General features: G+C 52.3%; 5 protein-coding genes and 1 pseudogene across 8 annotated transcripts in view; 4 read left to right on the forward strand and 2 right to left on the reverse strand.

Annotated features, from left to right (window-relative positions):
• Window positions 1–732: 732 nt before the first annotated feature.
• On the reverse strand, window positions 733–3,202 carry LOC120646987 (putative polyol transporter 1). Its single transcript, XM_039923563.1, has 2 exons — window positions 2,697–3,202; window positions 733–2,529 (listed from the first exon to the last, which is right to left on the reverse strand). Exons 1-2 carry the CDS (start codon window positions 2,818–2,820, stop codon window positions 1,076–1,078), a joined length of 1,578 nt encoding a protein of 525 aa, XP_039779497.1. The 5' UTR covers window positions 2,821–3,202; the 3' UTR covers window positions 733–1,075.
• A 7,860-nt stretch (window positions 3,203–11,062) lies between these two features.
• Window positions 11,063–18,130, forward strand: LOC120646988 (plant-specific TFIIB-related protein 1-like). 4 transcript variants are annotated; one of them, XM_039923564.1, is made up of 9 exons: window positions 11,294–11,655; window positions 11,941–11,995; window positions 12,711–13,396; window positions 13,478–13,682; window positions 13,806–13,902; window positions 14,010–14,092; window positions 14,548–16,011; window positions 16,831–16,989; window positions 17,078–18,130. In XM_039923564.1, the coding sequence occupies exons 7-9, from the start codon at window positions 15,283–15,285 to the stop codon at window positions 17,888–17,890; spliced, it is 1,701 nt and encodes a 566-aa protein (XP_039779498.1). In that variant the 5' UTR covers window positions 11,294–11,655; window positions 11,941–11,995; window positions 12,711–13,396; window positions 13,478–13,682; window positions 13,806–13,902; window positions 14,010–14,092; window positions 14,548–15,282; the 3' UTR covers window positions 17,891–18,130. The 4 variants fall into 4 exon arrangements, with proteins under 4 accessions (XP_039779499.1, XP_039779500.1, XP_039779498.1 ...); XM_039923565.1 differs by having other exon boundaries at window positions 11,063–11,655; window positions 11,941–13,396; XM_039923566.1 differs by having other exon boundaries at window positions 11,131–11,655; window positions 12,711–13,682.
• A 465-nt stretch (window positions 18,131–18,595) lies between these two features.
• Window positions 18,596–31,474, forward strand: LOC120646990 (annotated as a pseudogene).
• Window positions 31,475–35,858: 4,384 nt separating this feature from the next.
• Window positions 35,859–37,554, forward strand: LOC120646991 (probable serine acetyltransferase 4). Its single transcript, XM_039923568.1, has one exon. It carries the CDS (start codon window positions 36,283–36,285, stop codon window positions 37,234–37,236), a length of 954 nt encoding a protein of 317 aa, XP_039779502.1. The 5' UTR covers window positions 35,859–36,282; the 3' UTR covers window positions 37,237–37,554.
• A 10,122-nt stretch (window positions 37,555–47,676) lies between these two features.
• LOC120646992 (F-box protein SNE-like) lies at window positions 47,677–48,921 on the forward strand. Its single transcript, XM_039923569.1, has one exon. It carries the CDS (start codon window positions 47,996–47,998, stop codon window positions 48,569–48,571), a length of 576 nt encoding a protein of 191 aa, XP_039779503.1. The 5' UTR covers window positions 47,677–47,995; the 3' UTR covers window positions 48,572–48,921.
• A 7,699-nt stretch (window positions 48,922–56,620) lies between these two features.
• The window catches only part of LOC120646993 (CASP-like protein 2U2), a 5,694-nt gene continuing 4,105 nt past the window's right edge, over window positions 56,621–58,209 (reverse strand). The window contains exon 3 of the mRNA XM_039923571.1: window positions 56,621–57,197. Within this exon, the coding sequence (XP_039779505.1) occupies window positions 56,958–57,197 (240 nt within the window). The 3' untranslated portion in view covers window positions 56,621–56,957. The remainder of the gene's footprint in view (window positions 57,198–58,209) is intronic.

The following is a 58,209-nucleotide window of genomic DNA, read 5'->3' on the forward strand; positions in this document are numbered from 1 at the left end:
ATAAGTTTTATGGTGATAAAATTCTCCTCACATTTCATAAAACTCCATCATTTTCTTTTCTTATCCTGTCAGAAAAATTGACAATATTTAATGTCATAAAATAAACCCTCGTTCAGACTGGTGCACGAGCAGCCCATCTCAGGCCGCGATGAAAAGCACGCCGCTGCGGACCTGCGGTGGACCCGAGGTACACCGTACACGGCCGACCGTCCGGGGGTTCAGCTAAGCCATGATTGTGTCCCCGGGAAGCAGCTTCTGTCAGCCATGCTTCTCGCCGGAGACACACTAGGTGAAGCGTGACTCACCATGGCGTCCGGGACCGGGATCAGCGTGATTAGAGAGGCTCAATAGGGACATTTTGCGCTGAAGCTGTTCCTGATTTATCATTGACGTCGATGGAACTGCTGGAGATGCGTACGCAGGAGTGTACTGATCCATCAGGTACTGCTATTGTTCGTTGCCTACCTAGGCCTTTCGCCTCCAAAGCAAGGACACACACACACACATGCCTGTCTGGATCCGGTAAGCATAAAGGCTGGGTATTACGCCGCGAGTACAATAATTTAGAAGGGACGGCGAGGGCCGTCCATCGCGTCTGGCTGAGAGACACAGTGCACTTACACTTCCACAACAAAAATATCTGCTACAGTGTGTAGAAGATTTCATCAGGAAAAAGCTGCTGGACTGTGAGTCCAAGCAAGCTGCCCAAGATCTGAGAATAACAACAGCAAATGAGAGATGGCTTCAACAGCCTAATGTAAAAAATGACGCCAAGATATTCTTACACGGCATATGTACAGTACAGCAGAGTCTGGTACACTGGTCGTCAGTAATTCGGCAGCAAGCAGATGTTTTTACACGTGGAAATATCAGGTGATATTTGTTTTCCATCTGCCCGTGCAGTGCCATGCTGGCACCGGATGAACAAAAACCTATCCAGACAAAGCGCGCAGGATTCTAAAAGATTCACCACAGCAAAGACAAGAAAAATATATATACTATACTATACTATACTATCATCGAAGCTTTACGCGACAGCAGCTCCGGCCACACTGGAGGACACGCAGTGGAAGCTCTACTGAGCAGTGATGAGCTCGGTGGATGACTTTTTGGTGCGCTCGTGGCGTGCGGCCACGGCGGCGGCGTCCTCGTCGTCCGCGTCCTTGCCGAAGAGCTTCACGGTGTCCTCCAGGCTCTTGCCCATGGTCTCCGGCAGGAACAGGTACATGAACACCCACCCGGCGGCGGCGACGCAGGCGTAGAGGTAGAAGCTCCCCGCGATGGTGATGGCGTGGGAGAGGGAGAGGAAGGACATGGTGGTGGCGCCGCTCATGATCCGGTTCAGCCCCGTGCCGATGGCGGCGGCCTGCGCGCGCAGCCGCAGCGGGTAGATCTCGGAGCAGTAGACCCACGCGACGGGGCCCAGCCCGGACGCGAACGACGCCACGAACGAGAGCATCGCCGCGATGCTCACCGCGCCCAGCGCCGCCGCCTCCCCCTCGGGCCGCCGGTCCATCATGTGCAGGGACGTGGCCAGCGTGAAGAGGAAGATGGCCATCCCGCCGCCGCTCGCCAGGAGCAGCGGCCGCCGCCCGACGCGGTCGAGGAGCAGCGTCGAGATGGGGATGAAGAAGGTCTTGCACGCGCCCACCGCCATGGACGCGCCCAGCGAGTTGGTCTTGGACTTGATGCCCGCCTGCTCGAACACCCGCGGGCTGTACATCACCACGCAGTCCACGCCCGTGGCCTGCTGGATGAACATGAGCCCGAGCCCGGCCACGAGCATGCGGCGTACGGGGCGGGACGGGTTGATGAGCAGCTCCTTCCACACCCCGTGGCCGCTGCGGGAGCTCTGCTTGTTGCCGGCGCGGACGATGGCGGCCACGTCGTCGGCGTCGGACACGCCCTCGGGGATGCCGACCGCCTTCTTGATGTCGAGCAGGCGCTCCTCGGCCTCGGCGGGCGAGTCGGAGGTCCTCTGCAGGACGCGGCGCGCGTCGTCGATGCGGCCCCGCATGACGAGCCAGCGGGGCGACTCCGGCATGGCGAGGACGGCGGCGCCGAGGAAGACGGGCGGCACGGCGCCGACCAGGAACATGGCGCGCCAGCTGAGGTGGACGGGGAGGCGCGCGAAGGCGAAGTTGGAGACGTAGCCGAGGAGGATGCCGAAGTTGTTGAACACCTCCGGGAAGGAGGTGAGGAAGCCGCGCGCGGAGGTGGGCGCGACCTCGGCGGTGTAGACGGGCGCGATCATGAGCGCGAAGCCGACGCCGATGCCGGCGACGAAGCGGCCGGCCATGAGGAGCGCGTAGTCCGGGGCGAGGCCCATGAGGAGCGCGCCCGTGAAGAAGATGGCGGCCGCGAGCACCATGGTGTAGCGGCGGCCGAGCCAGTCGGAGGTGAAGCCGGCGGCGAGCGAGCCGAAGAGCGAGTAGATGTTGATGACGCCGGCCAGGATCTCGATCTGCGTGTCCGTGATCTTGAGGTCCTCCTTCATGAACAGCTGCGCGCCGCTCATCACCGAGATGTCTGCTCCAATGCAAATCCATCACCATCAGGCACAGCGTTGATACTTGCTTTGCTTGTGGGCATCAGATATATAGATAGTAATAAAATCTGCTAATTAATAAGCTCGCAATCTCGCATGAACGTGCGAGATGGGAATGCTGTCTATACTGGAACCGAACGTAACGCACCGTAGCCGAGGAGGACGGAGTTCATGGAGGCGAGCAGGGCGCAGGCGAAGGCGTACTTGTTGATGGGCGCGCGCTTCGCCGGCGCCACGGCGGCCGGGACGGCGGCGGCCGCGTCGGTGCTCATGGTGACTGGTTCTCTACCGGAGGCTGTTCGGCGCTAGTTCCTTCTTTACCGGGCGTGTCGTCCTGTGTGCCGGCCTGTGTCCTCTATGCGCGCTCGATTATTGGTGTCCCAGCGAGTGCCGGAGCACGCGCCGCCGTGTCCTCGCTCGCTGCTCGCGGGTGCGAGGCGAGGTGAGTGAGGTGGTGTTCAGGAGGAGTGCGGGGGTGGTCCGTGTGGTGGTGGTCTGGGTGGCTAGCTAGTCCCTGGCCCTGTTATATAGGGAGCATCCATGGCTGTGTAGAAAGATTGAAAAGAAGAACTGAAGAAGAGTGTTGGATGGCAATCCCCAATCAGTGGAACCTCAGTGTCTCGACAGGGCAGATCACGTGCTTGATCTAGTACATGTATGGTCTGCACTTCTCTGTTATCTCCAATATACGTACGATAGACGATGGAAGGATTTCGAAGACGGCCGGCCCCACAAAGTCAGTGACGGGTCGAGCCAGGTCACGGCGACGACCCGGTCAGCCGCCATGGGTACGGACGGAGCATCAGCGGCGTGGAAGGAAGAAAAGCTCCGCGTGTTCGATTATGTTCCGAAAGAGATAGAGTATTTATTACTAGCAGGCAATCAGATCCTACGTAGCGACTGCTAACACGCCTGGTACCAGCCGGCAGTAATCAGACATGTTCTGAAAGAGATGAGTACTTGTACCGTACGGGCTGAACAGTACCCACATTACCCCCGTCACACTGCTGCTCAGCTTCAGTTCCAGGTTTACCGACCGGCCGTGAAGAAACCCCCGCGTCCGTCGGCTGGAGCGGCGAGCTTTCTCTGGCTCGTTGCTCTCCGATCCGAACCACCGCGTCAAGCCGCCGTCACCCTTGCATCCTCCGGCACCAGCGCGCGCCATGATCCGCGTGCCGGGCGGCGCCACCCACCTCCTTCGTCGCTGTCCAAGTTTCCCAGCTCGTCGATGCAGACACCACCACCCACATCTTCGCCGCCGTCGACGGCCGGTCCCGAGCCTGTTCGCCACCACGAACTCCTTCGCTGATCCCTGTCTCTTCCGACTTTAGAAGCAGTAGTAGTAAAACGACGCCACCATGGGTTACACTTACACCTCGATCTGTTCCCGGGGTTAACTAAAACAGGTTGCTCCTGACTCCTTAGCAGATCGATGGATTTTCCATGCGACCGGGACGCCACGGGCTCTCGAGTAATTGTTGCTCGCGAGCTGCGATGGGGACTCGTCGTGGCGCCGATTTTCCACTCGTCGTCACGTCGACCTTGACATCGGAACGCACCCTAGCGACCCTAGCCCGCCTAGCTCTCTGCTAGTCAGTCACACGGCTGCCACCGGTGTTTTTTTTCTTTTCTTGTAGCATTGCTACCACCAGTTTTTGTATTGCTGCGACGTCGACCGATCTATTCATTCAGATCCCAGAATCGTACTCCGCCCAAGCGTAATCCGCTCGCGCCTTCATTGTGTCCATACGGTGATCGGGATCTGCAAGAACGGCCTGATCATGCATCAAACTGTGCAGAGTAAATTCCCTGTATGCCATTGAAAAATATAACCCATCCCTTCTATGCCATTGAAAATTACCCCATCCCTTCTATGCCATCATTTATAATTTTCCATCCCTTCCATGCCATTGCCGTTAATTTCTCTAACAGATCTGTTAAAAGGTACAGGGAAAAAGACAATAATACCCCTCCGTTTCCTCACCGCAATTTTTTTCCCCGAGCGCCCCGCCCCTCGACGCAGTTCACCCGGCCGCCATCCCGCCACGCCTCGACGCGCTCCCCCCGCCGCCTTCCGCCGCGCACGCACGCGGGTCGCCTTCCGCTCGCCGCTCGTGCACGCCCACGGCTGCGCCCGCGCGTGCTCGCCGCCTCGATTCACTGCGCATGAGGTCGCCGCCGGCCGCAGGGGAGGTAGCGGCCATCGAGCTCCGCCGCCGCGCGGATCTGCGGCCATGGCGAGGCGCGCGCAGGCTCAAGGAGCTCGGCGGAGCTCGCCGCCGCCGGGGTCCCCCGCGGCGAGGGAGGAAGACAAGGAGGGGCGGCGGCGCGAGCTCGCCCAACGGCGAGGGAGGAGGGGCGCTCCTCCCTCCCCTCCGCCTCTTCTCTCCCTCTCCGTCCTCCCTCTCCTCTCCTTCCCTGCTCCCTCGCCGGCGAGCGCGAGGCGGGGTGAAGGTGGCTGGCGAGCGCCTCCTCCTTCCTTCCTCCCACACGCACGGCGCCGCTCCTCCTCCTTCCTTCCTTCCACCCGCGCGGCACGGCCCTCTCCTCCTCCCCCCTCGATTCGGCCCTCGACGGCGCGGTGGCCCCCTCCCAAGCCGGGCCTCGTCGCCGCGCCCTCCCCTGCCTGGCCTCGTCGCCGCCCCCCCGCGTGCCGCCCCCTCCCCTGCTCGGGGACGGAGCCGCGCGTGGCCATGGCGAGCTGCGGGGATGGCGGCGGCGGCCAAAGCCACGCGTGGCCATGGCTGGTCCGGCCACGCCTCCCGCCGGCGCGCGGCCGTCCTCCTCGGAGCGCTGCCGGCCTGCGCGAGCACGCCTGCCCCTCGGCTATTCGCCTCCCCTCCCCCGGCCGCGGCATGGGGCCGCTGTGGCGGCGGTTAGCGGGACGGCGGCGGACGGCCTCCCCTTCTTTGCTCCCTCCCGCTGGCCGGCCGCGCGCGCCCCCTCCTCCCTCCCTCCCTCCGCTCGCGCCGGCCATGGCGAGCTACGGCGGGCTCGCACGGCGGGCTCGCACGGCGGCTGCGGTCCCTGCTTCCTCTGCCGGCGGCCGGAAGATTAATCTGACGTGTGGGTCCCACACGTCAGTGGTAGTAGAGAGAGGGCAAGGAATAGGAGTCAGGGGTATTATTGTCCTTTTGTCTTTCAGTTTAACTGCTCCGTTAGTATTTTTGACACCAATGGCATAGAGGGAATAGAAAATTAAAAACAATGGCATTGAAGGGATGAGGTAATTTTCAATGGCATAGAAGGGATGGGTTACATTTTCCAATGGCATACTGAGAATTTACTCAACTGTGCACGCCGATGGTCTCTTGAGATACCCGCTGAGCTCGTGACTCACCGGCCATGCCACGCTCTGCTCGCCCGTCTGATAACCACGAACTGAGGCAGCGTACCTTCTGGACATCTATGGCCAGCTACGGAGGCAGCCTAAGCTTCTGTATTCTGGTTCATCGGCGACAAGCCAGCATGGCTATTTGAAACGATGCTGCACGCACTCGTCCTCTTCAATTCCTGACAACTGCCATCACATCTTATTAGTTACTTTGTTGAGTGCAAGTTAATCAAAGTAACAGGTATCTCACTCTTCTCGTTCACCAGCAGTAAAGACCTCGCTCTAGCTTCTTTGTGCCTGCGAATCTAACCAAGTTTCCAATTCGGTTTTGTCAGGCATTATTTCTGTGACAGGCGCCCGTTCGTGTCCTGTGACTCCTGTGTGGTCGGAGACGGCCGAGCCGGCGAGCCCTGCGAGAAAACCGGAGAGGAGGCTCCGGAGCCGCGGGGAGGGGTGGTCCATGAGACCATGATCAAATTGATCATGAGAGCGCAGCGCCGCCGCCGCGTGTGTGGCGCCGAGCCCTCCCCGCATCCGGGCACTGTGGACTCGCCGAGCCGAGCGAGGGCGACGCTACAGCGCCGCCGCCCCCGGGCGGCGACAGGACGCGGGGGGAGGTTGGGCTCGCCCCCTGCCGGTTCGTCTCACTCACCCTTGTCCATTTCTGCCATTACTGTCGCTTGGAGCTCACTCCACCGCCTTTACTCCCCCGTTCTTTTCACGGCGATCCGTCTCTCGCCGGCGATCGCGTTCGCACGGCTCCGCCGGTGAGGTAGCTGCGCCGGTTATCTGACTACCCGCGGGGGGTTCGTCAGAAATCAGAATCCTGGTTCTGGATTCAGAGTTTCAGACTAGCGCGCCGGTTGTTCTGTTGCGTCAGGGCTCGAGACGGTCCGTTGAGCCCGTACCTACCTCGCCCCGGACACGGGGAATTAAAGAGGACGACCACGACGTTAGAAATCTGACACTTACTTTCGGCCTGCCACTTGGGCACCTCGCACCAGTTGCTCCCGTACACGTCGCCTCCGAATTCACTGTCGGCGTCAGCTTTTTCCAAGGCAGCCGATTAGAAAAAAAAATCGTTGATCCATTGATGTTTAAATTTCCTATCTTGTGGTTCAACTTTAGCACCACGTTACTCCACTCGCATTGTTTAAATTTTCTTTTTTGTTATCCAGGGACGCAGCTCTCACGCAACCATTTTACGCGGTTACTGCTTTTCTCCAGGAAAACTTTGGCATCCGAGATCCAACACTGCCGGGATTATATTGTCATAATGCATTTGTAGTTACTTTAGTCAAGGAATGGGCCCTACCACCGGGACCTACGACGAGGATGGCAATTAGGCACGCGCTGCGCTTTTCTGCTGAGGTAGAGGAAGCAGGACCCAAAATATCTTGGATTGATCCAACCCCTGTGAAAGTGAAACAGTCTGAATTCAGTGATAAGATTCTGAAAGTGTAAGCCGACACCCATAGCGACTCCCTTTGTCTTAGTTTGAGGAGCATAGTGAACATCATTTAGCTGGGAGGGAGAAAAAAATTGTGAGGACACCTGGACGCAACAGTAGTAAACTTGTTTTCAGCAGGGTCAGACAGAATCGGAACTATTTTCACTCTGTTTTGCTGGAGCAGTAGTGCTTTTCTCTCACATCAAATCAGCCGGATAACAGTATTTTTCTCTTATAGCAAATCAACACCAGAAACAAGCCGAGCAGAACAATGGAGTGTTTGATTTTTAACCGATGTGATGGATCAACTGTATCCGACTTTATTATCCTGCACCCATGATGCAAAGACAGAGAAGCTATAGATTGTAGGTGTGGCTTTTGCAAGGGGAAAGATGCGATGATTCACTCAACAGCTGTCGTTTCTCGACTGTCTCAAGCATGGTCAGGCCATTCTTGACACGCTGCAAAGAAGTGCTTGTGCTCCTCAACTACGTGCACACAATACCAATTGGAGCAATGCCCGATTGGGCAATGGGCGTTGGTGTACTTTCCATGTCCATGATCTGGCGCCTCTGGATACCGTGAAACATCACCGCCCCTGAGCGATCCAGAGCTTAGGCAGACGTGGCATTCAGCCATGCCGTGCGAGAACGAGATTCAGGACGGGCGAAAAGCAGCAAAGGCACCGATCGAGATGCACCTAAAGGGGGAGAGTTATGGGTTTGCTTTGTTAGCTCGTTTGCTCTTTGCCCTTTTCAGCCCTCTGATCCTTTTGCTCTGATGTTGGCATGCGTGTGCGCGTCTCTTTGATGCCGATCCACGGCTCCCCTGCAGGTACGTGCTTGTTGTGTTCGGGTCCCCAAAAATTAAAGAAAGCAAGAAAAGTAGCAGGAGTAGTACATAATCTCAGAGCTGCCGTTATCCCAGCCAAGGGAGAGTTAAAGGCCAAAGAAACAGGATGTATACCCAAATCTGAAGGACGACACGCGCTCTGGATGATCCCCTAGATGCGCTGTGAAAATTCCTACGCTATGATGACGTCGATCATTCTGAGCGCTAATGCAGTGATGTGATTGGGTGCAGTGCGCGGAGAGAAGATGATGGCTGCTAGGATATGCGGATCATGATTCACGCATGATGATCGGACCCAAAAGTTCGAGGAAAAGCTCGCAGCCACCTCTGGAGAGCCCGCGGCCAGGTCGAGCTCGACACGTATGGATGGATCGGCGCCTTTCAGTTCAGTACCTGTCCATCTCCATCAAAGAGCGAGGATTATGCGCCACGCACCAGTAATGCCGGAGCCATCGATCAAGAGCGGGAGTGCTATCAGGAATTCATAATCGGATCGGATCACGCGCGAGCTTGCTAGTAAGTTTTATATATGCGTCCGGCCGTGGAAAGCCAATGCAAAAGGCCTCAAGCTGGTTCGCCAGAGAAAAGGAGGAGAAGAAGAGATGATTAGGGTTGGGAGATAAGCTAGCAGCGCCACAGGCCCACACCGCGCGTGCGCATCCAATCTACCTAGTATCTATGGAGCGAACCCATCATCCGGGCGCGACGATGCAATGCAAATAAACCCAGTAGCACCCATCCAATCAGTTCGTGTAATATCTTGGCATCCTCTCGTCGCTGGTTGGAGCCCGGCCGGCAAAAAAGTCTCCGGCCAGAGGGATCGCTAACCGGAGTGTGGCTCCGCCACTAACTGGCTGCCGCTTCCGCCATCACCTCGTCTCGCGCGTCATGTCATGCGAAACCATGGCGCGCGCCTAACTCGGTACGGGCGTCGTGCGATGCACACGCGTGCACACAACGCCTTCGCTCCGGCGATCCGATCACGCGCCCGCCGCCGTCAGATCAGCCCGTCGTCTTCCTCCTCCGTCTGCTCGTGTTGCCTTGCCTGCCGTGCCGATGGGAAGAAGAAGAAGACGCGAGGTGTGGATTTCACGCCTGCCTTTGCTGCCTGCAGGACTGCAGTAGCTTGCTGCTTTACATCTTCAGGGTTTTCAATGGCGGGTGAGCTCGCTACATCTCGTGTGAGGTTGCAACTGCTGCAGACGAAACAGGTATCCGTCGTTTCGACGCACGTCACATTAGGGGTTCAGGGCGGATCGCTCCTGATTTTTCTTCTTTCTGTTAGGAAATGCGACGACTATCTGTGTACTGTTACAGTAGAGCCTCTGCTAGCTCCCTTTCAGTGCCTTTCCATCAGTGTCCCGCCGCTGGTGCAGCAGGCCGTGATGGGTCGTCCTCACCAGTGGGAGGACCTTCAGACCATGATTGAGGGCCTGGGGCTGCATCTGATTCGCCACTTTTTCATTATGTTTTGGGCGACGGTATGGCATTGCTGCGCCCACCAATGGAACGATCTTGCGTCTAAGCTGTCATATTCTGTCCAAGCAAAACATTGAGAAAAAAGAGATATATCTTCTGACAGAACTTGCAAAATACCTCCTACTACTGCTTATTTGAACTGTAAAATCTTACTCATGACGTTCCAGATTTCTACCGGGCCACTTGTTCTGCTCCTTCTGGCTAAAGCGTCTGTCCCCCCCCCCCCCCCCAACCCCCCCTTGTACCCTTTTGTGGATTAGTAGAAGCGTGGAACGTGCTTTTTGACAAGGCCATGACTTATACAACGGTTAACCATGTCAGACAAAGTTGCGTTCTGCCGCAACCTACATCTGAAGATGCGCAAAATGCACTGACGGCATGTGTATGCTCTAAATTAAAACAACTATTTTCAAAGGAAAAATAATACAGCAAAACAACTTGTGATCTTAAAGCTCATCGACCCGTATGGTGGGGGCACATGATACTGTAATCCGAGGCAGGAATATCTAATCCAACAAAATCTCAATACCATCATTGGGACAGGTTCCAGGTCCACCCAAAAATGCGAAACTAACGACACCGAGGCAAACGCGAATGAACCCGTGAGACCGTGACCACGACGAGCATATAAGTTTTCATTTGGTTGGAGCACCCTCGACAGCAACGCCCCAATTTGACACCACTCATCACATTCACACACTAGTGAGCTAGCTAGCACACTTCCGAATTGAGATCAGATTCTCTCTCTTTTTTTTCAGACGATATTCTTCCGCTCCTATTCGGCAGCGATGTGATTGCCCTGCCATCGCAATTTGCGACGTCTTTGCCTCGCAGCCTTCTCGCGGTTTGGAGAGTCGAGATTTTACCTTTTTTGTTTTTTTTGAAGGAAAACTCGAGATTTTTTACGGCTGACAATGGCGGCCCGTTTTAGGCACGAGACAGACCAAATGGTCCAAAATGCCCGTATGCCGTTAGCTCGAGCGTTTTCTCTAAATGGGCTGCTGGGCCATTTGTTAGGCCTGCACGCCGCTACCACTAAAAAGATTAGCGGGCCACTTGTTAGGCCTGCATTCGGACCGGTTGTTGAAAAAAATTCGTCGGCGGCTCCAACTAGTCGAGTCAGATCGGTTCTCGACTCGTAATAAACTGCTGGCGGGCTCCTCTTCCACCGGCCGTAGCATCCGCCTCCGCGCCCGGCGCCGATGCGGCCGTGACGCCGCCGGGCCCCGGGGAAGCGCGGGGCAACGGACGCCGCTCGCCTCATCCGCTGGAAGGTCGGTCTCGCTCAGACGCCCACTCTTCCCCTCCCCTCTCCGGCTCTCCGTAAAAAAAACACTCCGTTTCCTGAGGTCCTGGCTGTGCTCTTTGCTAGCGCGCGGGTCGCACGCCAGGTGTTTGTGGAAACGCGCGGTAGGATACCGAGGCAGCGTTTGCTTTTTCTTCTTATGCCACGACCATTCTGCCTGAATGATACCTTGCTGTAGCCTGCTTTTGGAGGGGTGGTGCAAAGATCTCGCGAAGGGCATCAGATAAACTATTCCCTTGGAGTTTGAATATACTACAATGTTAACGCACCCCGCATTTGATGCTGTCATGTAGTTTATTCATCCTACCAGTGAGCGTGGATACAGCTCAATGGCTGAAGCTTAGAAAAGAAGAAAAAAAGAAGTAGAGAACCTTAGAAAGCGAAAAGGAGAAATGAATTCTGTGAAGACTCTAGCAAAGAAACAAAGATGTCAACAGTCAGGAGGACAACGCTCGACAGGACAACTGGTACACGTGACTTGATGTGAGACGCCAACCCATGAGATTTGTGTGATTATATAGTTTTTCTCCCAAGTCCAGCAGTCCTGCCCCAGCCATAAGTAGAGGTTTCTCTTTTGCTATTGCACACGCCTTGTCTTTGGTGCCTCTGCTATTCCTCCTCAGCAGCCCTCTCGGTCTCAGTACAGCTGCGAGCGAGCCTGCGACTGCCATGGATTCCAAAGCCATGTTAGATTTCTTCGCTTGCCTATATGCTTCTAGCTTCACCATCCTTTTGAATTACATCACTGCCTCCCTTTATCTTTTGTTTCCCTCTGCTGTTTGTTAGCCTCTCTTTGTGTTTAAGTTTTGCTGTAATCCATTGTTGAGAAAGCAAGTAGAAATGGTGAAGTGAAAAGTTCAATGTAATTTACCAGGATTTGATGTTCACATATCTCATTTGGTTCCGTGTATGATTCTCCCTGCCACCCCTTTTCCCTTGTCTTGAGAGAATAATGCATGGTTCTTGTGCAGGGAGGAATTCCTGTCCCGTCAGGCTCCCATCTCCATGAATCAGGCTTCTCCACATGTATGTATGCATGCTGGCTTCTTCTGCAGCTATTCTCGAACCTTTTACCTCTGGTTCATAGCATTTATTTGGTTTGAGGAGAGATTTAGATCTGGTCAGTGGAAGAAACTATAAAAGGATCAGTGTCTATGTTTTTCAAAGATTTATATGAGCCATAATTTGCACGTGCCCAATAAGGCAATAACCTTTGTTGAAGGTTTAGCGTGTGTTTGATTTGCAGACCAGGTGGTTCCATCCTAATTTTTTAGTTGAGTTCAACCTATTATTTCGTGTTTGATTATATAGGTTGATTCTGTTTCTATTTTTTTTTGTTTGGTTTGAGGGATTGAGAGGGACTGAGAGGGACATGACAATGCTCTTTTAACACCATCATAAACAGTATCACTTTCGTTCCTATTATTTTTGTTTGGTTCGAGGGATTGAGACGGAGTGAGAGGGACGAGACAATGCCCTCTTAACACCGTCATAAACAGTATCACTGGATCCGCCTATCAGTATGAATGATGCAATGTGACAACTGTACAATTTATCTGTTCCTGTAATTCAAACCAGAACAGTAACTGCATGTTGACATCAAATTGTCTGAATGCATTGAGATTGAGGATTGGAATCTAATTCTTGCTAACATTTTTATATCTCCTTGGATATATTTTTGTGATCAGGTAATGCATTCAGCGGGAGACCATGACAAGTTCTATTTGCTCTTTGTGTGCAGATGTCTAGACCATCGATTATTCTCAAGCTTATTCTGGGCTTGCTCTGGGGCATCATCCATTTGGCAATCAGCCTTTTTAATTTATGGCCTTTTCTGATTTACAATCTAGAATGCTATCTTATTTCGTCTGGGTTGTTGCGGAAGTATCGGTATCTCCACCTGGATAGACTGAAGTTCTTGGCCATCGTGGTAGATAGCAAAGAAGCTAAAAATACTGTGAAGATCAGGCAGCTATTGTGCTGGCTCTCAACAATGGGTGTGAAGTATATATGTCTCTACGACATTGAGGGTGAGACAAAAAAGTTCATTTGAATTTCTAGGATATGTGTTTTCTGCTTGAAGTTCATCCTTCGCCGCTAATATACCTATATCTTTTGTGTAAATGAGCATACTTTATAGAAATCAAGTTACTTTAAGCAACAATACTGGACTGTTACAATACTCGAGAGTTGAGACAGTGGCACAGCGAACGAAAATAACTGCCCTATTGTTCTTATGCATTGTCTTCTGATGTTTTAAGTTTATAGATGCATGGATTCTTATTGGTTTTTTTCTTGAGACCCGTGGGCTCTATCTGAAGATTATCCTATTATCGTACTATTCTATATTGCATCTTAGGAGTCCTGAAGAAATCATTTGAACCGGCTATGAAGGGTTCAAGCGATGGGAAGGCAGGAGAATATTTGGTTAGTTACAATATTGAGCTTCTCTTACTTTGTGTACATTCTCAGCTGTTTGGCTTGTTGATTGTTCATGGCAACACATAGGATATTGGTGAAAGCATCAATTATTCACACTTTAACCACAAAGATATGGCGATAGAGTGCCTTTCTGGTTCTGATGGCAAGGAGGGTATTGCTAAAGCAGCCAATTTACTTTGCTCAACTTACTTAAATGGTGATACTCATGGAAATGGCAAAAGGGAGCCAACATTTACAGAAGCTGACATGGCCAGTGCGCTGAAAGCTGTAGGTATGCTTGAAAAACTTGTTTTCACGCATGCTCCTTTTGATATTCTTAATTATCATTTGTTACTGATCTTATCACCTATATTATCATAATGCGAGGAGCATCTAAGTTCTGGTTTCATCGCAGGTTGTGGTGGACCAGAACCAGATCTTCTTCTCATGTATGGTCCTGCTAGATGTCATTTAGGCTTTCCTGCATGGAGATTACGGTATACTGAAATTATGTAAGTTTTCCATCAACGCATATATTAATCTTTCTGATTGAGAAATTATTGTACCATTGATAGTTTATTTCCACAATTGAGAGATTTCTTAATATTTCTTTTTGCAGGCATATGGGACCACTAAAATCAATGAAATATGGTGCCATTGTGAAAGCTTTATACAACTTCTCAAAGAAATACCAAAATTACGGTAGGCTTTGGTTTTCAAATTTCAACTGTTCTGCAGCAAAACCAATCATGACCATTACCATTATCTACAATCTTTTGTTAATCTAAAATTAGATAAACATTTTAGCCTGTGATATTTATCCTGATTCTTACATCACAAATGCTTCAAAAAGGAGCCGTGCTAGTTTTGACTTGAGTCTACCTCTGTTATCGATTTTGCTGATAGGATAGGTTACACTAACTTGGTTGCACATGCAAGTTATGTTTGTCTGCTCTTGTGACATGTGGCTATGTGCTGACAACACTTCTCAGTAATTCCTACAATCAACCATTGTGTGAGATCCAAATGTCTAATGCGCTGATAATTACAAAGAAACTATATAAACCAGTGTCCCTGAACATGCAAGCACAATTTGATGCCTTATTTGAAACAAATTATACTCATTTTGTCTGACTCTAATCCTTTGTGCATCTCAGGTAAATGAGAGTTGATACTGCTGTAAGACTGTAACGAAGACCCCTCCTTAATAGTTTCCTCCCTCCTTTTTTCTGCCGCCTAGTATACTACCAAGTTCATCGCCACACCCCCACTTTGTATTTCCCTGATCAGAAGCATCACTGACAGAATATACGGGATCGACAGAATATATGGGATCAGATCCCTTTGTAAAATTGTGTTGACAATAATGATTAATGAAGCTGCCCTCGAGCACACGAGCAAGTTTTAATCGAGATTGATGCTCTTTGTACCTGCCTCTCTGCCCTGTATGATATCTATATGCTGAACTGCCGACACCATGTGGTGTTTTGACTTTGGAGAGCTTTGGACAGTGTCCATTTGACCACTACGAATTCCACTTGTGGCAATCGATCACTTTCATCTACTCTTATTGCTCTTGTAGTCTTTTCTATATCATCTTTCGTGTTACCCTATAGTTTCCATCTGCCAAATTTCTATCTGATGTTTGCTGAGCACAGAACTGTTTACCTTCTCGCATAACAATGCGACAAACAGGACATGGATTCATCTGGTGCTTATAAGCGACAAACAGGACATGGATTCATCTGGTGCTTATAAGCAGTAATTCACTTCTCTTTGACTCAGAAGAAAGGAGAAGATCAAGTTTGCTCTAGGTGTATCAGCACAGTGAAACAATGATGAAAGGATTAAATTGACATTATAATCGTTTAGGAAGTTATTAAACCTGATACATGATGGGTGTGACTGTGTGTGCTGCTCCAAAGCCAAAGCCGTCCTCGCTCCACCAGTCTCAAGCGGCGCCTCCGCCTCCCCCGTCGCAGCCCCCCATGTCGCAGGCGGCGCAGTGCCCCTACTGCCGCGCGTCGGGGCCGGCGCGGTGCGCGACGACGCAGCCGCCGCTCTCGCGCGCCGTCTCCGAGTGCTCCGCCTGCGCCCGCATCGTCCTCGAGCGCCACCTCCACACGCACCCCTTCTTCCCCCTCCTCCCCTCCCTCCACCCGCTCCCCCTCGTCACCCCCGACCTCGCCACCGCCGTCGAGCCCGCCCCCTCCCCTTCTCCCGGCGGCGAAGATGACGAGGACCCCTTCCTCCCCGCGGGCTTCGTCTCCGCCTTCTCGGCCTTCTCCCTCGAGCGCCACCCCGTCCTCGCCCGCTCCGCCTCCGCCTTCTCTGGCCAACTCGCCGAGCTCGAGCGCGCGCTCGCCGGCGACTCCGCCGCCGCGGCCTCCAACCCGGACCCCGCCGGTCCCATGGTCTCCGTCGACAGTCTCCGCGCCTATCTCCAGATCGTCGACGTCGCCTCCATACTCAGGCTCGAGCGGGACATAGCCGACCACGCCTTCGACCTCTACAAGGATTGTTCCTCCGCGACCTGCCTCAGGAACCGGAGCATCGAGGCGCTCGCGACCGCGGCGCTCGTGCAGGCCATCCGCGAGGCGCAGCAGCCCCGGACGCTGCAGGTTTGTTTGTGATTGGCACACTCACACCTGTTTGTTCTAATGCTCTTGTGCAAATATGGATATACATAGATGCATAGGCGTTCCTTTCTCCAAGCAGTTAGGATTGTATAGATAATTGTTGTTTTCGAAATGGAAATATGAAGTGTCTCAGAGATTTGTTTTCTTGGAACTTGGATATTGTGTGAGTCAATTCGAATCAGCAAGTGGTTTCTGTTTTAAAGATATGTTGCGTCCTAGCATATGAAATTACCAACCTAAGTCAGCAAAACAATTTAGTGTTCAATCCTAAGTATTAAATATCCCATTTAGCCATCAAATAAAGTGTGCTCTTAATGCTGTTCTTGATCATGAACATTGATGAATGTGCATTTGCATTTTCCCCTTAACCAAACTGTTAGTTATTACTGCTTGGCTTAGTTACATTACATCCTGTGTAACCTGAAATTGTAGCTAATACAAATTGGGCTAACTTTAACCATGTTGGGAATACTTGAGTTCATTAAATATGGTTCATTGACAAATGATTGAAACACTTGCTAGGTCTATTTGGATATATTTGATCTGTGTTATACAAACATTTCTCGTAGCATTTTCAGATATACTCAAATGCTTGATATTTGTTGTCTAGAGCTGATTCACCTTCTATTCACTACATAGTGAGGAAATCTCTATGCTACCAATCTTCCACAGAAACAGATAGGAAAAAAAACATCAAAATACTTGGCATTTGGCAAATATCTGAAACTTGGTGTACCATTTTCATGTAACGCTACTTTTATCAATCAGTACTGATTCACCTTCTGCTTAATATGTGACCAGGAAATCTCTACTGCTAGCAATCTTCCTCAGAAAGAGATAGGAAAATACATCAAAATACTCGGCGAATCTCTGAAACTGAGCCAACCTCTTAACAGCAACTCAATTGCTGTTCATATGCCTCGGTTTTGCAGCTTGCTCCAGCTCAATAAGTCTGCTCAGGTATCAAATTTTATCTGAAAACGTGTTACTGAAGCATTATGCCAAAAATTAATATCTGCTTTTAACTTACTACATGTTGACTCCTCAGGAACTTGCAGCTCATATCGGTGAGGTGGTTGTTAATAAATGCTTCTGCACAAGGCGCAATCCAATAAGCATATCTGCTGCTGCGATATACCTTGCATGTCAGCTCGAAGACAAGCGCAAAACCCAGGCTGAAATCTGTAAAGTAACGGGCCTTACAGAGGTCACTCTACGCAAAGTGTACAAAGAACTCCTGGAGAACTGGGATGATTTGCTCCCCCCTGACTATACACCAGCCACACCACCAGAGAAAGCTTTTCCAATGACCACTATTTACTCAGTGCGCTCGTCAAGTGGCAAGGATCTGTATCAGGATAAGATATTTGATAGTAGTAAGCAGAAAGGTCCTGAACCTGCAGAGCCTGATCACATGGTCATTGTGAAAGAAGAGGAAGAAAAGAAAATCAGTGCTCTTGGTCGACCGCCTGCAAAACTTGAGCCTCATGAGTTGAGCAAGGCATTCTGGCCATCGAATGCCCCATTCTCAACATCTCCAAAATCTGATCGTGACAAGACAGAAACTAGTGTCCGTGGGTTCAACCTTAATGAGGTATCATGTGCAATGGATTCTGATAGAGCAGATACCACAGTGAAACCAAATTTTGGCGATCGATCATTGAATGAATCAAATATGCTTCCATCCCCGAATAGGCAGCCTTTACCATGGCAGCTTAAGCAGGGGGTGCCTGCAGCTGGTCCATCATATTCTAGGCTTCGTGAGCAGCACATTGGCCTTGACCTTGTAGCTGCTTTGAAGGGGATTGGAAAAAGGAGTGCTGGGGATGGTGGTGATGGCCGAGATAAGGAAGGGAAGTGAATAACTATTCAGTTAATCGAAAATGAAATTAATGGTAATGGTCCATTGTAAATATAGATGTTGTTTGTAGTAGAGTTAAGTTCGACTTCCCTTGTCATTCTAATGTCTGTGGAGAAATGTTACTCCAGACTTTGTAGCTTCGGTGCTGAAAATTTCCACCAGTACTTACAAATTATTTATAGCCTGATCTGACTTAATCCAGTATGTTTTGTACAATGAAATGCAATTCCTTCCTTTTCATTTGAGCACTGGTAAGCGGTAGGGATAGTCTATACAAGAAACTGTTCGTTGCCTACTTGGCTGAAAGAGTGAAAGGATCACGTTTATACCAGATTGACACGGTAATTTGCATAATTTTAGTTGAAGTTCTTGTCCAAAATCCAGGTAAACAGTGATAAAGTTATTTGGAAATAATTCGTGCTACCTGGGTGCAAAATTACAAGGCTTGTTTTGTTATGTTAGGATAGCCCAACTACTTATTACTATCATTTTATATCACGTAAGTAATATATTAGTAGAGTAATTTTTGGTTAATACATTGGCTTGAAGAGCGAAATAGCCTTGTAAACTAAAAGGTCAAATACAAATTTTGTCCGAAACAGGAAAAACCAGACAGGTAGACAGGCCTCGCTCTTTATGCTTAAGCGTCAATTTAACAAAGTTTGAGGGGCTCAAGCGCAAATTTGCCCCCGAACCGGATAATACAGCGCGATAGCGAAGCAGAGGCCTTCCAAAACCCACGGCAAACGCCTGCTGCTCCTCATCCTCTCTTCCCCCCCTCCTCCGCAATGGCCGTCTCCACCTCCACAACCTCCCCGCTCCCGCTCCTCTTGCTCCACCGCGGCACGGCGAACCCTAGCCCCGCGTCTCTCTCCTTCTCCTCCTCTCTCCGCGCGACGTCCCTCCGTTCCCGCGCCGCCGCTGCTCCCCCCGCAGAGACCCTTTCCGAAGACGGCATCCCCGACGCGCCACCGGTACGTGGCTATGCTGACACATTGGCAATTTTTTTCGAGCACGTATAGCCCAAAACTAGTGGATTTCTAGGTGGTAGACAGTCAGTAGGTATGTGCCATGGAACGTGGGGCTATATGGCGGCAATAGTTCATTCAGTTCGCACCCGTTGGAGCTTGTTTATTCAGTAACTAAAATTGTTATGCTCGTGCTTTCAGGAAGGGGAGGGGACGGGGATTCCGTTGCCATCTTCGATTGGGGATGATGGAGAGCAGGTACCTTCCCTAACAATTAAAACCTCCAGATTATGTTACCGAATGAATAGCTCTAATATTGTCACCGCCGTGATTATACTGTGATAAGTTGTTACCATGTGGCATACGTTTGTCTGTTATTGCTGTATAATCCACATTTTGTTTGTATAATCATAATAAATGGAAAAGATTGTGTACTCAGAATTTTGGTAAGTTAAGAAATGGTTCAGGCTTCAGGGTGAAACCATGCTACTTGGCATAGTTACATTATTGGATGCTTGGAGCAAATGTGTTGGTGTCCTGACCCGGCGGTCCGGACCCAACTAGTGATGATGCTGTGTGTTCCTCGTCCCAGATGTTGATGCAAGAGGCAACACAGTAATGCACGGGTTTATCCTGGTTCCGGCCGTGGGCCGTACGTCCAGCAAAGGGGTGTGCGAGAGTACTGTACTGTCTTGCACCGGGGGTGTCTGTAGTAGGGGGTACAAGCGAGGCGAGAGAGGGAGGGAAGCTCCCAGGTCTCTGCTAGAGGAGGAGTTGATTGAGGCGAGTGCCAATATCGGGGCTCAGAAGAGTGTATGTGCTCTGTGAGTAGTGCTGAGTGTTGTGTTCTACCGGATGGGCCGACCTTTTAAGATAAAGCCCGTCTCCTCCTTTTATAGACGCAAGGAGGGGCGGTGTACATGCACAGGAGATCGTGGAAGTCGTCGTCTTCTCCCCGAATTGCGGGGGTGCAGTGGTCGAGCACTGTGGAAAGTACACTGTGGGGAATGGTGTCTGACGTGACAGTCGTCCTGTGCATCGTCCTTAGCCTTGCGGAGATCGTGCCGGTGTCTTTGTAGCTCCAGCGGGCGGCGTGGTAGCTGCTGTAGGTGGTACCGTCCTCCAGGCGTGGCGTGGCGGCGTTCCGAGGGTCCTGCAGGCCAGGGTCTCGTCCTGGTCAAGGCCAGAGCCGCTTCCGAGGGTTGTGCCCATGCCATTCGAGGGCTCCACGGAGGGGAAAGTTTGAAGGAGGTATGGGGAGTTGGCAGTACAGTGGCTGGGGCAGTGCCGAGCACGTCTTGCACTGCGTCGCAGGTTCTCACAGTGCTGCCACAGCGTCCGGAATGGCAGAGCAGTGACTGGAGTTGGCGGACGGGACTCCGGTCACAGCCAGTGTGAGGAATGGAGGCCTGACGCCGTCTGACCCAGGTACTGTGGAGTGGTTGGCATTTAATGCCTCCGTACGGCGGCGGGTGAGCGGAGGGGTCATTTGTCCCTCCTGTCGAGGGGTGGCCTCGAGCGAGGCGGAGATAATCTGCTCCCCCGAGGGTAGGCTCGCTACCCTCGAGCGAGGCGGAGACGCGGGGCGCGGTCGAGGGATTCGATGGGGAGCCCTCGAGCGAGGCGGAGATCACCCCGCGGGTTTGAGAGGGGTGCGGACGGGCCGCACTGTGTACGTGGGCCGCGTGTTGGGCTTTTTTGAGTCCTTTCCTTTCTTCCAGATTGGAAGGAGGTTGTGGGCCCGGTTGCCTAACACGTGTTTGTATTTTTAGGACGATTTTAGTCCCCTGATTAGGGTGCCCCTAATCGTGGTACCCGACAGTAGCCCCCGAGCCTTTGGTCGAGTCAGGGGATTCGGCCAAAGGGTATTTTGGTCGTTTCACCCCTTGATGTGATCGATCGGCGTTGCGTTCCTGCCTGGCGCACTCGTCGGTCGGGGTAGTGCGCCTGCGGAAAAAGTACTCCGAGGCGCGCACCCCTTCTTGTTTTGTTTTAGGTGACGAGACGCGTCAGCGCGCTGAACAGGCCAGGGTCATGATGGCACCTGCTGCTCTGCAGTCGGTGCTATTGCCGCGCTGTCCCGCGTTCAGGGTCTCGGCCCTGCTTTCCCTGGCTGCCTTGCGACGCGCCGTTCGAGGGCAGTCGGCCAGCGCCGATGCTGCGCTGCTTAGCGTCCAGTGGCTCAGCTTTGCCCAGTCTGGTCACATCTCGGCACGGTAATCGAGGGCATCTTTTTGCTCGTGGGGTGCCGCATCGTCACGGGCGGTCCAAGCCTTTCCCCTGCGACAGGCTTAAGGCTTGGCGCCCGACGCAGCTATAAATAGGGGTCGTGGGACTCCTTTTCCTCTCCAACTTCCCTGCTCTTACTTCTAGCTTCGCCTAAGTCTCGTAATATGTCCCTTTGCCTTTCACGGCCGTCCCCCGGACGGGGTGGCCTGGCTTCTTTAGGCTTTGATGCTAGAAGAATGCTTGCGAGCGGCGGGGGAAAGCTGGAAAGGGCGTGCTCACCGTCCCTCGGCTTCAGTGGGATTAGCAGAAGAACATTGGGCCTGTGGGGTCCTGCTTCTGCGATGTCCCTCAGCCTGAAGGGGCGTTGAGACGCCTGACCATGGCGTCGGCGCCAAGTTTGGTGGTCGTTCTTCGCATCGTCCCTCTTGGCGACAACATCGCTCTCGGGGAGATGGTGCAGAGGGTGCTGTCCGCCAGCTTGCCCCCCCCCCCCCCCCCCGCAAGGTCTTCGGTGGAGGAGACGCTAGAAGAAAGCTTGCGAAGAGGGCATCCCGCCGGACCCGTGCGGTCTGGGGGCTGCTCCTCGCAATCCCGAGCAGCCTGGCCGTAATATCGACCAAGGACTCGGTGCTCTTCATCGGCGCTCGCTCCTCCCCAAGACAGGGAAAATTGCCACGCAGGTGGCAATGCGTTTGTACTTTTCGATGACTTCGAGCCGGTAACCCTTTGTAATCTTTGTTTGCAAAGAGCAATGAAGTCTCCTTCCTCGCGGAGAGGATGACCGAGAGTGTAAGGGTGAGCATCAGCCTTGCAGAGGCTTAACCCTTCGAGGGTGTGACTCAGGTACTGACCGTGGTGGCCTTGGTTTGCCTGGCGGGGGCGCAACGGTGCTTCGAGGCGCATTGTTGGAGGAGTCCGATCCAGGGTCGAGGTTTGTCGCTGGAGAAGCAGTGAGGTGGCCACTCCGAGTTGCCTATGCAGGTCATAGCATAGTCGCCTCGAGCACCATGGTGCCGCCGCTGGGCATGTCGACGTCGTGCTGTTGAGGGTGTTCGAGCAGGCCTGCAGAGGATTTTGGTCCTCGAATGTGTGAAGTTTCCTCCGTGGGGGCGCGTCAGCGCACCCGCGGGTGTAGCCCCGAGGCCTTGGAGGAGTGTTTGCACTCGTCCAAGGGCTATAAACGTCGCCCTGCTTGGTTGCTTTACTGGGGAGGCCGCTCAGCTTCCTTTTCAGCCGGCATCGGCGTTCGTTTCAACCGGCCTCGGCGTTTTTCGTGCTGGCGCAGCGACTCGGGGTCCTGTTGAACCATCTGGCGGGCGCGCATTAAGAGTGGGGGTTTTGGCTAAACACGTGGAGCTTCACAATCGACGGTTGTCGATCCATTCGAGGGTGCGGCCTGAGCCGCGGTGTGCGAGGAGCCCCCGAGCCCCGGCCTGCGTGAAAGCGTTCAGGGGACCCTCGACTTTTATTACGACCCTCGTCGCCCTTCCGCAGGGAGGAGGGGTGAAGCGATGCTACCCATGCCCGGGCCGCGAGCTATGGCTGTTTCAGTGTGCTGTTATCGGGTGGTTCAAGTGGACGTCCGTGCCCCATTCGATAAAGCGCTCGCAAAGGTTCGCTAGGCAGGGCTCGGACCCGTTCGATAGGGTCCGAGGGCTCGATGCTCTCTCTCGATGGGATCCCCCTGCTAGGCACCCTCGACCGGCTTTGAACACTGCGTAGGATGTCTCGAACTCCGCGTTCGAGGGTAGCTTGTACGGCACATCTATGCAGTCCCTGACTCTGGTGATCTGGGGCGTCTGTCGAACCCTCGACGGGCCAGGCTTCGAACCCCTGATCAGTAAGGCCTAAAAATTGATTTCCTTTGACGGTAAGGAATCCCCGGGGGGAATATTCCGTAACGGTTCGCTAAAACGGCGCGGAGTCGCCGGTTGTGCGCGCGAGTCTCCCGCTAGTCGTAGGCGACGTGGCCCAGTACGTGCGGTGCAGTTCGGGCGCGCCTTTTCAGGCGGCTGCCTCGGGTAGGCGGAGCGGCGTGGGCGGCGGCTGACGGATGGAACAGTGCTACAGTTGCGCCGCGCCCGTCGGTTACCGCGCCGTAATTATTACCAAGTGCGCGCGTGGGAGACTCCGCGGTCGTGGGGCCCAGCCGTCAGCGACAGCAAAACCTACCGCATTCAATGCGGTGGATTCGGGCCACGGCGACGAATCCGCCCATCTTGATGGATAAAAGCGGGGAAGGGGGGATTGTTTGGGCTCACCTGGCCACTTTGCCTTCGTCTCTCCTGCCTTCTCCGGCTCCCCTGCATCCTGAGCCCAGAGCCGAGAGCGAGAGGAGGAAGAAGGAGAGAGCGAGAGCGCACCTTAGCCATCGTAGAGCTTGCTTCTTCGCGTCCCCCGGCAGTTCGGAGTGATGTCGAATGTCCAGGAGCCGTTGTCGTGGGGGAGGTCCACCGCCACCGCAGCGGTCTTGGAGCAGCTGGTCGCCGACAGGCTGCTACCGGTGAACATCAACTCGGAGCGTCCGGCGTGGATTCCCCCACGGACGGATGAGACCGAGCCGAATCCCCCCGAGGGCTACGTTGTGAGCTTCGTGCGGCTCTACGAGCGGGGATTCGGCGTCCCCGTCGGCTGATTCATGCGGGCGCTGTGCGAATACTACGGAGTGGAGCTGCACAACTTCAGCTCCAACTCCATCTCGCAGGCGGCGGTCTTCGTCGCTGTCTGCGAGGGGTTTCTGGGGATCGAGGCTCACTGGGATCTATGGATCCATTTGTTCCGCGGCGAGCTCTACATCGAGAACGTGCGGGGCCAGCCGAAGAGGTTCGCCCGCGCCGGCGGTCTGATGCTCCACTTGCGTCCGACCCAGAAGAATTTGTACATCCCCAGCAAGATGACGACGAACAACGCCGGGCGGCGTCGGGTCCGCGGTGAGCGCGGAGACGTCCGCGCAGTCGGCCTCGAGGCTCCAAGCCGATCCGAGGACGGCGCCCTCGGGTCAGTCGTCGAGAGGCGTCAGTGTGCCGCGGTCCCGACGGAGCGGCACGGGCAAGCGTAGCATGAGCGCCCGGTCAGGGTAAGTGATCTTGATTTCATCCTTGGCATTTGTTTAATCGACCCCCCAATGCTGCTGACTTCAGCGTTTCTTCCCCGATTACCAGCTCCGGGGCCATCGCCAGGGATGCAGCCCAGCTTGCGCCGACCAAGGCCCTCAAGAGCGGGGCGCGCGCAACGCCGCACACGGCGCCGCAGCCCCTGCCCGTAGTGGACATAGTGGCGGAGGCCGCGAAGCTCCAAGAGGCGATGGCTCGAGGGGCCCAGAAGGCCCAACAGGCCCGGGCGCCGGAGAGTGGGGGCGACGCCGGCCAGAGCGGCGTTATAACAGCCGCTCAGGCTGACGCCGAGGGGGAAGTCGGCCGGGGCGGCGCGAATGACGCCACCTGGCCGGACGTCGAAATCGAGGCCGGTCGGGACGATGCGGATAGCGCCGCCCAACCGGTCGCAGGAGAAGGAGCTGGTGGGGACGCACCGGAGTGCCCCGCCAGCAAAATAGAGGAGGAGACCCTCGCCCTCGAGCCCCCGAGGGCTGGGGTCGAGAGCGTCACGGAGGAGTCGGCGCCAAGGGCGCCAGCAGTGGAGGAAATCTGCGCCCCGGAGCCTGCAAGGGTCGGGGACGGGGGTGTTGTTGCAGCGGCGACGGCGCAAACGGCGCCGGAGAACGTGGTGCCGGTGGTGCAGCTGCCGGAGAGCAGCGAGGAGTTCGGGGACTCGAGGGACATAGACCCTGCTGCTGCGACCCGCGCCGCCGACCGGATTGCCGAGTTCACGTCAGCCTCCGAGGAGGTACTTAGCGCGGGGACGTCCGAGGGGCCCGTCATGGGGTGATTATCTAGTCCGGGGTCCCCTTGGAGTTTCTTCGCAACGAGCAGGAGGAGGAAGCCGTCTGGAAGGCGCAGTTTGAGGCCGGCGCTCAGATTCTGGACCACCTCGACCGCGCCTTGGAGCTTCATAGAACGACGGATTTCCAGATCAGTCAGGTAGGTGGCTCCATCCCGGGAATCGTTCATATTTAGCCTTGATTTTGTGCGTTTCACTCACGCTCTTCCACTTGCAGCGGCTGAGGGACATTTCGCGCAAAAAGAGCGCCGAGCTGACCCGGCTGTACTCCCAAATGCGCTGGCTTGGGCAACACAACGCCGACTTGGTGCTCCGGAACATCGACGCCAACACCAAGACGACAGATCTGGGGGCGCGTCAGCGGGCACCTGAGGAGGAGCTGGCGCGGACCGCCGGCGAGCGCGACGTCCAGAGGGCCGCGGCGGAGCAGAAGGCTCAGGAGGCCGAGGCGCAGACTGCCGAGCTGCAACGTGTTAGGACGGCGCTCGAGCAGAAGGAGGCCGAGCTCCAGCGCAAGGATGACGAGCTCCAGCGCGAGAAGGCGACCGTCGCCACGCTGACCGGGACCCTCGAGGAGAAGAGCAAAGCCCTCGAGGAGAAGGAAACGGCAGTGCGCAACGCCGAGACCGCCCTCAAGGAGAAGGAGGACTCCCTGTCCGCGCACCAGGAAGCCACACGGATCCAGCAGGAAGAGGCGCAAAGGTTAATCACGGGTAAGTGTTCGGAATTTTATTGTCGTTTGATCTGAGTTTATCGCAGCTTATCTTGGTTCCTCTGATCAGAGCTGAGGCAGAAAGTGGCGGACGAGACTGCGGCGAAGGAGGCGGTCAACACCGAGCTCATGGCGGCGCAGGCTGAATACGCTGACCTGGAGCGGACCGCTGTGAGCGTGCCAGGAGCTCGAGGGGGACGGCGCCGTATCTGGTAGCTCGGTGATCAGCCGCCTGCGAGCGCTAGGTGGCCGGATCGTCGAGCACGCCAAGAGCACCTTCCGCCTTGGTGTCCTGCGAGCCCTCGCCGTGGCCTCGATGCACTACATCATGGACCTCCAGAGAGTGTCGTCGGGGTACGTGGTCCCAAACGACGCCAGCCCAGACACTGCGTCGGCCATCATGAACGACGCCGACGCCACCGTCGAGGGGTTCGCCACCGTCCTGGCCGGGAAATTTGAAGCTGACGTCCCCCTCATAGCCGAATTCGATGCTGTTGAAGACCCGCAAGGGAGGATGATAACATGTAGGTAGTCTGGGCCTCGGAGCCCATGTAATAAGTTAGTGCTTGCCGTAATAGTACTTATGGATGTAAGAAATTGGTTATTGTAAATCGACAGTGTGGCCCATCGTGGCCTTGTGTGTTCGAGCCCTCGTTTTCTTTACTTTATTTCCGTGTTCTCGTATGCGACTTAGGTAAATTTCTGTGAGGAATTTCGCGTTCATAAGCGACTTAGGCGTGAGGTGGTGAGGGGGTGCCGTATCCCGGAGGTGTAGGCGGCCCCACGACTCGGCCGGCCCCGTACCGTTGTTGCTTATTCCTCGCGTCTGTTTTTTCTAAGAATACGAGAAACTTAGAAACGGGGATTTTTCGAAAAAACGTTGGCGATTTTTGGGGACGTTCGGGGGTTTCCCCCGTAGTAGCCCCCGAGGGAGGCTCGACTTTGCCGAGGATAAAGCCGAGCGTACCTCAGTGTTCGTGCGCATCCGAGCCCCTGAGGGTCCGAAAAGTTCCCAAAAAATAAACAAGTAAAGCATACTCCTTTATTGTTTCAGAAAATCGTAAATACGAGTACAAACGATGTACAAATAGCTTGGAACTCTAAGGATAGAAGCGACGTAGCTGCTGTATGTTCCAAGCATTGGTGAAGACTTCGTCGTTTTCGTTCGCCAGCTTGTACGTGCCGGCCTTGAGCACCTCGGCGATGATGTACGGGCCTTCCCACGGTGGTGAGAGCTTGTGGCAGCCCCTATTGTCCTGTCGAAGCCTCAGCACAAGTCCTCTTTGTTGAGGTCCCAGCGTCGAACTCTCTGCGCTTGGTATCTTCGCAAGTACTGCTGATAACGCGCAGAGTGTAGGAGCGCCACGTCTCGAGCCTCATCCACTTGATCCAGCGCGGGCTTGCTGGTTCTGCTGTTCTTGATAGGCCTTGAGCCTCGGTGACCCGTACTCTAAGTCCGTGGGGGAGCACGGCCTCGGCGACATAGACGAGGAAGGACGGGGTAAAGCCCGTGGCTCTACTTGGGGTCGTCCTCAGGCTCCAGATAACCGAGGGTAGCTCTGTGAGCCACCTCCGGCCAAACTTGTTCAGCTTGTTGAAGATCTTTGGCTTCAGTACTTGAACGATCATGTCATTGGCACGCTCCACTTACCCGTTCGTCTGTGGGTGCGCCACAGCCGACCAGTCCACGCGTATGTGGTAGCTGTCGCAGAACGCCAAGAACTTCTTGCCCGTGAACTGGGTGCCGTTGTCGGTGATGATTGAATTCGGGACCCCGAACCTGAAGACAATGTCAGTAAAGAACAAAACAGCTTGCTCGGATCTAATCTTGCCGATGGGTCGAGTCTCGATCTACTTGGAGAATTTGTCGATTGCCACCAACAAGTGGGTGAAGCCCCCGGGCGCCTTCTGCAGCGGGCCAACGAGGTCCAATCCCCACATCGCGAACGGCCACGTGATGGGGATGGTCTGCAAAGCATGGGCCGGGAGGTGCGTCTTTCGTGCGTAGAACTGGCAGCCCTCGCAGGTCCGCACGACGTCGGTGGCGTCGGCGACCGCGGTGACCGCACATGCCAGCGTGGATGTCACGGATCAGCTCCTTGCCCTCGGGGATCGAGATGCAGCGTTGCAAGACACCCGAGGGACTGCGCTTGTACAGCTCTCTGTCGATCACGACGAAAGACTTGACTTGCCTAGCGACGCGTCGCGCCTGTGCGCGGTCCGACGGTAGAACTCCTCCGTTAATCCAGTCGAGGTACTGGTCACGCCAGTCTTGCGAAAGTGGAGCCTCGTCGATCTCCATTGCTTCGGCCTCGTTCATGGAGGTCTCGAAATCAGTGTTGTCGGTACCCCAGAACTGGGGTACCCCCTCTTGCAGTGTCTAGACAAGAGTCTTGTGGTTATCCTTAACTACATCCAAACAGCTGGACCCCTGCGATCCGGAGCCCTGTTCACCTGACAACGGTCTCGGACCCGTCCCCCGGCTGGGGAAGGTCTGGGAGCACCACGTGTTCTGGAAGAAGCAGGCGCTCAGCCCAAACGGCCGGGGCTCCGGACCTCCCGTAGAGGTCTGGACCCCCCATAGGGTCTCGGACCCCCTGTATAGTAACCGGACCCCCCACTAAGGGAGGGGATTGACACCCCGCCTCGGGGAGGTCCGGAGCTGCCACGTGTCTGCAAGCACAGACACGTATGTAAGGCCGCTTGGTCTCCATACTAAAGTTCACCTACCACTACATTCATTGTGGTAGGTGAACGTCTGCATTGATATAGCAGAGGCCGAGGCGAGTCTTTGACCAGGGGACACTATTGATCGCGTATTACCAAGACGTGTAGTGGAGCCGCTGGCGCCGCCCACGCCGCGCCTGTCAGTCTGCCATGACAGATGGACACGACGGCTCGGCTTCACCCATTATGACGCCAACATAATAGCCTCAACAGGTCACGCCGCAAGCTACGTTCCCCCAACGGGCACCTTGCTGACGGGACAAGAGAAGACCTCCCTTCGTCAGAGGGTCAGCAGGGGATGGAAGTATATCGGAGGAAAGATTCGTAACCACTGTAGCCATTTGAGTACTCTGCGCAGTATGTTGCACAGTCACGTTGGGCCCACTTGTCGGGGGCCCAACGTCCTATGTATCCGCACCCCTTGGTCTATAAAAGGGGGCGCCCACTAGAAGAAAAACTCAGGCTGGGTGAAAGCCAAGACCCGGCAGAGGATAGATTCATTCACAACCAAGATCAAAACCTCTCCCAGTGGATGTAGGGTATTACGCTCCGGCGGCCCGAACCACTTTAGATCGTGTGTTCTTGTCTCAGAGCTAGATTAGCCCAATCGCCTAGTACCTTCCCGAGCACTCCCTCTCAGGGAATAGGCGGGTGCGTTCCGCCACCCGGCTGTGGGTACCCTAGAAATCCCGCGACAATCTATATTTACGTAAACAATAGATTATCATTATGATCCCGGACACCTCCTTTGCGGTTCGCATTAATTGCTTGAACTCCTCTAATTAATCTGTAAATGGGGAAAATAAAAACCCTCTCCTTGATGAAGAATTGAAGATAAATAGAGAAGGATGTGCTCCGTTCTTCCCAAATTGCTTCACTTTAGCTTTGTCCCAAATCAAAATCTCTGAATTTGACCGAGCTTAAAAAAATGTAAATACCGACAATTCTAAGTAAATACACTATCAATATATATTTCATGGCAGATTCAATGAAACTATTTGATATTGTAGATGTGGATACTTTTTTTTCTATAACTTGGTCAAAGTTAGATAGGTTTGACTTAGGACATAGACAAAGTGACAAGTAATTTCGAACGGAGGGAGTACCTCATATGTTTTGATGGGACCAGATTATAAGGTGTCGATTAATTAAGATTTATGATACTGTCGTTCTTATAGTTGTATAACAAATGCAACATTTTTTAGAAACATGTATAATAAATACAATCTATGTATCCTATTAGAAAGTTATCCTAGGCATATGAGTTGTATAATAAATACAAAATACTACTGTATTTTTCTAAACAGAGATATGTATAGCAGTTTCTAGATGTGTGGTTGTGTTAAAAACTCAACAAGTTATGCCAGGCCTCTTGCTTATCTCCCTTAGAACCTTGTTGGTGCTGCCCTTACACTGTTGGAGTGGAGTGGACAATTGGAGATTTTTTTTTTCTGACCCAGAATTTGACATAGGTTCATACTCCCTGCAGTTAAAATAGATTCTTTCAATGTCAATAGTCAACCTTTTAAAATTTGCATAAAGTTATTTACTTTTCTCACATGGAAATGGTATAGATATATTTGTCGCTGAAACATTGCCCGTATTTATTTAGAGAAGATGGACCAAGGTGTGTTTTGGAGTCTATGTCCAAAATGTAGTAGTAAAATAGAACAGCAGTAGTACTGTTTAATCTGCCACTGAGGCTACTCCTTATCATTATATTCTTATTTTGTCGCTTCTTGTATCTGCTTGTTAAGCTGTCCATGGTGCATATTTGCGTGCAGTTGTTTTATGGAACTACTGGAAAAGAAAATGTTATGAGGCCTTGTGCGCAGTTGAGCTCCTCTTTTACTGATTCTTTAGATGTACCACAAGAGAAAATAGTGATAAGAAACAGATACGGAGAGAAACTTGTTGGTGTTTTGCATGAAGCTGGATCTAATGACATTGTAGGTGCCATGGATTTAGATCATCAAAGGATGGTAGAACTATATTGAGTCTCGCTAATGCATTGGCATCAGAAAATATCAGCATATTCCGTTTTGATTTTTCTGGCAACGGAGAAAGTGAAGGTACTTTTGAATATGGCAACTACTATAAAGAAGTGGACGACTTACGTGATGTGATCCTACATTTCAAAAAACACAAACGTGGCACCCATGCTATTGCTGGCCACAGTAAGGGAGGAAATGTGGTTATCCTTTATGCATCAATGTATCATGATATATATAAAGTTATTAACCTGTCTGGAAGGTTTAATCTGGAACGTGGAATTGGAGATCGTTTTGGAGATGATTATATGGAAAGGATTAATCAGCATGGTTTCATCGATGTCGAAAACAAAACAGGACGTATCATCTACCGTGTGACCACAGGAAGTCTGATGGACCGTCTTAAGACAGATATGCAGAGTGCATGCACATCTATTGACCCAAACTGCAGGGTGTTGACAGTACATGGCGCTAATGATGATGTTGTGCCATCAGAGGATGCCCTAGAGTTTGATAAGTATATAAGTAACCACGAACTGCATATTATAGAAGAGGCTGATCATAGATATACGTCTCGTCAGCTTGAATTAGCTTCAATTGTACTGAAATTTGTTAACTCTTGACGAGGGTAGTTGGAAACAAATTAAGCCATTGTCTCTCTCTTTTTTCCTCAATACTCTTGTTCTGCCCATATTGTTAGTGATATTGTTAGTGGACTTATTTTAGTGGAAAGCTGTTTTTGTTAAACATTTATATTAAGGTGTCCTGACTTATGGCATTATTAGTTGACTGCATTTTGTGGGAAAACATAAGCATATGTCTATCACACAAGAAGTTAAAGTTCTATAAGCTTTCAATTTCCTAATGGAAATAGTATCCTTGCCCTAACTCAAGTTTTTATGTGGTATCTTCACTCTTCAGTTTGCCTTCAGAAGTTGCTTATCTCTCTATGACTAACAGTTAATTTGAATGTTATATGTTCTCAGTGGGCACCCAAGCAGAAGATCAGAATCAAGCTGCGGTCCTACTGGGTTCCTTTGATAGAGGACTCGTGCAAGAAGATAATTGATGCTGCCAAAACAACCAATGCAAAGACCATGGGTCCTGTTCCTCTGCCAACCAAGAGGAGAGTATATTGTGTGCTCAACTCTCCCCATGTGCACAAGGATTCACGGTTCCATTTCGAGATCCGGACACATCAGCGGCTGATTGATATCATGTATCCAACTGCCCAAACAATTGACTCACTGATGCAGCTCCAGCTCCCCGCTGGTGTGGACGTTGAGGTTAAGCTATGATTCTGTTGGAGCCGAAGTTTCAGAGTTTGATGTAGTATGGACTCATTTACCGCAGCCTTTATTTCTTGATCTTTTTGTTGTCTGGGATGGGACTAAAAAGAAATGTAGAGCCTGTAATTGAGACACGAGTTATCTTGCAATGAAGCATATTGAATGCGATGATCTACATGAAGTTTTATTGATGTTCTGGCTCCACTGAAATTGCTGGTGGTGCAACTGTAATTGGTCAGCATCTCATATACTTGGCTTACCATCCCAGTAAACTCTTTTGATTCAACTGGATGAGTATTTACTCTGTCCCATGGCCCATGCCTGTTGTATCCATACTGGGATGATTCAACAGACGGACAAAGCTCTCTCTTTTTTGCTTTCAGAGTTTACCTGAGCTCAAGCTTATTATTTAAGTCCATTTTGTGATTTGTAGGCTATGTACCAAAATCAGCTAAGGTACTTTTCTTGTAAGATAATAGTAGTACATTTTTGCACGAAGTTCAAAACAAATAACTATTAAATAACAATGGAAAGTAGTATTACCTAAAGAGGGGAAAAGGAACCACATATATCATCTAGTAAACGAAAGGTAAAATTTCCTGGTGCAAATTGGAAACCGGGCCCAAAAAAAGGTGTTTTTTTTCATTTGCTTGAACTTTTCAAAACTTTAATAAAATTCTAAGCTATCATTGAGGCGAGGCACAACACAACCAAACTTGTTCGATATCTTTTCTCTCTCTAAAGTTAATTCCATTTTCAGTTGAGTCGAGCAGGGGATGGTGTTTTTTATATATCAAGAATAGTAGTAGAGTGCTCTGTTTTTTTCCCTGAAGAAAAGGAAGACATAAAGTTGGTCTTTAGCAGCCCCTAGACCGTAGTACGCAGCCCCAGTATCCATAGTCCATGTTTCTAGTGCCATGTAAGTAATCCTCTTTCTCCGTCCGAAAACGACCCAAGAGTCCAAGACATCGTGGAGACACGGTGAGGTGACAGGTGAGCGTTGTTGGTCGGCGACTAAATCCATAAACTATCCTTCGGGACGGCCCCATGTTATTTTAATCTTGTCTAAATGTTTGAGTGCCTCGGCTTGTTTTTTCTTAATCTTATTGGCCGCTTGCTCACTAGAGGAGTCAGATGCTAAAGGTATCTTTGATCAGGGCACTGAAATTGCATACGGTACTCTTCAAGTGAGGAATAACCCAAAGTCATCACCATCAGCTTACTCAATTCATAATACCACCATTTTTTTCGTGTAGTACACTTTGAAAACCATAGCATAGTTTTGTCATATGAGTTGGACGAGTTGAGCTTCTCACGTCAAAAAAAAAAAGGAAAAACACAGTCCTATTTTTGTTATGTGCGATCATGATCCGTGCTACCATTTTGTCATATTACGAGGATGGCACACACTACTATCATGCGTGCACACCACAACCACACTCACACCTGCAAGTGCGCACTCTATCACATGATTCGCATGCGTACAGATAAATCACCGAAAGCATAAGCGTGTGAGTCATGATACCGTACTTAGATTAGAGGACTAGTAGGTTGGTACATAAATCCAGTAACGGTTCCAAAAAAGAAAAGGACTTGGCTACTCCTTTGAAGAAATACTAGCAGGCAAAATTGCCATTTGTGCATCTGCGAAGGCTTCTACTGTGCACAAGGGCTGGGCTGCTAGGCTGCAGCCAAGGCGATGTCCCATTGTCTTCGCTAGTTCACTGTGACTGTGAGTGTTGCGTGCGGCAAAATTCAACTCGTCTTCTGCGCGGATTTCCTCCGTTCCCTTTTATGAAAATTTGGAGTTCACACGAGTTAGTAAATCGTAGCCGTTCGATGGACCCTACCACCACTGGACGTTGCTTTCAGAGTAGTTTCAGTGGTGTCACTTGTTACGTTTGCGGCAATCATCTAGGGCTGGATCCGTTGTAGCCCAGAAATTTGGGGTCCGGCCGGGTGCTAAAAACGAAACAACAGTGTGGTCATCTGCTTGGCCATGGTGCGGCGCAGAACTCTGTGGTACTCCCTCCGTCCCAAAAAAATATAAATCTCATTTTTCGAAGAGTCAAATAATTTTAAATTTAACTAAATTTATATAAAATAATATTTGTATTTGTATTATAACATAAGTATCTTTAGATTAATTATGTAATATATTTCTATACTACATCTATTCGGAGACACAAATATTAGTAATTTTTTGAATAAATTTGATCAAAATTAAAATAGTTTGACTCCTCGAAAAATGAGTAATGGCTTAAGTAGGCTCCTTAGATTCGTCTCGCGATTTACAGCCTATCCATACAAAAAATTTTGTAAATAAACTTCATTTAGTACTCCATGTATGTGTCGAAATATTCGATGTGACTTTTTTTTATGTTTACGGGATTTACGGTCGGATCTAAACAGGGCCTTTAACTAACCTTGCATCACATCCATCTGAATCTGATCCTGTGCGGCTGTGCCACCATCTGAATCTGATCCTGTGCGGCTGTGCCACCTGCGGCGTATGCCCTGGCATCAGCACTGGGTGTGGTGGATGGAGACCCTGAAACGTGGGCCAATATAGATGCCCTTCTGAGACCTTGACCTTCTCGATTCTTTCCTTGGCTACCAAGGAGATAGGCGGTTGGGCACGACGACCTCGGTCAAAAAAGTCAACGATCCGTGCCGTCGGTCCCATGTGGCGCGCCAAGATCGTTTGCTGCGACTGCGACGAAGCTCGCTCCGTCACTCCAAACGTCACCATTCCCCGCCGGACCGGATCCTCTGCGGCGCCCGTCGGCCGTCTCTGGTCGCTCTGCCGTGCGCTGCGTGCGCAGTGGATCCCGACCGATTAGTCTGACCCTGAAACGTGCAACTCCCCAGGTCTCTCGTGCCACTAAACTTAACCGCCACTCAATCACAATCACTCATGGTCAAGGCTGAGACTCGATGCGAGGCGACCGTGTGCATGCACCTGAAATGTGGATAATCTTCGACTTCACACTCGCCTCTCGTTTGTGCACAAGAATGGTTCTTTTTGTTGCAGCAGAAGTTTTCAAAAAATCGCAGCACAATTTTTTTTTGAAAGCAACCAGGAGCACTGGGGAGTAATGTAAGATTTTTGGACGCCCACGCTGACCGGACTCAACGCAGACGAGGCTGTCCGAATAATCTCGGAACGCACCATACTAAGACAGATGTACACCTCCACACACACACGCACACCCACACACACAGGCCTCAGCACCCGGTGCGACACCGATCACGGGGGATCGAACGTTGGCGGGCAGCCTCGCAGCCGCGAGTGCTACCACTGAGCCACTGGCTCGTTCGCGCAGCACAATTTAGTTCTACGAATTTCTAGCAGCGATTCAGTGAATAATGATCAATTGAACTGCACGTAGCTGCAGTTGCTAGGAGCACATGAACAGCAGTATGGGCAACAGCAACGGTAGCATAGGTAGCAGATGCCGATGCCAGATGGCGTGGCTGATTCGGTACTACTAGTAGCTAGGCGAATCGCATCTCTCGCCAGATTTGATTTGAGCGGTCTCCGATAAAAATCGCAACGGAGAAAACGAAAAAAAGAAAAAAAGGCGCCAAGCGCAGCGCGACGGGTCGACGTCCACCACCAGCAGCAGCCACCTCACACGGGCGCCGCCCCCAACTTGCCGGGACGGAACGGTCGACTGGTCGAGCATCGTGCGCCGACGGCGGCCTGACCTGACGGGGCGCCGCAGCTCTTTCCACCGCGAAGCGCCGCGGGCCGTATCTCTGTGGCGCGTGGGCGGCCCGGCCGGCCGAGAACGAACCGCCGTCCGCAGCCACGCGGCGGGCGCGAGGGTTGCGTGTGCCGCGCGCGCCCACCCAATGCCCACCCGACTACCCGAGGTGCGGCACGCCATCCTCTCGGTCCCGTGCGTTTCGGCGCCGCGGAGGTATTGCCTGGCCAGGATGCCCGGGGGAGTGAGCGTGCGTGGCGCCGGGCCACGAGAGCCGCGCTAGGGGTGGCAAAGGATCTCAAATTCTAGACTAGTTGCTGCTCCGGACGAATTCGATCGGCACATATTCGTTCGGCATATGCTCCGGCTCTACATCGACAAAGCCCCCGCTTGTTGTGATCGCACACGGCTCGAGGATTTCGGTTTCCCGTTCTCCAGCGTCGCCGTTGCGGTGTCTCCCACCAGACACCATGCTGCCGGCGCTGTGGCTGTTAAGGTTGGGCATGCTGCGCCAACGGTCTCGCCATGTAGCCACGTGCACAGCGCAGCGGTGGCGGGATTACGCGGTGAGTCAGCAAGCAGCTACTAGCTAGCTAGCTTGCTACGGAAGAAAGAGAGGTTGCGAATAACAAATGTGAGCAGGGGCTCCCGTCTCCGGGGGTAGGGTACACCATCTGATGGCGCTTCTTCTCTGAAGCTTCGCCGGATCGGCGGCTCGGCCCCTCCCTTCCCCGCCGCCAGACACGTATATATACGAGTGCAAACACGACGCCTTGTGTAAGCGGCCACACACAACCTCCGCACTCCACCGACATTCACCACGAGCATCCTCCTCCTCCTCTGCCTCCTCTGCCCTGCGCGCCGCACACATGGCTGCCTGCGTCGACAAGTGGCACCCCACGCACGCCGGCTGCCTCTCCAGCGCCATCTACCACTACTTGCCGGACCGCGCCGCCACCGTGGACCGCGCGATGCCCGCCGCAGCACCGGCGCCCGCGAGCGCCTGCTGCGTCCGCGGCGGCGACGACGTCTGGGACGAGCTGCGCGCCGAGGCGCAGGCCGACGCGGACGCCGAGCCCTTCCTCCGCAAGTTCTACTGGGACCTCGTCCTGTCGCGCCCGTCGCTGGAGGCCGCCCTCGCCGCGCACCTCTCCGCCAAGCTCTGCGTGCCCGGCGCGCTGCCGCAGGACGCGCTCCGGGACCTCCTCGCCGGCGCGCTGGAGGCGCACCCGGAGGCCGGCCGCGCCGCGCGCGCCGACCTCCTGGCCGCGCGCGACCGCGACCCGGCCTGCGGCCGCATGGTGCACTGCTTCCTCTACTACAAGGGCTTCCTCGCCCTGCAGGCGCACCGCGCCGCTCACGCGCTCTGGGCCGACGGCCGCGCCGCCGCGGCGCTCCTCCTCCAGAGCCGCGCCTCCGAGGTCTTCGGCGTCGACATCCACCCCGGCGCGCGCATTGGCTGCGGCATCCTGTTCGACCACGCCACGGGCGTCGTCATCGGCGAGACCGCCGTCGTCGGCAACGACGTGTCCATCCTGCACGGCGTCACCCTCGGCGGCACCGGGAAGGAGTCCGGCGACCGGCACCCCAAGGTCGGGGACGGGGTGCTGATCGGCGCCGGCGCCAGCGTGCTCGGCAATGTGCACATTGGAGCCGGGGGCAAGATCGGAGCGGGCGCGGTCGTGCTCCGCGACGTGCCGGAGGGAACTACGGCCGTCGGGAACCCAGCGAAGGCGATCGGGAAGAAGGCGGCGCCGCAGCGGCGGCCGGAGGAGCAGCCCGGGGTGACCATGGAGCAGGGGTGGTCGGATTACGTGATTTGAGAAATCTTAGAGGGGTCTGAGTGCAAATATTTAGTGCAGGAGACTTCTTTCCCTCCAAAATGATACGCATTTTGTGTCTCCCGGCCACTGCTATTCTGCTATAGCCTAGCGCCTGCACTACAGATAGAGCTGCGGTGCATAAGAGGGAGCTCAATTAGGAATTGAGCCCTAGTGCAAGGAAGTCCATATTTTTTATGTTCTTTTTCCTTTGTTTTCTTTTTTGGAAGGAATAACAAGAAATGCATCTGATAAATGTTATCGGTTGCTTGTAAATACACTCCATGTTCTATTCCAGCGCTGATACATTCAATTTCTACATGAAACTTCTTAGTTTGTAGTACTGTTCAAGTACAAACTCTGACCGAGTAGAGGTTGCACATGAACCTCTGATTTACTGGAGGTCAATTAAGCAGCGGTGGTGAGTCGATGAATTCTGAAAACGATGTTCATTCTTCTTTTTTTTTTGAGGGGTCCGATCTTGATTCTTCAAGGGCTGCTTCAAACAAATCAGAGCGTAAGCGATTACGGTTACGGCCTCTCAAGTAAAACTTTTTTTTCGGAAAACTACTCTCAAGTAAAACTTGTCTGGCCAGTGACGAGCTAGCAGTTCCATCCGAGAAATTGACTGCTTGTCTTCGCCCAAACAAAATCACCGGCGGCGTTTTCACCTTCTGAATCGGGGGAACCAATAATTGAAGCCAGGAGCTAAGCCGCGAGATGGTTGGGAATCTTGGCGAGGGGAGGTCAGCCTGCCGCAAGTGGACGCAGCTGACGGGTGAGGGGGTGACGTTTACGGCTACCAGATGAGAGACGTCGCCGCCCGCAGCTTTTATTTCGAAAGTAAGGGAGGGGCCAGAATCGAGATGTGGTTCGAGTATTTGTATTTCAGCAAAGTCAGATCATTGGTTTGGTTGCTTGGGTGCACTGCGTTGGGTTGAATGCTGATCATCCGAGTTTTACACGGAACGGGTTCCTTCCTCTCTCGATGACATGTTCGCCGGAACCGACTAGATTGGACGGCCGCCGAAGAGGAATCTCGGCACTAGCCAGCCGAGTGGCCGCTGCTGCCATGACGCTAGTTGGGATGGATCAATGGATCATGGATGGCAAAAGTGCACAACCAAGATGGCGTAGCGTGAGTGGTGAAGGCCAAGTGCGCGTATCGCCTCTAGCTAGTATCTAGTAGCTAAAAAAAAAAGGTTAGAAGAGGGGAGGCTGAGGATTTGTGATGCGGGCTTTGTTGGTTTTGTGCCCGTTGACCTGCTGCGAATGGCCGAAGCAGATGGGCCAACGTGTGGACTCGAAAGGCTCCGAGCTCCACTATGGCCTAATGACTGACTGGCCCAAACGAACGAGTCACGGTTCTTCTATGGGCCCTTGTCTGCAACAAAACCCGCCACGCAGGCCCGAAAGAGTTCCTGTAAACAGTACGTTCAATATGGGCCTGAAATTCCCTTTGACGCGGCAGTCCACATGAGGCGCGGCCCGTCTGGAGCCACGATAACATGATATGGCCCATCCATCACAGCTGACGTTGCCGCCGTGTGGCAAGGTCAACTCATTTCCCCGACTCCGCACGGCAGAGCCTGCCCTCTGCTGTCTACTCTGCCGTCGCCGAATGCCGTGGAACTGTGGAAGCAACGCCCCCGCCGCGTGAGGCCAAGCATGCGCTCCCAAGCTGAGCGCCACCGATCCCCGCGCGCGCGCACGGCGCACCCCTTGGACCGAAGCCCGCGACGAGCCAGGACACACGGTACCCGCGCCGCGGCGTGAGCCAAGGGGCTCGAGTTCAAGAGCTACGGCCCAACGACGACGACGCGTCCTCCCGCTCCCGCTCCCTCTCCCGCCCATCCATCCCACCTAAACGCCGCCCACCGCACCGCCAACAGTGGAGCTCTTAGCCGCTGCTCCTTGTCGCTGTGGCCCTGTCGTTTCGAATCACCACCGCCTCCACCATCCACTGCGGCAAGTTGCGGCGAGACCGATCGCAGGAACAGTTATTGGTCTCTCTGATGAACATCGTCGCCACCAGCTCGACATGATCATACACGGATCGCTAGCTGATCCCCGACGCCAAATAAACTGCGCGAGAGCCGCCACGCGCGCCGCGCCGGCCATCGGCTCACGTCGAGTTCCAATCAATCATCAGTCTCTCGCTCGGGCGCTCCCGCTTCCCCTTGTTGGCAGCCGCCTTGTTGCCTTGCGACCGCACGCACCCGCGCGCGCGCGCGCTGGTCGTAAAGCTCACTCATGGCTACCTACGCTGCCTGCTCATTTTCGGCCTGGGTCCATCGTACGCGGAGCTCCACGTTACGCCCGGCCCCCTTCTTTTTCCTTTTTTTTTTCCTTTTCGACGTGACGCTTGTTGAACTTTACGGATTTTCAATTTTCTGCTCGCGATACTACTCCTTGTCGCCTACTGGGCCGACGTACGTAGCACAGAACCAGAAGTGCTTGGCACCTGCAAATTCAGATTAATCCCGGTCGAGCAGTGGAGATGATAAGATCTGCGGAAATGCAGGCTCTGCCGCAGCTTCCAGTGGGCCTTGGAGACAAGAGGGTAATTCCTAGCGCATTGAAGAACGGCGACTTCTCAAAGGCTCGCAACAGGAGTGCTGCGTATTCGATCGTCGCTCACAGTCACCGATCGATCGATCGTGATCCGAGATCCGAGAAACACGTACGTACTACCACTGGGCGCAAGCATGCATGCAGGTCGCGGGGGCACGCACGTCAAACAGGCCGCGCCAAGGGGCCTTAATAACATGGGGACGAGCAATCTTACAAGGGCGATCAATGCGCGGCGGCGCCGTGCGCTCGGCCCGACCTGCATGGTCACAAGCCCCGCGTCGGTCTCCCTGGCCACTTCCCCCTGTTCTCTTCGCCACCGATCGAGCTCAGTCAGAGCTTCTGAACCTCTGATCTGATCGACGAGGACGCCAGTCGCCAGGCCATGGCCATGCATGCATTCCTCTCTGGCGAAAGCTGGCCGGCGGGCGCGCCCTAGCCCGACTAGCTTCCTCCCCCTTTGACGCCACAAGAAGAAGAAGAATTCATGGCTCCGATCAGGTTGTCGCCGGCCGGTCGGCCGGCCGGGGTGCCGCGATTAGGGGGCCTCCCACGTGAGCGCTGCCTTGGATGGATCCGTGTGCACCCCCTGCGCTCCTAGTTAATAATAATCAGCCTAGGACTTTGCGTTTGTGCTGGGAATCTCTGGTACGTTACGCTGCGGCTAGCTGCCGAGTGCCGCGCCATCGGCTTCAGGGGCTCCATCGCCGCTAGCGCTTGGAAGGATTGGTGGCGTGCCCAGGAGTCAACCGATTAGTATAGTGGTTAGGTACGTGGAGCTGCTGATGATCGCACCTCACGCACCCTGTACTCTACTCCCTGTCATGCATTCACATGCCTATATTTTGTTGATCTGACAACATGTAGAGGTACGAACTGCTGTCATCTGGTCGTGTTGTATGTGCGTCGCTTCATCTGCTTGTGTCGTAGCTGTTTTTGTTCCTGCATTGCATGCACGGCACGCGACTGCTCAAGCCTGCAGGGGGCCGGGTCGGCTTGGCTCTGCTTCTCCCTGTAGGGAGGGAGAAGGTACGCTCGCTCTCGGAATGGAAGCATGCAAATACTACCTCAGTAAAATGTAAAAACTTGTAACAGTCCGGAACTCTGTTCTGCTGGCTGCGGCTGGTGGTTGGTGCTGGTTTGTTGTGAGAGAAAAATTATTGCTGACTGTCCGGTGGCTGGTGCTGATTTGGTATGAGAAAAAAATACTGTTAGTTGGCTGGAGAACCAGTCAGCAGAACAGAGAAAAATACGGCAGTTATGTGGTAGCAGGTGGCATGTTAAATGGCAGCCAGAGGCCAAAAGCCTAGGTTATGACAACCATGTACGCTGGCTTTGTGGAACTGGAGTAGTTTCCAAGTCTATCTTCCTATGGACTATCTTCTGCTTAATTAAACAGATCCAAGTACCGTCTGTAGATCAATGTTCTTACCAGTATATCTCTCCATCATCAATAGGCAATATATCCACACACACACACCGTCCAGTCCTGTCTTTAATAGGCGTTGCAGGCGCTGAGATGGACAGGCTCGAGGTTTCAAGTGACATAACCCCGGCAGTATGGCGTGAGCATTATCAGTTGGGTGAGCGCTGTATCACTATCATACCAGCGGAATCTCGCAGCGGCCTCCTCCTGCTCGTGCTTGAGTGCGTTCGTTAGGCTGTTCTGAACCTTCTGCTGGATGGCGCACCGTACCCCCTGCAGAGCACTTGCTATTGGACACTTATACGTCTGCGCCACAGCATTTACACCGCTCCACCTCTGCAGCCTCTGTTGCTCCTCGGTCATTTATTTTCCACGTGACTCGTAAATAGATGAACTGTTGTTGTCGCAGGCCGCGCCCAGCGCAAGATGAAGGATCGGTTTGGGTGGTGTGGTTTGGTTTGGTTTTGATGAATGATGTGTCCAATTTTGTGCATGATTTTTACCAACGAGCAGAGGGTGGATGTGCAGACGATGGAGATGCTCTCTTGTCTGCGTTGCATAAAGGACATTGCTAGACCTGTAGACAGCATCTACACCCTCCGTCCCAAAATAAATATATTTTTTTTGACCATCAGATATCGTATTTGGCCATTCTTCTTATTCAAATTTTTTACATAAATTATAAATTAAATAATTTATTATTAAAATATCTTTAGTGATATAATAAATCATAAAAGACAAATAATATTTACGTAAAATTTTTGAGTAAGACGCATGATCAAAGACAATGTCTAATAGTCAAAGAAATGCATTTATTTTGGGACGGAGGGTGTACTAGCTACCACATAGCTGCCGTCATTGCTCGCAGGAACGCAGGACGATCCTGTCTCTGCTACAGAATTCGCTTGATTGCTCTCCACAGAAGGGAAACAAAAAGGAAAATATTTTCAAAAAAAAGAGGAAAAACATTACTACTAGCGCGTATCCAAGAACAATGATTGCGTCCATGCCATGCCGCGAGGACAGGAACTCGCAAGCTTTTGACCGGCCCACGCAAAGGGCCATCATCCTATCCATCATCGATCGCCCCTCGCAAACAGGGTTGACAACGGGCACAGATCCGTGAGTTTTGCCTATCCAAATCCGTGCCCACGACACTAGAATAAGACCCGTTAAAAAACTCATGCCCATCACGGGTTCGTTTTCACACCCAAACCCGTGCCCGCTCGGGTCTCGGGTCGCCCGTGCCTGTTAACTAGGATAAGCATCTGCTACAGCTGCACAGATCCAGAGTGCCAGACATGCCAATGAACCACCTTCAATATATGTATATGCATATACTAGTCATACTAGATAGAATCATATGATATAGGAGTACTTGGCATTGTCATTAGTTCATATATAAATGACATACATCACAATTAGCTACTGTACCAAAATGAGGCACCACCGCACCAGCCAGTTAGCCTAACCACCACCGGCACATAAAGTTCCATACATCCCAGATTCACAGAAATCAAAATGAGGCACATACAAGTTCCATCCAAATTCACAATTGACAAATAATAATGACCAAAAGTAGGCACATCAATACATCAATTGTTCCTTGAAGACTTGTTCCTTGCACCGTGGCACCAAAAAGGGAACCACGACCTGAAACTCTTGAACACACGCGCATGTTCTTCCCAGCAGCAGCAACCCTGGAAACGTGTAGCTTCGGATCTGCGGGGCCGTCGATGGTAGCAGCTTGGGATGGAGGCACAGGAAGCAGAAGGGGAAGCGATAGAGGGGGTGTGCGCACGGCAACTCGACGAGGGAGGGCAGGAGGGGGCGTGCGCACGGCGAGGGAGGGGGCGGGCGCACGGCGTACTGCGAGGGAGGGGGGCGTCGGCGCGCCGCGCGACGCACGGGGCCACGGGCTCACGGAATCGGCCGCCGCAATGTGCGTCTGCTAGGGGTGGGGAGTAGGAAATGATTAGGTTTAGGGTTTGGATGGTTGTTGTCTCTTATATATCCTTCATATTGGGTCAGGCTTTTGGGCCGAATTATGGGCTGGAAGTGTAGAATACAGCCTAATATGACTTATTGGTTCGGGTAATAAAAACCCACGGGTTTTCGGGTTCGGGTTCTCCAGTCCCAGACCCGAACCCGTAAACCCGATGGGTCTGAGTTTTTACCCATTAGCAAACCCACGGGTTGAGAAAGTGATCTAGACCTGTGTCCTAATAGAGTAAAAATCCATCGGATTTCGGATTTAAAGTACCCGTTGCCAACCTGCTCGCAAGGTTGCCAAACACATGCAACTCCCGCGGAACAGGGGAAAAGCTGAAAAAGGAGTCTGATCACACGCAGAGAGGGAGAGGGGGAGAGGTAGGTTGGCCGGGGGCGAGCAGCGAGCCCAGCAAGTGAACAAACGGAAGATTCCACCGGCGAGGTCTTCCTATCCCCACTCGTGAGTCGTGACTCCAGTACTCCACGCGCCCCCGTGAGCCGCCATGTGCGGCTGCTCGCGCGGCTCGGCACAGCGGACCGCCCTTGCCGCAAGGCCACGTCTCCTTGACGCCGAGACGGAAGAAACCCCCGGGTAAGGAAGCTGTGCTCGCGGGCGGGACAAGAGCTCGCGTCCACGGCTTGCTTGGGATTGAGAAGGCACGCAGGCACGCCGCCGGAGCCCACAGCGAGCATTGTTCAGGCCGATCATTGCCGCCTTGCGGGGGGTCTGATCGGGAGCAGCGAGCAGATCGCTTCCATGCACGTTCAGGCCGATCATCGGCGTCTTGCGGGGGGTCTGATCGGGAGCAGCGAGCAGATCGCTTCCATGCACGTTCAGGCCGATCATTGCCGCCCGCGATCGCAGATGCAGAGATGCGGTAGCAGCAGATCGAGGCAAAAAATTCGTCCCCGCTTTTCACCCCAATCATTACTCACTGATTGGGGCGCTCTGGCGCTGGATTTAGAATCTCATCGGCTCCATTGTCGACAGGAATTCAGAGGTCGCGCGGTGCATGAATGCGAGTTGATCGTAACCGTAAGGGGGGGATCAGATCAGATCAGGCGGGTCGATCAATATAACAGGGCGCCATGCGCCGCGAGAGCGATCGATGGCGGAGGAGACGAACTCTGTTCATGCCGTGCAGCTAGGTTGGCTGTACCACCCACGACACCGACTAGATCGCGGCCCTCAAATCAAATCAGAGAGGGAAAACAATGCGAGGACGTCCGGGCGGGCTCATCGTCAAGCTCTCGGCCGCAGGGTCAGTACCGCTCATCATGCGCGGGCGCTCGCATCGGCACATGCCTCGTTTCCAGGAATCCTGTCCGAGAGGGTAGCGTCCAAGCCGGGAATTAATGGCGAGGGCCCCCGCCCCACGGCCGGCGGCTCCCTGCGGCCGCTCGCTCAGCTGGCGCCTCATGCAGAGCGCCCGACGATACAGGGAGGGAGCTGCTGCTAGCTACAGTGACAGGGAGGCGACGCGGGCGTAGTACGTGCATGCGCAGGCGCAGCGCATAGGGTGGGTGGTTGCGGCCGGAGCAGAAGCTCATCGTGGCGCGATGCCGGCGACTGGATGGCCGGCGAAATTGAATTCTCCTTGTCCGGCTATCTCGGCGTGTAGACCGGTGATGCATCGGCGCGTGATGACATGTCTAGGGTGGGTATCTAGGCGATCTTTGTACTCTGGTGCGGTGGTGCCGATCGAGACGTACTCGGACCTACCACTCTACTCCTACATGTGTCTCTCTCAGTGTCTCACCGCTGCGTGTACGTATCGATCCTCCAGATGACAGGTGGTCCCGCGGCTTACACGAGTCATCAGGCCGTCAGCGACGCAGATGGGATCATGGCAGAAATCTATATACGACGGCATGATCTTAAGAGAGCTGCCTACTGTTCGATTCAACGGTCGGAAAAAAAACATTTTTATACTCGTTCATGAGGTAGCAGAATTACATTGGATTTTGTACTGAGTATAGGCGTGTTTGGTTCCAAACTTTTTTTCAAAAATCTCTATCACATCAAAAGAAATCTTACTAGTTTATATTATTAAATAAAATCTGTTTATAAATGTTTTTTTGACAGCTGAGTGCTTTTTCGCGAGACGAATCTAATGAGCATAATTAATTCATAATTTGCTACAGTGATGCTACAGTAACCATTCGCTAATCATAGCTTAAGATACATCATTAGATTCGTCTCACAGTTTAGCCCCAGAGTTCTGCAGTTAGTTTTATAATTAACCTTTATTTAATACTGCTAAATACTAAAAAGTCCCTGGGACTTTTTTTAATTCCCTATTCCAAAACACCCTCTAAGATGGGGATCAATAGTGTCTTCCCCTCCATTTGATCCACTAGCTTGCGCTACGGGACCATTTACCTTCCCTAGCTAGTTACATGCATGCCCTGGCCCCCAGGGTTCCCTTTACCGTTTGCACTGTAGATTTTACCGTTTTTATTGTATCGGTAACTGTTTTTTTGACTTTTGTATTTTAAATTTTAAATCGGAAAACACCAGTTACCGCTACCGGTAAATGTTGCCGCCAAGTAGCGGTAACGGTAAAAATCACCTGTAACCGGCGATTTACCGCCGGTAAGGTGAACACTGCTGGCCCCTAGCCCCATAGTGATGCGTCCAGTGATAAGAAACAAGACTGCAAGAGGGATTAGTCCAAGCTACTACTGGTAATGTGTAGCAGCACATAGCCACCTGTTCCTCGCCAGCTTCCTATTTGGCAGAGTAGCAGCGTTGATGTGAGCGCTCATCAACTAGAAAAAACTAACAAAGAAACTTTGGCCGTGTTTAGTTCGGTAGGGTGTAAACGCAAAAAATTTGCGTTTTGAATCTTCCCAATTTGAAGCACTAAATGAAGTCTATTTACAAAACTTTTTGCACAGATAGGTTGTAAATCGGGAGACGAATCTAATGATGCTAATTAATTCATGATTAATCAATAATTAATGGATGTTTACTGTATCATCACTGTTGCAAATCATGGATTAAGTAGGCTCATTAGATTCGTCTCGCGATTTACAGCCCGTCCATGCAAAAAGTTTTATAAATAGACTTCATTTAGTACTTCAAATTAGCAAGATTCCTTTTTACTTTAATGCGTTTACGTTTTTTTTGTGTTTACGGGGTGGAACTAAACACACCTGATGTGATGTGAGTGACACCGAACACACAAGTACATATAGTAGTGTGTATAGCAAGTCCGTGCATGGATTGAGGAGATGAATGCATGGGTGGAGCTAGCCGTTGCGACCTGACCTCGTTCCACTTTTCTCGGCGGAACGCGAACCCCGAAGAGAAAACAGCAGCATCTCTTGGATGGCTACGGACGGATTAGTTTACTACCAATCCCCAATCAAGAGTTCCAGACCATGCATGCTACAAACTAGCTAGGACAAAAACAAAGGTAATGCTATTCGGTCAAAGCCAACGCCTAAGGCAACTTTGCACCATCATTATTAGCAACTTTGCAAGTATATTGGCCAATTTGGAATTTTTAGCAATTACCAACTTAAAATTCGAAACTGAATAACTGATGTATGTATGAACATGATCTACTTATACTGGTTGAATAGCAGAAATTTTAAGCTGCCAGTCAAATTAAAATGTCATCAGCCTTGTGGCACACTACTAAAGTAGCACTACTGTGGGGGCATGACTCAAGAAGTCAAAAAGGTCAAAAGAAACACGTAGTACAAAAGCGCCAGTAACAAAGGTGTGGATGGACCAAAGTGTAGTAATGATAATAATAAAGCTTATAAAACAAAAAAGAAGCACGCGCGCGCGTTTCTGACCTAGTAGCTGCGTTCTCATGAAATGTCACCTTATTAGTTGGTGGCATGCGGCACCACAGGAAGGCTTTTTTTTTTGAGATTAACAGGAAGGCTTTTGTTGCAGGCCGGATTTACGTAACTCGCCGCGGCAGACGGATTGCACTTGCAGGAAATATGGTTCTAGAAAACCAGAACTCTCACGCCAACCAGCTCCGCCCTCCGCCACGCGAGCGCGTGATTGATGTTGCCCAGTAGAGCTACGAGCTATCGACCATCCGTACGTGCGTGCGTGCGTGAATTCCGGACGACGCCACAGGTGCGCGTAGTACGCGGCACAGCGCAAGAGAGCGCGCAACGACGCCCAAGCAAACACAACCCTCCTTGCTACAGGGCTGCGGTGTGCCGACTGCCGAGCACCGGACGCGGGTGGCCGGGGAGGCGCACGCACGCAGACGCAGCCTCCGGCGGTGGCGTCAAAACGGAGGACTACTTTTCAAATGAAATCCCTCGCGGGCGCTCCCTACCGTACGTAACGCAACGTACGTCGCGCATCTCCACGCCGCTTGGGCTTGGCCCCTCCCGCTTGGCGCCGTCCCGCCCCTTGGGATCCTTCCTTTCCTTCCGCTTTGCGGATTAATTAGCGCTGGCAGGCGAGACGGGCACGGCGGACTCGCCGCTCTCGCCACCCAGCTAGCTTCTTCCAGTCCCACGGCGACTACTGCCATTGGAACCCCCGGTAGCTGCTTGCTTTATTTAATCACCTTTTTTCGAACGCCCCCACACGCGCGCACGCTAGAGTGGAAAACGGAGTCAAAAACCCCCCGCCGCCTCCCTATATATACGCTCTCGCCGCCCGCTGTCTCTCTCGCTCGTCTCGTCTCCCCCCAGCAGCCTTCCTTCTACTCGGTCGGTCGGTCTGTCACTCACCTCCTGCTGCGGCCTCAACGTGCCCACGGGACGCGGTGGGCCGGAGCTGACGGGCGGATGGGAGCTGCCGCGCCGCCCGCGCCGCGGCGGCCGGGCGGGCCGGCGGAGGTGACGGAGCTGGAGCTGCGCATCCAGCTGCTGGGCGGCGGCGTTGCCGGCTACAACATCAACGACAACGCGGACCTGCTGGCGGAGATCCTGGCGCGCCTGGACGGGCGCTCGCTGGCGGCGGCCGCCTGCGTGTGCCGGCTCTGGGCCGCCGTGGCGCGCCGCGACGCCGTCTGGGAGGTGCTCTGCCTCCGCCACGTCGTCGGCCCGGCGCCGCCGGCCGGCCCCGCCACGCGCGCCGTCGTCGCCGCGCTCGGCGGGTACCGCCGCCTCTACCGCCTGTGCCTGGGCCCGGCGCTGGACCGGCTCGGCCGCGCGGGCGGGGGCGCGCTGGCGCAGGCCCAGGCGGCGGAGTCGCGCGCTCACCACCTGTCGCTCTCCCTCTCCCTCTCGCTCTTCTCCATCGACTGCTACGAGCGCCTCGGCGTCGGCGCCGGGGGCGCCGGCGCGGCCGCCGGGAGGCAGCAGCCGCCGCCGCCGCCGTCGTCGCTGCTGTTCCTCTGCAAGCCCGTCGACGTGTCGTGATGGCATTCAGCGCCGCCCGGCCGGGCGGGCACGAGGAGCGGCCGCCGCTGTCGCTCGCCAAACTAAAGCCATCCCCCGGGCGTCCGTCCCACCGGGTCCATGTCGCGTCGCGTCCTTGGCCTACGCTGCCTAGCCAACCTTCCTCCACGTCCGAGCGTCCGCCGCCTGACACGATTATATTAATTATTATTAGTTTGATTATTATTATTGTTAGCACGGACGAACGAGCGAAGAATAAGCAAGCAAAGCTAGGAGCTGTTGAGTGAATCCAAGCTGTAGTCCTCCACCAGAGGGGCATATTAAACTAAATTTTGCCACGGAAATAATGATTCTTTCTCTGCTTTGTGTTATTCTTAAATCAGCGGCTGCTGATGGTTGGTTCGTTCGTTGCGTTGCCGGGTGTAGGCTTGGGGCTTGTCCGAGCCCGCTTGGCGACTTGCTATTCCGATGCACGCGCCTTGTACCGCTTCCTCGTGTTGCTCTTGCTTTCGCCCGGATGCCCGCGTTGCGTGCGCGCGCTCGCCATCGCGCGTGCGCTGCCTAGCTCACCTACTGGTACTGACTGGGTCTCGCCGTCTCGCGCGATTACTTTCGTTCCACGGGTGTCGTCGGCGCCTGTCCGATCCGTGAGATGGGCAGGGTTAGAAAAACCGACCGGTGGGCTCAAACCGCCGCCCACCGATAGCGGTTTATCGGACCGGTTTGACCGATTATCGGTTAAAATCGGTCAAATTTAAAATCAAATTCAAAATCGCATATTCGATCGGTTCCGGTCGGTAAGCCGACCGATTTGACCGGTTACCGGTGTTTCAACAAAAAAATCCCGACGGTTTTGAAGTGGGCCTTAATGGGCCGGTCCATTTTTTTTCTTTTTTTTGATTTAACTTCATATGCCCGCAAACTATACTAAATGAATAAATTTTTGAGAAAATTTGTCACCATTAGATTCGCCGCACCTTGAAGTATTTTTAGGAATTTTTTGAGATTTTTTAAATTCAAATTCAAATTTTAAATTTGGGCCGGTTTGATACCAGCCCAAACTGTAACCGGCCCGGACCGATTTAACCGTTCAAACCAGACCGGTTCCCACCGGTTTCGTTAACCCTGGGGATGGGCACGCATGATCCGGCCGTGACGACTCCGGCTGGGCGCTCCTCGGCCGACACCGGACGATCGCTGCCGGGCTCCCGACAGGGTTTAAAATTTCGGCGGTTTTTCGCCGAAATTTCGGTGAATATTTCGTTTTCGGTGGTAACCGAAAAATGGTTTACCGTTGTTTTCCGTTTCGAATTTCAAAATTTCAAAAAAATTATAAATAACTGTCCAAAAAATCGTAAAAATTTATGATAAAAAACTAGGGGCTTTTATTAGCTTATAGCACTTAAAATCATTCGAATCTAAGTTGATTTGGCCGGTCAAATTGATGATTTGGGTTCAAACCCGTTACACACCCGTTAACCCGTTAAGAAAAAATTTACTCACCTTATCCCTTCCCAGCTCCCACCGTCGCCCACACACACTCCAATCATTGTTGTCTCAGCTCTCCCTCCTGAAGAGCAAAGCTCAGGCAAGCTCCCCCATTGCACCGCTGGTGTTTCGCCCGTTTGCGCCGGAATACCGAGCCCGAGAGCCGGTTTTCCGGCCGGCTCGCGGACGGTTTCCAGCTCTTCCGTGCGGCGATGGTTTACCAGTCGTGGGAAGCGGTTTTCCGGTCTATGGAGGCGAAATTTCGGCCGGCATTCCTGGTTCCCGGGAGAAGCTGCAGTCGGCGGTTTTCCGGTCTTTAGGAGCGGTTTACCGCTTCGGATCCGTGGTTTTTCGGCCGCTAAAACCGGTTTTTGCTGGCGCAGCTTAGTGAGTTGTTCTGTTTTTTCCATGGCCCTTTTTAAATTATAGGCATATCATTTGTTTGGATGTTTTTCATAAGTTTTAACAAGAAATGGTTAGATCAATGATATTGATATTATGTTGATTTTACACTTATGCTAAGTTGTAGAGAAACGGGCATTAATATTTGTGTTGATCTGAAATAGGTTAGTGGGAAATGTGAGTTCCAGATATCTGATCATATACAAATGGTTGAGTGATAGGCTCATAGCTATTTTTAGTTTATAAGCTTGCGTGAATGTCTAGCGTATTTACTTACGTTATACCTCTTTGCAACGTTGTAGGACAATGGGCGACATTGTGTGGCAGTATGGCCGAAAGGTCAAGGGTGGATTCAAATGCAATTATTGTGGTAGGGAGAAGAGTGGCGGAGGGGCAACAAGGTTCAAACAACATTTGGCACATAGGGGAAGCGATGTGGCAGACTGCCCGTCGGTTCCACCGGATGTGAAGGCATACTTTATTGAGCAGTTGGAAAGGAACAAAGATAAAGCAAGAGAAAGGGCCCGTCAAAAGCTATTGAGGGACGCAGCAGCTAGGTCATCAAACGTTGACGCAGAGCAGCTGGGGGGCGAGGGGTACGATGAGGACGAAGAGTTGCAGGAAGCACTACGACATTCAAGGCAGGAGTACGAGTTCATGCAGCAAGCTGGCCCAAGATATGAGAGGGGTGGTGGCTCTGGATCACGAGCTCGAGGTAGTGATGTTCGAGGCAAGTTCACTAGGAGCCGGTCACATGTCCCTGAGAGGGTTAGGGACTACCACTCAGTTGCAGCGCTGCCTTACTTGCAACTTCACGGCTACACACCATATGGAGTTCCTTATGGTCAGGGGTATGGACAGCCTACGTACCCATATTTGCCAGAAACAAGTGAGCCGTATGAGGGACCACCGGGAGAGATTTAAGGACTGAAAAACGCAGGTACTCAAGGAACCGAAAATGTTTTATATCTATATTTCACTTTTTCTAGTTATTTCATTCATTTCATACAAAATCTTCGTATGCAGAGACTATGCATTTGCTACATGGATTATGGATGGACAATACTTTCGATTACAATGGATGCAATATGTTGTATTAAACGGACTACAGACTTAATTGTAATAATTTTAGTAGACTTTGCACTTGTGACTAAGTACGGGTGAACTTTAGACATGAATTATGTGTTTCGTGTTTGTATTTCTCATTGTGTGCTGAAATTTATTATATGTTGTGTATTATAATCTATCAATATAGACATAATTAGGGCAAACTCCACCAAAATTTTCAATTTTTTCATAAATACATAATTTTCCATCATTTTCCAACCATTACCATCATTTTTCGGTGAAAAGCAATGGGATTCCGGCAAAATGCAACGAAATTCCGACCGGAAAACCGAAATTTCGGAATTTTGAATTTGAAAACTCTTTCCGGTTGAAATCACCGGAAAACCGCGAAATTTCGGCCGGTATACCGTTTTCTATGGCCACCGAATTTTTTTTCAAAAATGAAAACATAAACCCTGGCTCCCGAGCGAGCGCCTTTTCGCCGCAAAAGGTGAGGTGACGTTTCTGTTCTGCTGCTGGGGTGTACACACTCGATCGGCAACGCACCACGGCGCCCCCCCAGAGCGGACGTCAACTGCCTGTACCAGGGCAGGGAGCCAGGGACCGCGCCGCTGCTCCGGCTAATCGGCTGTCTCAGTAGTGGCGCACTCGAGACCCCGCCCGACGCTGGTACAGTACGTATCCGTTCATGTTTCGAAAAATTTGCCGCTACGAAATCCACCAAGCTCTTCCAGTTCAGGACGGCGAGGAGGAGATCGGCGGCGCGGTGTGCGTTGGCGAGCTCCGAGGGCGATCGAAATTTTTGGGCAGGCGAGGCGAGCGAGGACCGAGGTGCTCAGGGTGCAGACCTTCGTCCGCTCTGCCGGGTCGGCTCCTGCTGCACTAGCTGCACGCGTCATTTTAGGCTTTTCCTCTGCGGCAGCCAGAGCCGTCCAGCGGCCTAGTAACCGTGCATGCACGCAGTCAAAAGGTAAAAAAAACGCGCGACGACGTGGGAAACCGTTCCCTGTCCGTCCGGCCGGCTCGGTGACCAGCGCAGAGTCAGGCTGATCGAGTCGCCGACGAGACACCTCGTCGTGGTGCTGTCTGTGCGCACTGTGTAGTCTCGCTCTGCGCCCCGGCGTCTTCTTTCTTTCGCGTACAGCTAGCAGAGCTCCCGTGTTGGCCACATCACGAGCCAACCAGCCAGCCAGCCAGCGTCTCGACGTGCGACCGAATCGAAAGCGTGCCGGGGCGCATTCCGGAACGGGAAACAAGAGGCTTTCTGGAAAGTCCCGCTGCTCTCGCACCCGTATCGATCGGTCAGCCGGGCCGTCTACGTGAAAGGTGCGGCTCGACCGATCGTCCCGTCACGTCCAACAGCTACAGAAGCCGTTTGAATTGCCTTGCCGCACCGGATGCTTGCGAAAAAAAGATGTTTGCATGATGGCCGCATATACATCTCGAGCGTGATGGCCGCATGATATTCTTTCGAAAAAAGATGTTTGCATGATACACATTCCAAATTCTTGATCGAGTTGGCCGGGTTTGAAGGAAGCTACGGTGTACTAGAGTTTATGCAAGGTACGTGTTTGTTCAGTAAACTAGAAGCCATTCTTCTAATGGATCGTCAGATGAAGATCTAATGCACGTGATTATTTCTGGCAATGACATTCTTCTTCGTCGTCGTTTTAAAGATTTAGAAGCATGCATCGCCCCTTCTTTTAAAGATCAACATTATTATGAGTTGAGGAAGGAGCTGTTAAGGTACTCCGTTCATAATACACATCAATTTTACCATGTAATTCAAAGAAAAAGATGAATTTGGTCCATACAATTCTATTTGTTTTAATTGGGCACCCTCACCTTTGCGTGTGTTTTTCTTTTTGGAATTCCTCACCTTTGTGTTTTGCCTTTGCCTCTAAGACAACATCCACACAAAAAAAAACTTTAAAATCTGTCACATCGAATATTTAGACACATGCATGGAGTACTAAATAAAATCTGTTTACAAAATTTTTTGCACGAATGAGTTGTAAATCGTGAGACGAATCTAATGAACCTACTTAATCCATGCTACAGCCACCATTCGCTAATCATGAATTAATTAGTATCGTTAGATTCATCTCGTGATTTACATCCTATCCGTGTAAAAAAGTTTTGTTAATAGATTCTATTTAATACTATGAAATAGCAATATTTTCTTTTAATTTTTTTTTACCAAAACATCTAAACACGGGGGTACACTGGAGGTTAGAAGCGCTGCTATATACCTACAGTAGTACCAGTAGTAGTACTATCCATCCATTATTCGAAGTTCGCACAGGAGCTTGTACACATCAATTTTACCATGTAATTCAAAGAAAAAGATGAATTTGGTCCATAAAATTCTATTTGTTTTAATTGGGCACCCTCACCTTTGCGTGTGTTTTTCTTTTTGGAATTCCTCACCTTTGTGTTTTGCCTTTGCCTCTAAGACAACATCCACAAAAGAAAAACTTTAAAATCTGTCACATCGAATATTTAGACACATGCATGGAATACTAAATAAAATCTGTTTACAAAACTTTTTACACAAATGAGTTGTAAATCGCGAGACGAATCTAATGAACCTACTTAATCCATGCTACAGTCACCATCCGCTAATCATGAATTAATTAGTATTGTTAGATTCATCTCGTGATTTATATCCTATCTGTGTAAAAAAGTTTTGTTAATAAATTCTATTTAATACTATGAAATAGCAATATTTTCATTTAATTTTTTTTACCAAAACATCTAAACACGGGGGTACAGTGGAGGTTAGAAGCGCTGCTATATACCTACAGTAGTACCAGTAGTAGTACTATCCATCCATTATTCGAAGTTCGCACAGGAGCTTGTAGCAGTATATACGTAAGGAGGCTGCGCCAGCAGACAAACGTGAATTCAACAGGGTTCACGAGCTAGGCGAAAAAGTTGTTCAATCCAGCCAAAACACCAGCACGACAGAGATTTGCAAGCTAGCTAGCTGCCGCCACCACGAACAATCGAGCTTGTACGTACGTTCATTACTCCAGTTGGAAGAAGCTAGGGAAAAACAGATTGATCGAAAAGGGTTCTTGGCCTCTAATAAACGTTTCCTGTCGTCAGGCGGCCGGGACTCCACAACGCCACGACCACCGGACACCCACGCGCCGCGCCGCGCGCCGCGGAATCCTTGCGTATCGGAGCTCGCTCTCCGCCTCTCTCCCCACTCGGACGAAGAATCTATGGCCGCCTCGTAAACGACATGGAGGCCGCAGCTTCGGGGCGTTCACGAGACATGGCCGCGGAATCGCCTGTCACCTACAGCAAGTCGCCAAAACCCAGCGAGACCAGCCAGCTCGCCGGCCGGCTGGCCACCAGCTCGCGAGGCGCGCGCGCGCGCGCACATTGATCGGTGCGGTGGATCGCCACAAGTTCCACCGCGCAAAACGCGCATCTCGTACTACTACCATGGCCGGGCGCCGGGCACCAGCGTGCATGGCAGCGTGATGGGCGCCGGGCGCCGCGCCGAGGCCGGCCGAGTTCACGGGGGCGGGCATCAATGTTGAGGTGTCAAACCGACGCGGCCCGGCCATGGTAGTACGGCTCCTGCATGGACTGGCCGGTCAGGACACGAGAGCCTGCTGCCGTGCTGCGGCTGGGGAGAGGCCGGCGAGGTCACGGGGCTCGCTCACGTGTGGGAAGGGGCCGCGCGCAACCTCCCAAGCCCCCCATGTCCGCATCCCGTGGAAATGACAAGCTCCCATGCCAGGGCTACCCGACGCTGCCACGCTGCGGTTGGTACGCTGCCCGGCCGGCTGGATGCTCGCGCTCACGCGTACTCCGCCGGCTAAAACAAGGCGGCATGCAATTGGGAGTGACTCGACTCCCTTGGTGTACCTCTCCATCTATACTTGGACCTATTCAGAAACGATCGAGTGTATTCTGTTGTTTGTAATGGTTGCAGCGAGCGGTTGCCGGTTGATGTTGCATATATATGCTGTGGCTACTACCTTTGTACATTTTTACAGGCTACAGGACACTCAAATGCAGTGCCAGAGCATACAAAGATGAGTAGCATCTGCATCTCCAACTCCAACTCAAATAAGAGCGTTTCTTCTGGGTTTTGCTGGGGTGTTATCACCTATGTCTTGATCTCTAGTTCTTTTTTCTTTTTTTTTTTAAAAAAGCTTGATCTATAGTTTTAGGACTATATATGTTTTCTGGGTTCACTTTTCAGACACAGTGCACGTAGTCGTTGTTGGTCTGCATGCCTGAATGTGTGGATGTTGCCGAGGTAGGGGGGCAGTGCAACCCACATGACTCGAAACGACGGATACAAGTCGCCACGATTTTTTCTGTTTTCAAAAGCTGCAGAGCTGCCAGTCTGCTTCTGGATGACACAAGGCAGAGATGCAAGAAGAGCCTGAATACGTGCGGCCAATGGGCTCACTGTGCTACGGCAATGCATCCTGTCAGACTAGGCCCATGGCACTGCTCCATTTCCTTTTTTGTTTTTAGAGTTTGCTCCATTTGCGAAAGTACCATTCTTCTTCTTTTTTTTCCTTATAAGATTTTTTTAGGAAAAATTTCCTTATAAGATGGTAAATAGATCCATCATGTGCCGAAAGGCTCGGTCCATAATAAGACGGCCCATCAAATGCCAAAAGGCTCATCACGTGAAGAAAGGTTCTGTCCATATAGGATGGCCCATCATGTGCCGAAAGGCTCGGTCCATAATAAGACGGCCCATCAAGTGCCAAAAGGCTCGGTCCATAGGACCGCTCTCGGCTCATCATGCACAATTGCAATTGTAATGGGCCTCAAAAGTAACTGTAGGAGGGTCCTTTCACTTTGGACACCAGGACAAGAACGGCGCACAATTTTTTTGATTACCCCTGATCCTGAATCAAGGACCCCATATAGAACGCCGCATGTGCTGCCACAACGGCTCTGCCCTGTGGGCAGCTCGCAGTTGCAATGGCAGTCCCCGAGCAGTAAATGATGGCAGGTGCCACGCATCAGCAACAACCGCTGCTGTATACAACAGTACTAGTGACCAAGGGAGTATAAATTCGGTAGCCCTGCCGCCGGCAGCAGCGGCTGCCGGCGTCGACAGTGCCACAGTGGTCGTCGATACATCGCTTTCCCGCACGTTTATTGCCATACTACTACGTACACAAACACCTCGGATCACTTCACATCATTTACATACAGGTCCCAGAGACTTTTTATGGCTACTCTGCGCTGACAGATGACGACAGGTAGCAGCATCCCAACACCAGAAAAAGGAGAAGAAAAAACTCGATCAAACCGGAGAAGAAGACCACATCCATGGCGCGCTATGGTTCCATACTTGTGGGTGGGGGGTGGGATTAAAACCTAGAAAGAGGCCGGAGGCAAAGCGGGGGCCTGTGTTCCTAGACTGAATGTAACTGAAGAGGCTGAGAGCGCCGGCCGATCATCACTTCCCCCCCTTGCCGCTGCCGTACAACCGGAAGAGGTTGAAGGCGGAGACGAGCGAGATGCCCACCATGTTGAGGCTCGCCGCGACGGCGCAGGCCACGGCGCCCCCCGCCTGCGCGCAGAACCGCTTGTAGAGGTGGCACGTCTTCATCCACTGGAACTGCGTGTTGCCGTACTTGCCGATCATCGCCGCCTCCATCGCCACCGCCACCGCCGAGATCGTGAAGTACGCCATCGCCTGCATCCATGCCACCACCCAGGTTGTTCACAGAACGAAAGAGATGCTTGCTGCTGACACGGTTTAGGGCAACAACGTCGACAGGCATTATCATCAGAACAAAGGACTGCTGCCGGCAGTTTAGTGCGAGACAGGCATTAGAACGATCTAGAGCTTGGCATGACGCCATGTGCAGTGGTGTGGTGCCTCTGATCTGTGGTCTCGCCAACTACTACCTGCTAACGCTACCCATCGCTGTGGTTAGTTCTTGAATCTTGATTGTACTGCACTGCGGATGCTGCTGCATTCAGGCAGCAAAATGCACATGCCTGGTATACTTGACAGTGAGCCAGGATGGTCACACTCTGTATCCCAACATTTGCTACCCTTGGAACATGCTAAACTATACTAGGCCTTTCGAATGGAATGTGCTAAACCATAGCTCAGGTTTTGATTTGTGATATGTGACCTGCTGTGAAACGTACGTCTTGACTCAAATGCAGAGCTACACATGCAGGTGATTTGCCAGGAAGGCAGGAAGCATATGACATGGCGATATATAATATCCTAATCAGCAATTTCCGGCCACACGAAAGGTGCCCTGTATGCTATAAATGCAAAATTAAGGGGACAATTAATGCCGCCTTTTACTTGGCCTCTCTTCATTTATAGGTCAAAGATCTCCCTAAAAGAATGTCATGTTGACGGTTTGCAGACCAAACTCCTTGACAAGCATACTAAGGAAGTGTTTTTTCCCCCTTTTTTTTAGATAATAATGGAAGTGTTTTTCCTATCAACAATTGACACGTCCAGCACACAAAATTACTCCTACATGGTGTTTTTCTTATCTCCTTTTTTTTCAGTCTGCTATATGAATATGACTGTTTGCTCGTCAGAGCGCAGGGACTATTTGCTCATCACGAGTAATCGACTATTTATCCTAAGAGCTAGCTAGCACTAGTCCTAACCTTACTGTAGGCTCAGCGAAAACTTTGGGTAAAAGTCTACTCATGTCTCCATCACGTCTCGTATG

The sequence above is a fragment of the Panicum virgatum genome, chromosome 9K (assembly GCF_016808335.1).
Source record: "Panicum virgatum strain AP13 chromosome 9K, P.virgatum_v5, whole genome shotgun sequence".
Taxonomy (NCBI): Eukaryota; Viridiplantae; Streptophyta; class Magnoliopsida; order Poales; family Poaceae; genus Panicum; species Panicum virgatum.

Bases quoted from the DNA above. Each gene is read 5' to 3' on its own strand.
- LOC120646992 (XM_039923569.1), top strand. From the start codon at position 47,996: ATGGGAGCTGCCGCGCCGCCCGCGCCGCGGCGGCCGGGCGGGCCGGCG.
- LOC120646991 (XM_039923568.1), top strand. From the start codon at position 36,283: ATGGCTGCCTGCGTCGACAAGTGGCACCCCACGCACGCCGGCTGCCTC.
- LOC120646987 (XM_039923563.1), bottom strand. From the start codon at position 2,820: ATGAGCACCGACGCGGCCGCCGCCGTCCCGGCCGCCGTGGCGCCGGCG. The intron at 2,530-2,696 runs GTGCGTTACGTT...GCATTGGAGCAG, and splicing joins CTCCGTCCTCCTCGGCTACG to ACATCTCGGTGATGAGCGGC.
- LOC120646988 (XM_039923565.1), top strand. From the start codon at position 15,283: ATGATGGGTGTGACTGTGTGTGCTGCTCCAAAGCCAAAGCCGTCCTCG. The intron at 16,012-16,830 runs GTTTGTTTGTGA...ATATGTGACCAG, and splicing joins AGCAGCCCCGGACGCTGCAG to GAAATCTCTACTGCTAGCAA. The intron at 16,990-17,077 runs GTATCAAATTTT...TTGACTCCTCAG, and splicing joins AGCTCAATAAGTCTGCTCAG to GAACTTGCAGCTCATATCGG.